The sequence below is a fragment of the Diuraphis noxia genome, unplaced genomic scaffold (genome assembly GCF_037042655.1).
Source record: "Diuraphis noxia isolate RWA-SAM2 unplaced genomic scaffold, SU_Dnox_SAM2 contig0001, whole genome shotgun sequence".
Lineage (NCBI taxonomy): Eukaryota > Metazoa > Arthropoda > Insecta > Hemiptera > Aphididae > Diuraphis > Diuraphis noxia.
Genome location: NW_028301711.1, coordinates 45,286,922 through 45,359,010, shown reverse-complemented (window position 1 = coordinate 45,359,010; position 72,089 = coordinate 45,286,922). Strand labels below are relative to the sequence as shown.

The following is a 72,089-nucleotide window of genomic DNA, read 5'->3' as shown; positions in this document are numbered from 1 at the left end:
CCACTTTTGATATGGGTAGTATAATATTTATATACACTATTGACTGTATGTCTGTACTCTGTAAATAGTATTATTATAGGTTGTACATTATTATAAGAAATAAGAGGCGTGCTCAATAATAAGACTACGCATATTTTTAAGAGGTAATTTATAATTTATGTATGCAACCAATAACGAGCTCAGGGTAACGAATATATTTAATCTTATGCAAAATACGAAAATATGGTTCGTGTTGAGGATACTTCTTTTTCTTATATTATGGGTTATACTATAGATCGACTGCGAAGCGACTGACAGCGGAACTGCATAGTTGCAGAAAACAAGAAGAGGCATCGTCTATTTTTTTCTTTTCGATGAATCGATTTACAAAGCACCATATTACATTCATATTGTGTTCGCTCACTCTTTGTTCGTGTATGTATGTATATTTGTATGTGTGCGGTCCTATACACTGAGTTCACATTTGTTACACGTTCCAATCCCCTTTCTATAATATAGTGATGTATCTATATACACGTATACTCGACCCCGTGCCGGTCATGAGGACTTTGTGTACGTGCGTGTGTATGTGTGTGCTCGCTTGGATAGGCGATGGCATGTTAAGGGTGGCGGGGAACTGATTTATCGCAAAAAGTCGGCTGGTAATATTTCTTGATTATCATGGGCCCATATTTCCCTGCCACCGCCACCGACGCCGATGCGTATCAGTTTGTCCACGTTTTCGCACTTTATTTTCCCGGAGACGCGCTGCGCGCCTCTCCACACGTACAACCCCATAATATACGCGCTGGCGCTCGCGCGCGATCGGTGCTCTTCTTGTTCAACCCCTGCCACCACCACCTCGTGTCACCTACCAAGCCATCCCCAAGGATCTCCGGCAGCGGTGCTTACATTATTAATAGCCACAAAAAGCGATCCAACCCAAACGCATTATTATTTTAATCCCTAATTTTTAAAAACCACCCGCAACCATCATACAGAACCCACGTCCCGCCGTGGCTATCCATCGCAATACACGAACCGGTGTAGTAAGAGTATTATATGTACGACGGCGGCAGTCCCTTGAATTTATTATCGTATGAGTATATTGTATGTGCGTATGTGCGCACGTATCTGAGCTCGTGACGGCTCCTGTACGCGGTCTGAAGCCGATGGATACGATATGACCCCATAGTACCACACGCATGAATATTAAAGGCACATTACCACAAAGTCATGCGTATACCTTCATCATAACCATAAATGAGTATAACTCACTATCGAAATTAGCTTTGAGGTGGTCTAGTGAACACGCGATGCTATTTATTATTTACAATTTAATCGGTGTTTCGACTCGACGTCTAGTCCGGTATACATTGAAAAATTCGAATTTAACGCAATTCAGAAAACATTTTATGTAAGTGTACGGTACCTAATGTTATAGATACCTTGACGCGTTGAACTCATTTATTGCAGAACTTTATAAATAAAAAATCCACGTCAATCAAATTATTATTTTCACTCTAGGGTAAATTGATGAAAAAAACAAGCTAAAAAGCACTCGGATTCTTTTGACGTTCTACCCTTTAGTTGCATTATACATGTGTTGTGAACACACGCACAATATAATTATTTTAATAATAATAATTGCGTTTTATAAAGAGACTGATAATATAAAATTAATCTTATAAACCACTTTACTCTAGAGTTTATGACGAATCATAGCTAATATCATCAAAGAGATAGGAATAATTGCATTATGTAAATTAGTTTCTTTTAGTTAAAACTCAAACGGGTACAAATCTATTTATTGCAAAAGATTATACCTACATTTTAATTTACTAAAATTGAATTTCAATTTGTTGAAATGACCGTTTTCTATGCTCGGAGCAAATAAAATACAGACCCCAAAGCTCAAAAGAAAACAGAAATTTAAGAGATTGAATCAAGTTTAAATCGTAACATTAATAAGATGTGTCATTTTATAATTTTCAAAAAATGAAACAGTTTTTGTAGGTATTAAAATGATTTTACATTTATGCGATTGGTATTATTTTATACTTTTTGCTACCAAGAATTAGTAAAGATTCATGATTATTAGTTTATAATATATTATAAAATATTATAAATTATAATATTATGTTTATTGAATAAACTGTATATTATGCACAAAAATTGATACTTTTTAAGATTAAAAGTATTTAAATAGGTAATGAAAAAAATAAATTACTATATAATAATGCATTGATAAGATATTATATGAATCACAATTTAAAGTGAATCATCTATAATTATAACGACGTTGACATCAATGTCAAAAATGTAAAGTGTATATGAAATATGGTTTTTAACCAATTTTAAGTTCATTAATATTCGGGATATTGATAATTGATACCATGAATGGATTATAATTAGTTAACTTTTCATCAGTTATTTAAAGTCAGCATTATTAGTCAGATACTTACCTATTTCTTAACTTTAACTTACCTATTTCAAGCAACAACCTAAACATTAGGTACATAGATTCACAAATAGTTTTAGGTAGTAGATATAGTCTAGTATATTTATAGTTTTAGTGTAGTTTAATTTATTATTTCAAGATTATTTTATGTCTACATATTTTAATATTTTAATATTATTTATTAATTCATTTTCATGGTTTATTTTATAACATTACATAAGACTTGGATGTGAAATAACACTTTATGACTACCCAGTAAATTATTATTTTCCTACGGATATAACATAATATTATGTTATTTGTTAGTGGTTATACTGTATGTCTGTAAATTATTAAATAATAATAATATTTTACAATACAAATTAAACTTCCAAAAGTACAATTTCGATGAAAAAACTACTGCAAGTAATGAAAACAAAAATAATTAAGGTTATTCTTTATTTAGTCCAGAAATGGCATAAATTATGAAGGTGCTAATTTCAAAACAGAGATTACTAATCAACCCCAAACCCTCCCATCCCCACACCAAATTACACTCATGTAAATATTATCCAATTTTTTTAGAGCTACAGATTCAATCCATAATTAAATTAATTGTTCAGTTTTATATTTGGTAATTATTATTTAAATCTATATACAACTAATCAACATTTATTTGGATTTATTGGGGACTTTTTTAAACAAACTTTAACTAACGTAATTAAAACACTTTTATAATTATTATTTAAAGAAATATTTTATGCTTGATTAAATAATAATAACAATTAAATGTATGTGTTTAATATATGATATGTGTGCAAACAATTTATTGAAAATATTACTGTAATATTTTTAAGTAGATACTAAGGGGACTTGTGAATGTATGATATTGTGGAAATATTAATTATTATACCAAAGTTAGGTAGTTACTTATATAATAACATTTATTTGAACCACAAAACTCTCATATAAAATTCAATTTTTATTGGCAAAATAAAATATACAAAAAGATAAAATATAATGTTGGTAGGTAATAAAGTTATTGCATACCAAACATACGTCGCTTTGAAATAAGCTACATACCTGCACGTCTTTCCTTAGCACCGTTTCACAATATGTTAATCGACAGTATAAAAAATCGAAATAAAATTGTTGAAAACATCCAACCATAGTTATATAAGCCGGTGTATCTATATATTATGACGTGCACGTGTGCATTGATTATATTTTCAAAAAAAAAAAACTAGGACGACAGTTGGTCAAAAAGTTCATCGAAAGAGATGTAAAGACGAATATAGCTCCTCAAAATAAATTTGTCGATTGCACTTTTTTTCAAATGGATTTTAATTTTAATGGACATTAAATACTAAAAAGGCGGGTAAGTCGTGGATGTCGCTCTGCTGTATAGTAGGTTACAAGTGGGTTACTGTAATGGATGGAATTAAATTTGAATCCAATGATATTATATCATTGTATACGAAAAACGATTCTGAACGAAGACGGTTTATCGGTCTAGGATATATTATAGATTATGAAAAATTTTCAAATCTTAGATTTCAAATAACATTTTTTTTATGAATTTCTAGCATAAAATAATTTGTACATTGCCGTAATTTTTACGTATTTAGTCAAAATTTGAACTTTAAATGCTTATAAAAAAAAATCGTGCCTACGAATTTTTAATATTTTTCAACTACTATTGTTTAAATGTCTTAAAGGCCTTGTATTAAATTTTCAAGCTTTTCTACCGAACAAATAAATTTTTATCGATATTTATAGAAAAAAAAAACTAAAAAAGTTGAAAAATTAAAATGTCAGTAAACACCTCAAAACAAATCTAAATATTTTGAAAATTGTATCAAATATAGAAAATGCCTATATAAATACTCAGTGAAAATTTCAAGTATCTGCGTTCATTTGTTTTAGAGTTACACCAAAATAAGGAAATCGCTAAAAGTGAAAATCCAATGTTGTAAAAATTTAAATTTCAAATGCTGATAAAAATTTAATTTGAATTTCCAGTGGAATTTTTATTTGTGATAAAGATTGAAAAACTTGTAAGGAATCTTGTATTAAATTTTGAAATCTTAGATTTAAAATAAAATTTTTTATGAATTTCTAGCTTAAAATAATTTGTGAATTTTCGTGATTTTTACGTATTTTGTCAAAATTCAAACTTTTAATGCTTATAAAAAAGAATTGTGACTATGAATTTATTTTATTTTTCAACTGCTATTGTAGCAATTTGTTAAGAGCCTTGTATTAAATTTTCAAGCTTTTCTGCCTAACAAATAAATTTTTATCGATATTAATTTTTAAAAAACTAATAATGATCGAACATTTCAAATGCCTATGAATAGTTCAACTTAAGTCGAAATTTTTTGAAAATTGCATGATGAATAGAATATACTTATATGAATAATCGGTGAAAATTTCATGTATCTATGGTCATTTGTTTTAAAGTTACATCAAAAACCAAAATCGATTTTGTCGAAAAATGAGTGTGCGTAAAATTTCCCGTTTTTCCCTTAATTTTTAGATTATTTTTCTCGATTATTTAGAAAAGTATTAAGAATTTTTTACTTTTGACCCCTCAAAGTACCAACTAGATTCACTTTCTGATCGAACGAAGTACTGAAGTCAAAAATTGAAGCATTTTTACTGCCCCAAAACGTGATGACAGACACAAAAAAAAAATAAAAACACACATCATGGTAAAATCAATACATTCATCGCTCCGCTCAGAATCTAAAATAAAATAAAATAATAAATGCTCTAAAAAAACGTTCGAATATAAATCTACTGTCACTACATTTTGCATTACATTATGATCGCAGAATAATGGTAATAACAATACCGTCGGCGAACGGCGAACATATCACTTTATTATGTACTAGCGTGAAAAGGATGAGCTGCAATGGTTTTAGTATAATAATATACATTACATTATGGATATACATGTATTATATAGTGACGTGGGCTAAGATGATGTGGTTTGCCACTTTTGTCCGGTCAATGTGAGGTGTGGTAACTAAGACTGGTGTACTCGGCGATTTACACAACAAAATAAAGAACACCAGTTCCGTTACGTTTGGCTTTATTTTAATTGCCGCATGCGAGCGTCGTCTTCCCGTCCCGCCTTGTGCCTTTTGAGGCAAGATGGGGAACTTGACAGTGTCGTCAACCGTGGTGATGGTTGACAAAGTGTAGACTGGGTCGCAACGGTGCCTGTACTTTGTACTGGTCGCCGTTATGTACCGTGTCAATAGATACCATAAACTGCTGCACAAACCGTATACTTTAACAACGGTCCAGGAGGACATTATTCGTTTTCATATGAATTGTTCATCTATCTATATATTATATAAAAATGTATTTCTATCTGTTTGTCCTTTATGCATTCCTAAACGGCTGAACCAATTGCGTCGAAATTTGATACAGAGATATATTAGACCTATAAGAAGAAAATAAAAAGCTAAGTTAAAAAGTGATAGGCCCAACCCCGGGAAGTACTCTAACAGACATTTTGAGATTTATGATGGACATTTTTGTTTATTTATAAATTGGTTGCTATTAGTGATGGTTGCTTATTATTATTATATAACATATTATATTCCTTAATTACTATTATTAACTGTGCATCTTCGTAGTTCGTAAAAATTCTGCCTCTTATAATATGTTTTTTTGTATTTTTGTTATAATAACGCCATTTCTAAGCAGAAACAGTTATGCATCCTAAAAAACATCAATCGGTAGTTGTACGAAAGAAAATGGCAATACAAGCTTCAGAAATAATCGAGCAAAGAGATGCAAGATTTGAAACCGACAAACAACTTCATGCTCGATACGGACGAATTACTCACACAGATTTGAATCTCCATACGATGTTAATTATAATTACAGTATTTATCCAAATGTGGTTATTGGAAAAATTGATAAAATATGCACATATTGTAGGGCATTCAAATTTAAGAATAAGGCACCATGTATGTGCTGTGCTGTTGGAAAAGTAAAACTGCCAGCATTACATACACCATCCAAACCATTATCAAAGTTGGTATCAGTCGACACGAGCATATCAAACATTGCTTAGCGAACATCCGGAAATACAATTCATGTTTCCAAAAGACATCACTCGGAGCAACGAATATTATGCGTGACAATTACATGCCAACAATCCGATTGCAACAAAATTCATTGGTGCAAAGATTTTTTAGACCTATGTCCTATGAGCAGAATATAGGCCAAGTTAAAAAGTGGTAGGCCCAAATATCATTCAATTGAATATTTGAATTGTCAGACTTTTCTCTATAAAACGAATTAAATTGCATAATGATAAACTAAATAGAATATTGTTGTAAGATTACTACTCAGTATATTTTAACCATTATCTATCTATATGTATAAAAATATACTACTATCACAGGAAACAAATTTAACACACAGCAGTCTGAGACATAAAAGAGGTAGGATTTTTAACGGGCTACGAAGCGCAAGGATTCAGCTAGTATAAATATATATATATATACATATATATATATATATAATATACATTTAACACTGACGGTGCGGCGATAATTTATAATTACCATCACGCGTGGGTGGCGCGTTTCGCAGGGTGATCTGGATGATGGTGTGTAGGTGTGGTGGGTGTCGGCGGCGGTCGTATACCAACTTCATGACGTCGTCGTCGAAAGTATAAGCGTTTAATATGGAACTAGCTGCTGTATCGCAAACTAGGGTGCAGCTGCAACACAAGTGCTGCAATCTCCCCCCACGCGAAGGCGGTCAAAAAACTTTTCGGGGCCACAGTCGTTTTTATTTATTATACGCGCGGGTCTCCCTCATCCAGCACTGCTGCCGCCGCCACCACCGGGTGGTTTCTCTATTTTCGGCTCTAAACGCGCAATGACGGCGGATGGGAAATAGAAATAATACGCTTGACTGCCACCGCCGTAGCGGTCGTCCGGAAACGAATTTTCCGGTAGTTTTCGTTCGTCTTGAGACTCCCCGCGCTGCAAGCATTACCGCTACGAAACGATAATATTATTATCTATCGCGAAAAGACCGACGGACACACAGTTTGCCATCTATATGCTGCTGCCTCCACCGATTCTATTCGCTTTCGGCAAGTTATTTGCCGTCACACGTGAAACTAGGAAATGGGAACTTATTTTTATCAATAAGAACCCGGTTGGTCATCTATCCGGTAACTAGTGCCAGCAGTCGGTGGGTACACTTGATCACGTTGCATGAATGATTGCAGCAATTCTATGTCTATTCTATTACTATTCTATGTCTATCTACAGACCTCCCAGATCATATTTTTGGCCCTGGTATAGAACTAAATCCAAACCCCTCTTAAATAACAATTAATTTTAAAACATTTTTCTAATATATATTTGAAGTTAATTATTAGCCGGGCCGCTGAAAAGTCTGGGCCACAATACCATGGTTCATTCTAACCCCCCCCCCCCCACCGTTGTGGTGGTCATGATGTCTAATTTAAAATATTTGCTAATACTTTTGTTATGTGCTAATCACTCACTATAAGACACAAGCTATCAATTCTTATCAATTCGATTATGCTTAAAAAAAAAAAAAAAACCAAAATAAATTGAAATACTTCATAGTATATTTGTGCGATATGATATTGTGACATTTTTGTATTTATTTTTAATTGAATAACGCTAATTGACTTTGATTGATATAATTTACAATCTTACAAGTAAAACTTAATGAATTTATGATAACTTATTTTCTTACGTCTTTATATTAGTATAATCAATAAATTATAAATTATAATACTGCAGTCGAGTCGCGATCGAATCGAAGTGGGATCAAAATTCGAATTGAAATATCTAACTAATTAATATGGAAAGTATTTTCTAAGGAAATATAAAAAAAAAGCGGGTAAGTCGTGTATGTCGCTCTGCTGTACAGTAGGTTACAAGTGGGTTACTGTAATGGATGGAATTAAATTTGAATCCAATGATATTATATCATTGTATACAAAAAACGATTCTGAGCGAAGACGGTTTATCTGTCTAGTATATATTATAGATTATTAAAAATTTTCAAATCTTAGATTTAAAAAGAAAAATTTTTATGAATTTCTAGTTTGAAATAATTTGCGAATTTTCGTGATTTTTACATATGTTGTCAAAATTCAAACTTTGAATGCTTGTAAAAAAAAATTGTGACTACGCATTTCTTTTATTTTTCAATTTTTATTGTAAACATATATTATGAGCCTTGTATTAAATTTTCAAATCTTAGATATAAAAAGAAAATTTTTTATGAATTTCTAGCTTAAAATAATTTCTGTATTTTCGTGATTTTTACGTATTTTGTCAAAATTCAAACTTTGAATGCTTATAAAAAAAATTGTGACTATGAATTTATTTTATTTTTCAACTGCTATTGTAACAATATGTTAAGAGCCTTGTATTAAATTTTCAAGCTTTTCTGCCTAACAAATACATTTTTATCGATATTAATTTAAAAAAAACTAATAATGATCGAAAATTTGAAATGCCTATGAATAGTTCAACTTAAGTCGAAATTTTTTGAAAATTGCATGATGAATAGAATATACTTATATGAATAATCGGTGAAAATTTCATGTATCTATGGTCATTTGTTTTAAAGTTACATCAAAAACCAAAATCGATTTTGTCGAAAAATGAGTGTGCGTAAAATTTCCCGTTTTTCCCTTAATTTTTTGTTTGTTTTTCTCGATTATTTAGAAAAGTATAAAGAATTTTTTACTTTTGACCAAAGTACCAACTAGATTCACTTTCTGATCGAACGAAGTACTGAAGTCAAAAATCGAAGCATTTTTACTGCCCCAAAACGTGATGACAGACACAAAAAAAAAAAAACACATCATGGTAAAATCAATACATTCATCGCTCCGCTCAGAATCTAAAATCAAGTTGTCAAGTTTTTTGAGTTATCGCGATTCTACATACTATTTACTAGTATTATACTAGTAAATATAAACAATTAGATCTAAATGTGTAATAGATATACCTAATATTAGTTAAAAAGCAAAATATATAAAATATAATCTAAAATTTGTAATTATTAATTTCTTGGAATTAAGCTTAGTGTGCCTATACAAACAAAAATCATAAAAAAGTTTCGATTTCTCAAACATTTGAATTACTTTATTACGACTCATGTTACGAAAGTGTACGTTGAATATATCATTAATTTGTAGGTAGGAACACAGATGTAAATTTACCACCATAGCTATTATACTATATTATACTAAACCGGAGTGTAAAATTTCCAACTACGTCTTAGCAGTTTATTGGGTAAGTATAGGTACCGAGAAAATATGCTTTGGTACTATCCGACACCTTTTGATTTATACACATGAATGTTAGTATCATATTTGTGATACGCTTTGAAAAGTACTAAGTAGCTTCTCTTTAATTCCATCAGTGGATCTACTTGTGGTGTTAGGTTTACGAATGCACTCGGGACTTAAATATGGTATAGTCAAGAGGTTTCCGCCAACAGAAAATATCACACTATGCTTATAATAAAAAACTCAGCGTGTAAAAAATATTAAATTACATTCAGATTTCTAATAAACATAATGCGTGCTACATAAATGTGAAATAACTAATCATTTTACAAATAAATAAAGGAACCATAACAGACAAACACATTACAAATTTAAATGTTTATATATAGTTATTTTATGAACCATAATTTCAGTTGCTATAGATCCAAAAACAACATGTATTATACACTACAGCAGTAATATACTATTATCACTATTCACTTTGAAACAAATAATACTACTCTTATTATATAAATATGGCGTTTTTCACAGTATTTGTATAACATCTTATTATTGGCTGATGATTGAATGATTGATGTGCTTATTTATATTTACGAACATTTCAAGTTAAATTAGTTAGAAAATTAAGAACAAACAAAAAAAATATGTTCAGCAAAATTACATAATAAATAGTTAAGTAGTAACTCAAATAAATTAACATTTGTTTTAAATTCAAAATATATACATACATTTTTTTAAGAATAACAAATCATGGTTATTTTGCAATTTTGTGTATTCTTAGTACACACTAATCATTCAGTTGTCCGATTTTATCCATTCGTGTGGCAGAATTGTGCAAATATTTAACAAAAAAAGTCTAATTGGGTAGTAGTGTAGTTCAAACGAAATATTTTATTCATTTACTACGTATCTGTTTGAACTTATGAGCTTTTCTATAACCCACATAGTTTTTTTTAGTTATAATAAAAACATCAATATAAATGAAAATAGTTATGTGAATAATAAATACGAGTTAAAATTAAAAATTCACAATAAAATATAATTTCACCCAAATTAATTAGGTACCTATGCTAAAAAATACTTAAATAACATTTCAATTAGATAAAGTTAGCAGTTAGAATTCGATAACGATGAAATTTATCAAATTCAAATTATTACTGACTACCTACCTATAAATTAATTAAAGAAGTTAACCCAATTTTCACTTCAAAATATTACTGATAGAAAATAATTATTAATTTCACGATAATTGGTCGAAAGAAAGTTTTTTTTTATTGAATTTTAAGTCCAACAACTATGGCTATTAGCATTTTATACGAGATTAGGGTTGGTCAAGAAACACGTGTATGAGGGAGCGAGCATCACTAAAAACCCAGGTGGTCACGCATTCTGGAACTAGTGATATCAAAAAATGCTTGACCTCAGAACATGTTGGAAATGAGGCCAACCACCGAGCCTAGCCAGGCCATGTAGTGAAGTTTATCATTATGTAGTTGTATAGGCTAGGATTTACATTCTAACCTATCTTGAATCTCTAATGAAGTTGAGAACTCAACGCCGATCCGCAAATGAAAATAATTTATAATAGTCAAAAAGTAATATTGTAAAAAACATAATAATTTAGTTGGATTTGAATTTTGAAGTTTAAAATGTTATGCAATACCATAGAGAAAAAACATTAGATTCATTGGACCCCAGGTCAATGCAACATAAAAGTAAATGAGGAGGCAGATAAAGCAGCAAGCAATGCATTAAATAGTCCCACCAGTGAAATAATTATTACTTTTCCATAATCATAAAAATAAATAAATATAAACTCATATTGCTCTGATTTATGGAATACCGAATAGCACACTATCACGGAAAATAAGTTAAGAGAATTTAAACACTTTATTGAACTCTGGCTGAAATACACTGACCTAAACAGAAAAAATGAGCTAATTCTTATTCGACTTGGAATAGGCCATACAAAATTCACACATGGACACCTTATGATGGCAAAGACAGATCCAACAAGCAAAGAAAGACTTCAATATCCCTGACAACCTGTACGAAGCAATTGGTGCATTTTCTAACTATCAAAACATAAATTTATATCTAAAAAACATTGAATTGTACAATAACATAATAATGTAAAATTGTAATACTTTTGTTAAAGCTAATAACCTATGTAGTTGATGCTTAACCAATAAAAAAAAAAAATACCATAGATTATACAACTCTAAATTTTGTTCATTGAATCACGATAAATACATCTTTCATATTTTTCACTTTATCTTGATATAATTTTTTTTTTTTATAGATTTTTAACCGAAAATGTATTATTCAATTATGGATCAATAGGTGTTTTCTTATTATTTTTTTTTATACAAGGTGTAACAGATTGAACTGACTTTAAGAATAACTTTTGTATTTAAATTTTTTTTCTGTTCATTAAGTAATCCTAGTGCTACATGTATGATACATTTTTTTATGTTTTATTTTTTAGTAATGAAAATAAAAAAAAATTTTAATTTGATAAAAAATTGTATAAATTCAATATATTCTATTTGATTCTGTTTTTAAGAATAATTTTGATGGTCAAAATATTTATCTAAGTCAAGTAGTTTATTTTTTTTAGATTCTGAACGAAGTGATGAATGTATTGATTTTACAATTATGTGTTTTTTTTTTTTTTTTTGTGTGTGTACAGCATAACTAGTCGAAATAATACTTCGATTTCAAACTTTGGAGGTGGTTTCCGATGTAAAAGTGAAAATCCTTGGTGCATTACAGAGGTCAAAAGTAAACATTTTTCAAAAAAATCGAGAAAAACAAAAAAAAAATGACAGAAAAACGGGAATTTTTACGCAAAATCAGTTTTTGACCAAATCGATTTTTTTATATGGTTGTAATTCAAAAACTAATCACTGCAAATACTTGAAATTTTCACCAAATGTTTATGAAATGTTGGTAAAAAAATGTTGGACGACCAAAAAAACTTGAAAATTTAATACAAGGTTCCTTATGAGTTGTTCTTATTGTAGCTAAAAAAAATTAAAAATCGTAAGTCACGATTTTTTTTAATAAGCGTTTATAGATCAAAATTTTACGAAATCTGTCGAAAACGCGAAAATTTGCAAGTAATTTTGAAGTTGAAAAATCATAAAAATTTTTGCGTTTATAATTAAGGATTAAAAATACAACACTAAGTTTTCCATAAGTTTTCCTTCAAGTAGCTATAGAGAAAACTCGAAGCATCATTATAGGAAAAATTTTAAGTGCGTTTGAATTTTAAATTTTTACGAAATAGCGTACCGATAACGATTTATCCTGAAACGATTTTAAATATTTGTTATTATTCAAAAAGTATAAGTCCTAGATACTTGAAAATTTTACCAGTTATTAGGATTGGCATTTTCTTTACATTATTTAATTTTCAAAATATTTTGACTTTTTTTGAGATATTTATAGACGACTGAAATTTTCAATTTGTCTGAAAATTTTTTTTTGAAGTGTCGATAAAAACTTTTTGGCCCTATCAAAATACTTGAAAATTTAATACAAAGTTTCTCATAGGTTATTCTTATAGTGATTAAAAAATTATAAGAATACATAGGCACAATTTTTTTTTATTAGTATTTGAAGTTCAAATATTGACTTTTTAATTCTAAGATTTGAGAATTTAATACAAGGCTCATAATATATTTTTAGAATAGCAGTTGAAAAATAAAATAAATGTATAGCCACAACTTTTTTTTTACATGTATTCAAATTTTAATTTTGACAACATACGTAAAAATCACAAAAATTCGTAAATTATTTTATCCTAGAAATTCATAAAAAATTTTCCTTTTATACCTAAGATTTGAAAATTTAATACAAGGCTCCTTACAAGTTTTTCAATCTTTATCACAAAAAAAATGTCCACCGGAAATTCAAATTAAATTTTTATTAGGATTTGAATTTAAAATATTGACAAAAATTCGTCAAAACCATGAATATTTGCAAATTATTTTGTAGTTAAAAATTCATAATATTGTTTGTATTTATATCTAAGGTTATAAAATTTAACACCAAATTTTCCATAAGTTTTGCTTCAAATAACTATAGAGAAAATTTGAAGTGTCATTATAGGAAAAATGTTTTGAGCGTTTGAGTTTTAAATTTTTATGAAATCGCGTAATGATAACGATTTATCCTCAAACCAGGTATTCGTATATCTATGATAATATAAGGTATTATGAATTATGATAACTACATGAAAACTACACTAATTGATTAACCATGCCTTATGCAAAATGCGTCTTAATTGAAAAGTAAAATATTTGTTTCAAACTAGAATATACAATATTTAAATATAATATATCCTAGACTGACAAATCATCTCCGTTCAGAATCGTTTTTCGTATACAATGATACCTATCATTGCATTCGAATTTAATCCCATCCATTGCAGTAACCTACTGTACAGCAGAGCGACATCCACGATTTACCCGCTTTTTTTTAATTCAATATTATTTTGGTTAAATCAATTTGGAACGTAATAAGTAATAACTTTTTTTTAAATATGATTTTTGAGAATTCGCCGACATGAATATATTTCTAAAATTATTTACTGATCATATAATATTAACAATTTTTGTCATACGTTTAATTAGTATAATTTTTTTTTCGCTCAAGTATTCCTGTTTCACACTGCATACTGTATAGGTAGTACGCAAAAAGTGTATTTACTTAGCATAATACACAGTACAACGTACGTATTTAAGTATATTATTATATACATTTAAACAATTTTTTTTATTTGATAAATTTTCATAATATTTTTTTAAATATTTTATCGTATTCAACAGTTATTTTTACCGTAATAATATAACATATATTTTTAATGAAACTGTGTTTGTACATATTCTTTGATCTATGTTATATAATATACAAAATTATGTTTTTCTATAAACACTACGGAGTTTTATTTGATGAAAGAAATCCCTTTTGCTATTCATTCATTTTAAAGCTAAAATACTTGTATACTTATGTAGTGGTAATTTCATTATAAAAAAAATTATAAAGATAATATTAGAGTATACCTACTAAATATAGTAATAAATAACAGTATTATTTATAACGATATTCTAACTAAGGAAATGTTAATTAGTAAGCATTTGCAAACTGGATAGGTAGTTAATATTATTCTTATTTATGATTTAAAGCCGTTATATTTTTTCAATCTTATAAAAACATGTTATCAGTTATTACGTGAAATGTTAAAATACTTGTTTTATTGAAGAGTTTTAACCATTTACAGTCTACACAACAGTCAACTGCAGACTGCAGTACACACAAGCATTATAGTTTAAAAAATAAAATATTTGTTGCGGAGAATGTGAAATGTGGTAAGTATCTTATGATAGTTTTATATTTATGATAGTGTTAATGGTAGAATAATATCGAAAAATGGCTGAAAGTTGAAGTATGGTTTCTGAAAATAATACATATCACAATTTACAATAGTAGATATTTCTATGCATGTAAAATATTGTATTTTATATAAAGTAAAATCTTATACAACTATACACGGATATTAATGGCTGGGATGCTAAATAAATATTCAAATATTACTGTTTGTTGAAATCGTATATATATATAAAACTAACCCATCCAACCCATTTGCCAGAAGGCTTTTTCAAACATAATTTATCCAGACAATGTTTATCTTGAAACTCCTAAAGATTTTTTTCGTGATGAAATATACATTTGTAATATTATTTGAAAGAAAAGTTTTAAGCTACTTAGTCATTACTCATTAGATCACACCGATAAATAGATAAATAATTTATATTATAGTTCCATGACATAAAACATTATATTTCTAATTTATTTTCAATGAATTTTCAACACTCGTTTACTTCATTCTATTTTTTCAAATTTTTTTTATTAAATTCATTCGCTACAATACATTATATGAAAATTGGTGTCTATTGATAGGAATAGCCAATTAGATTTCCTAATAAAAATACATTTATATGGTATGAGATAAATTTTAATAACAGTTTTAATGTAGGTACCTGGTACCTATAGATATTTCACAAACGTTTTAATTATTTTAATACATTATACTCTGTGAAATAAATGTGTTTCAATAGAGAAACATATATTTTAAGTATTGTACAGGCGTAAATAACTACTAATTGTAATTTTGTTTTAATTGCCCGGAGGATTTACGTGACTATTCATAAAACACGCATCTTAAGTATCGAACAAATGAAGAATTTAGTAATTAAGAATATATATTCAGCTTCGGATGATTTATTTTCATTTACTCACCCCCATTAAGCCCTTTATCGCAATAGGATGGATTTACATTTTAGTACAGTAAATTCAAATCCTACATTTTTGTTGTGAGAGTAATTTGCTTTTCATTTATTAGTTTGACATGAGTTAATCGAAAATAAAAACTCTTCAAATATCAAAAATCGTTATTAAAAGTTTATCAACTTAGTTTCAAATATCTTAAAAGTTATCTTGGTGAACTCAATTTTCTTTTCCCGTTTAACAATCAAATGTCTCGGGGGGAATGAAAACTAGTAAATGCTTTTCAAATACCATGTGAATATGTGATCATAGTCAGAGCTAGTATAGATACCTAACTCAAACTTGTTAGTTTTATAAATTTTTATTTTAGGAACATAGACACCGTATAATAGAATATTCACACATTATAATATTATGTATTTATGCACAATATGGTGTATATATTGTGTTATGTATTATGTTTGTAATATATTGTTTTAAGTTGTGTAACGTGCTGTTTATATTAATGAGGTCTCCGGGACTTGACCTCGGTGTGTGCTATTATCGTTAGGAATCAAGGTTACCTTATGTGAAGCAAGGAACTCAACGTATTTATATATGTGTAACTGTTATTAAATATTTATGTATTATTATTACTACAACATCGAGTCTTATAAATTATAATAGGTATATCAAACATCAATTAATAATATGTATGTTAGGCATACCTATAAATTATAACTGAGAGTTACCGATCGGGCCATGGTGTGTCTTGGGTGTCGATATCCGATGTGGGATGAGGTGGTCGTCCGCGGGCCATCTTCGGGTTGTTGTCCAACTATCGACTTCCGACTCTAGCCTGTCTCTCTATCCACCATCGACTCTACTAGTCCGGAGTCCCGGTCGGTCATTAACACGACGTGTGCTAAACGTCGCGTCAGCATAATATATATTGCATACATATGTACAGTGTACACCTTGGTATTATTAACACTCAGCATATTATGCTCAGCGTACGAATTAATGTACGATGTCGATGACGACAATCGTTACAGTTGGAATAAATATAATAAAATATTAATTTTGCTAATTTTTATAGATAATAAAAAACTACAAATTTAAGTTGAAATTAAGTATCTACACAAGTCTTCCAATCAACTATTTAGACTATAAATCTTATAAGCATGTTTATTGATAGTAGAACTTTGTCGATTGGAAAATAATCGATCACAGACAAAATATTTGATAGAAAAAAGATTATTGAAAATTATTATTATATTTATCACTTTATCAGGTATTTTAAAAAATGTTACATTTACACTTAGCTGAAGAGGATAGTTTGTAAAATATAATGTAAAAGGATACTTTGAAATTTCAAGTTATCCGATTAGCTCACGTTATACTAGTGTTGTACAAACATGCTTCGTGAAGGCCAGAGTGGTAGCGATTGGATTTTTTGTGATAGGGGTTAGGTATATTATGTTAAAACCGGCGCATTCGAATAAATTGCGTCCCTAAATGATATTTTGTCCGAGTTGCGTCCGCGATTTTGTCACGACACATCCGAGTTACGTCCGCGGATTTCTCGTCACATATACGAGTTGCGTCCACAGGTTTTTCAGCGACTAAAAATAATGTTAAGTGATAAACTCGTAGATGGTATAGATATCTCAATTATCAATACCTTTATTTATTAATTTTCGCGTTTTCGACAGATTTCGTAAATTTTGAACTATAAACGCTTATTAAAAAAATTGTGACTAACGATTTTTAATTTTTTTAGCTACAATAAGAACAACTCATAAGGAACCTTGTATTAAATTTTCAAGTTTTTTTGGTCGTCCAACATTTTTTTACCGGCACTTCAAAAACAAATTCTCAAAAAAATTTAAAATTTCAGTGGCCTATAAATAACTCAAAAAAAGTCAAAATGAAAATTAAACTGTATATAGATAACACTAACATAAACATTTGGTGAAAATTTCAAGTATTTGCAGTGATTAGTTTTTGAATTACAACCATATAAAAAAATCGATTTGGTCAAAAAGTGATTTTGCGTAAAAATTCCCATTTTTCTGTCATTTTTTTTTTTGTTTTTCTCAATTTTTTTGAAAACTGTTGGAAAATGTTTACTTTTGACCTCTATAATGCACCAAGGATCTTCAATTTTACATCGGAAACCACCCCCAAAGTTTGAAATCGAAGCATTATTTCGACTAGTTATGATGTACACAGACACAAAAAACAACACACATCATTGTAAAATCAATACATTCATCACTTCGTTCAGAATCTAAAATAATGATAACTGATAAATCAGTTTTTCAAAAACACATCAGGATTCAACAATGATAAAATATTATTCTGTAGAAGGTTGACATAAATTGTTGATTTTAAATAGAAAGTATCAATTGATTTGGTGATTTATATAATATATGAATATTTAAGTGGTTAGAATTAAACATAGCTAAATAAGTTATTCTTATGAATGTGCTCCAATACCTAACTTAATTCATATTTTACGTAGTGCGTGCAAAATTTCCCTAATTATATTACGAATATAGTTATACCTACCTGAATTAGATCCTGAGCAAAACGATAAATATTGTGTTGATTTTTCAATAATGTGTGTGTCTCTCATCATCTTTTGAGACCATTCAAAAGCTTTAGTTTTCTTTAACAGCATCTCTTCTGATAGAAAAGAGAACCTATTTGGTACTTTTCCGGTCTAAATCAAAAAATTCAAAAGCGTCAAGAAAAACAAATAAGAAATTAATAAAAAAACTGATTTTAGAAAAAAATCGATTTTGGCTTTTAGTAAACTCAAAAAAAAAAAAAAATACCATAGATACATAAGATTTTCATTGAATATTTCTATTCGCATTATCTGTACAGTATCATAAAATTTTCAAAATCTTTTGACTCGTGTTAAATTTTTTTATAGACATGAAATATTTACATTCTTAATTAGCTTTTTTTTAAATTAATGTCAGTAAAACAAATTCTGCTGTCAAAAAAACTTAAAAATGTTGAACAAGGTTCCTCATCATAAGTTTTTGTTAGTGAAAGTTTAAAAAAAAAATAGAGCTTAAATCCACAGTAATTTCCTTTTTTTTATCTAAGTTTTGAAAATTTAAATAAAAATTAATTTAGTTTTCCTATAAAAAATATTTACTGAAAGTCAAATTAATTTTTTACGATCGTTTGAACTTAAACATTAGATATTCATCCATAAATAAAAAATTCTCAAACAACGATTTTCTTATTTTCTTATTATTCGAAAAATAATAACTGTGAATTGCACGACAACGCCAGACCCCACACGGCCAATGTCACGAAGCAATTGTTGGACTCATTTGGATGGGATGTTTTGAACCACCCCCCCCCCCCCCGTATTCCCCCGACCTGGTGCCTTCAGATTACCATTTGTTCACTTCCCTGAAGAAGCACACGGGTAGAAAAAAATGTTCAGCTGACGAGGAAGTGAGGGGTAGGTCGACAAGTGGACAAAGGAGATGGCGGCAGAGTTCTACGAGGCAGGCATAAAAAAATTAATCTGCCGTCTCACAACCTGCACTGAAAGAAATGGTGACTATTGTAGAAAAATAGCACACAAATATATTAATGTAACCACGTTATTTTTTTTTTTTAAATACATTTTTTTGAAGCCTACAAAAATTGAGTACACTTTCTTTCTGGACACGCCTCGCATATACGTGAGATAAGAAATAATTATTATCAATTATGGGTTTCAATAGTTAGAAAGTTATATTTATACTAATTTTTAAGTCTTAAGTAATAAGTATGCCAGTATGCGATATTAAAAATGTATTATTCACAATTGAAAATATTATACTATTTTGTAATTTATTAAGATAACTGATTCATGTTTTACACTTTTACAGACTTACAGTGATAAGATAAGTATAATATGTTGTGATAATAGTATTGTAACTCCATATTGGAATAATTTAGGATTTTTCCTGTGAAGATCCATTCGTCTTATTTTCACTTTCTCCCGTCCTTGACGGCTTAACACAGTCTCGAATCCGGTGCCGATAACCTCATAAATCGTAGGATCGATATCAGCACAACAATAACTTTCCTGATGATAATAATTAGATATTACAATTGGCATTCAGAGACTATAGTAGTTGTGTAGACGATCTTTACTCGGTTCTTTATCAGTATCATCAGAAAATTATTTATTTATATACTTTATTCAAGGTTATTAGAAACTATAATCTATAAACCTTGCACTTTATTAACGAAAACAATATAAACTAAAATTAATAGTTTATTAGGTACTTAAAAATGACTAGACTTAAAATTTTTATCCTACACATATTTTAACGCTACTAACACCCTAATATAAAAAATATGATCTAAACGATTAAAATCACTTGAGTACCTAGTTGTTTATAAGTTTAATATTTTTATGAGTTTATAATACATCTAAACATTCTAAGCAATAAAATAATTAAAAATCGATTGATAATACTTGTTAGTTATTAATTTATTAAAAATCTTCTAAAAACTCAATAGATTTTTAGATTCGACCAATGTAGCAATAATGAACCTTTATTGTTTGTACTTACCTATCTTATACTGTTTCGGTCAAATTAAATTTTTTTCCTTCTATGGCTCTATTTATAACTACCTACCTATGTATATAAAATTCCTAAGAATCACAAAAACGATATGACAGTTATTTTTCTGAATCCTTCATATATATTGCATTACAGTTTAATTAACGCACATGTTTTAAAAAATTTAATTTATTTCTTTATTAGAAATCTATTAGTATTGCAGTTTTACGCTCTTGGAAATCACCACTATCGACTAAGAATATGGACATCCTCTGAATCTCTGACTACTGCATTATTATAAACCGATTCAATTTCAACAATCAATAACATTCAAATTTTTACCAAGAAGATTGATACTATAAATTTTTATTTGCAAATTAAAAATTTCAGTGATCAGGATAAAGATTTTTATTGAATAATAAAATGTATTTAAATTTTTTGGTAGGATACCTCGATACTTGCGCGAGAATTATAATTTATTATAATTAGTTCCTGTATAATATGTGATGAATGATGATATTTAAAATATAGTTGCAAATAACATAATTGCATAGATTAAGATCAAGCTCGTCCCATTATGTACACCCTTTATAACGTTTATGTGATAATAAATTATAAGATTAAATGACGCGGCAACATTGAATTGGGGCAAAAGGCGTATGCCTTAGTAAACGCCAGTAATATGTTAAGGCTACTTCAATCCCTTGATACTCATTACAAGGTTTAAATGCTTTTTTTCAGTTTCCATTTTGTATAAAATATTTTCATCGGAACCTTTACAATTGAAATAAAAATCAAATTATACAACCTGCTATCCCCTCGAACTTAATCATCTAAAATAAAGTTATGTGACTGCATAGCATAACCGACAAATTTTTTTAATAAATGACAATGTATTAAAAAGGTTGGAATTTTGGTACCGCTCTAATGTGCAATAGGTGCCGTGTGAGTCACAATAATGAATGAATTACATTTTAATACAATGATACATAACCACTGTATAAAATGATTCTTAGCGAAGTTAGTTATCAGCCTATATTACTAAAATACTAAGTATAATTTAAATATTATTTTTACCTATGTAGGGAGCTATTAAAGAAATTTATTTTACTTTTAGTAATACACTAATACAGTAGGTTGTTTAAATTAATTATTTCTAAAAATATTGCAATTGAAAATGTTATTGTGTGTATAAAATACAATAACATAGGTTATATAATAACATTATAAATAGGTATATAATATAACATTATATATATATATATAATAACATTCAAAATTTTAAAACTCCACAAATTATATTTTTCAATTACAACAAAATAAGTAACGTTATTCTTCATTTAAAAATTAAAAAACACGTGTAATTTCGTCCAAACAGCCAGCTTAAACCTCGAATATCTGAAAAAAATCGTGCTTTTTAAGTTTAAGTGGATAACACACTAGGCGATTCGAATTCAATTTTGTGTCTACGCAACTATTTATACAACTGTTATTAATTTAAAATTAAAAACATTATACATTATTGATATAAAATAGGTCGTAGTACCTATGCACTATGCGTATATAAGTTGTTACTATTATGCATAATCTTAATTATGGCTTATCACCCGACCAAATGGTACATTTATGTACCAAACGCATATAGCAATATATATATATATATATATATAGGTATTCCCTTAACAATTATTTCACTAAATTTTTTTATAAATTATAGGTAGTGTCTTTAAATTATATTTTCCACTTTTACAGCAATATAAAAATCTGAAATGAAATATAATAATTATTAGATGTAGGTAAAATTCTTAATTAAGGGTACCAATAAAGATAAATAGTAAAAGTTTTTATGACCTAAATCTTGCGAAAAAATAAGTAAATGAAGTAATTAATCTTTATTTACTCATTAATTATATCTACTTTTTTATGTGCATAGTTTAAAATATATATTCAAGGTTTTATAACATCCAAATGAGAATTTTGGACACTGGTGGATTTACAAACAGTTTAGGAAATGTACCGGAATTAAGTCACTGCAGTAAAAACATAAAATAAAAGAGAAAATATAAGGTAAAACCATGATAAATCAACTGAAATAAAGAAAATATTTTTGTAACCGCCAATTTGAATAATATTTAAATTAAATGTTATTTTTTTCAAATAATTTATTTATTATTCTTAGTCAATAATTTTTTTAGACATAAATTTACATCAATCCAATATGTAATTTATAATGACACATTATAAAAATAATTTTAAGAATATATACATAAATAAATTTACATAATATAATATTATGATTAAGTCTTTATTTTCAGAAAACATTCGATATCTACTAATCATAGGTGTATTAAAATTTCTGTAATTTTGCTTTTATTAATTTACAATATACAATTTTTTAACTGAGAGTAAGTCTAGGTCTCTAGGACCCCCTCCTCTCTGAAGCCACTCCTGCTTATTACTTTATTTTAGTGTGGACAATATACCATGTATGCCTATCAGATTATGTCACCGATCTCGGCTTCAAATTAAGTTATAACTTTGACCCTAGTATATTTCGGGAACTTATGAAATTTTTCTAATGAAGAGCTAGAATATAAGAGGTGATAATAACATATGGCATAATTATTATTATTATTAGCATATGGCTGCATATGGCATTATTGATTATTATGAAAAAAAAAAAAAAATGTCTTATGTTATACCCATAGATAATAAAATTATGTATTATCTATGGTTATACCTAAAGGCTATACATTTGAATCAAAAAGAATTCTTAAAGGCCTTATGAATAGCATTATAAACCGATTCGTTTATCGGAGAATCTATATTATTTATATTATTAGGTATAAAAATAATCATGGCAACAACAGCGAGTGACTGTTAAGGTCTTAAGGATGGTTCTTAATAAAGACAATAGAAACAAAATATAAAGTTCAAGAATTTGGCGACAGATAAGGCTACCGTTATCGCTCTAACTGGACGATCAAATGCAATACATAAAGCATCTAACGACTTTCAGAATATTATTTATAAGAAATCCCAGATCGAAAAATAAAGCATAAATACTCAATATTTTAAAAATAAAGTAGGTCCCTACTACAATTTTTTTTTTTTGTAAGGGGAAGGATAAATAAAATTATAAAGAAATTTATAAATATTAATTATATTAGCTCTTATAAGATAGGTACTAACAAAAAAAGAGTTTTAACTTGGTTTTGCAGTGTAAGCCTTATTATTAGCTGCAGTGAGGAAGAATTGCCTCCGAACTTCTATGAGCCAAGTTAAATTTGCCAATTGATCATTCTGTTAGAAGGAAATCGAAACCCAAGTCAATATAAATAAAAATGATTACCATCATTCATCAAAATTCTCCAATCGAAGATGACAACCAATCCATTCATTCTAATTTTATACACAGGCGTAAAAAAAAACATTCCGAAAATTCCACCAATTATTCTCAAAGACTTAGCCTGGAGAAAAATAGTGGACAAACTTATGATTAATGTCTCAGAAAACTCAATTGAAGCAATGGGGGGACGAGGTGGCCGAGCTGTCTAACGCGTCGGCTGTGGCTCAGCCGGACCGGGTTTGATCCTCGACCATCGGGCGACATTTTTCTCCGGGCAAGTCACGGTGTCCGAACATGTGCCACCATCCCCCTATCCAGGGCATGACAGAAACCTACGGGTGCCCCAATAGAAATTCTGCAAAATAGGCGTTCGAACTAGGCTTTCGTGCCTACTCCCGGATATAGCGCCATACGAAAAAAAAATTGAAGCAAAATCCTTTGGCACCAATTCCATAAAAATTCAGTGCTATAACATTGAACTATTTAAAATATTTTAAAAATACTTTACAACATCAAACACAGAATACCATACATACATCTTCTCTGATAAAAGAACGCTATAAAAAGTTATAAAAGGTCTCCTAAAGAAAATCACAGACATTTGAAGCATGGATGAACTGATCAACTTAGGGTACACAATAACCGACGTAAACAAGACCAAAAACTACCCACTCACATGGTTATTTTAAAAAACACACTGGAAAATAAGTAGATCTTCAACCTTCATTCGCTGTCTTTCATAACAGTAAAAATATAAAGTTATAAATCAAACACACTAGCGCAATGCTACATTACAACAATTCGGTCACTCAAGCTTACACTTTGGCGTTTCTCCTAGACGTGTTAAATTCACTGGCAAACATAAAGTAAAAGACTGCAACAAAAATCCAGAAGAAAAATCAAAATGTCTAAACTGCGATGTAGACCACACAAAACAGTTTAAGAAATGCACAGCCATCATGCAAGAACAGAAAAGAAACATCCACTCAGACTGAAAATGCCAGATCAAATCTGTCATATGAAACCGTTATTTCGAATTGAATCAAACTTACCAGAATCAATAAATCTCACTCTCACTCAACCAAACATCACCTACCCTGATTGTACTAAACCTAAAGACAACTCTAACATCAAGTCAAATTGTGAACAATTCCAAAACTTGGTTGTAAACATCTCCTCAGGGAACAATGATTTAAAAACAATCATAATCCACCATAGTATTCCAATATTACTCAACTTAAAAAATCGATTATGAATTTCACCAGAATAATGTTCTGGAAATTCCAAGGATTAAATCTGAAACGCCTTGAACTCCTCAATTTAGTCCAAGAAAAAAAAATTGACATAATCCTACTAAATTAAACTCACCTGCTATCAAACACATAATTCAAACTTCCAAATTGTATTACATACACAACCAACAAACACATGATCAATGGTCGACCACCAGCGGATGGATCAACTATTCTGGTAAGCCGAAAATTCAGCCATATGCTAATCGAAATCCATAAAAATTCGATTGCCAACATAATCATTCAACTGACACTAAGTCAATATAATATCCGAATGATATCAATCTATAAAATTCCGGATACTCCACTCCAAACTAAAGATATAGAAAACCGCTTATACGCTCAACAGAATTTGATAATAGCAGAGAACCTAAACGCAAGACATAGAGCATGGAACAGCTGAATAAATAACCAAGCAGAAAAAACTTTAAATAAATATCTCAACTCAAAAATTGACACAACAGTAGCCACCCCAAATATGTCAACAAGATATCCTGCGGACATCAGACGCCTACCTGATATACTTGACATTGCAAATTGCAATATTGAAAACGGGAAAAATATATTACATGCTAGAAAACATTACACAGGAACTATCCTCTGATCTATATATTCCAATACTACTAGACATTTCGTTATAGGCAGCACAAACCTATTCACCTAAACCTTTACATGTAATCAACTGGGAATCATTAGTGAAATAAATGAGAGAGTTGATCATTTTCCCTTCCAAAAATAAGGACTAAAGACCAAATTTATAGCCTGATAATTCAACTGACGTCAACCGTTTCAAAAAAACTGGAAAATAATTTAGTCATATTCTCTGCTCGAAATAAGAAAAATGATCTACCATTCTTTATTCAAAACAATATCAAGAAAAACGGGAGTTACGAGCAAAAGATGAACAAATTTCCCTCATAAGATATCTGCTACAATCACACACAGAAAACTAATGGACCACTTTTTTGGGATCAATAGAAAACAACTTTCAAGGTTAGTCAAAGCTTTACAAACTTGATAGAAGACTATTTCGAAAAACCTCTCTAGTCCATCCACTTCAAGATCAAAAGGTAATCCTCAATTCTACCCTGAAGCTAAGATCAACCTGTTTGCACACTCAATGGAAAATAAGTTCAAAACTCCAGACTCCCGTTGCTGGATCGACAAAGTAGTTTGCGAATCCATAGAGCAGCACGATGAGGCAATATTATACAAAAAATCATTATTTTTCTCTCCCGGTGAAGTACTTAAAGCAATCCACGGACTCCCCAATAAAATTTCTCCAGTCTAGACAAGATTTCAAATTGCTCTTTGAAACGGAGTGGAAAGAAATTCACGTAGGTACTATCTTTTCCAAATATTCGATGCCTGTACCAGATTTGAATACTTTCCAAAACCATGAAAAGAATCAGTAGTCGTAATGCTACCAAAACCGAATAAGGACCCTAAAAATCTCACTAATCATAGACCGATTTCTCTACTTAATACTATGAGAAAATTACTAGAAAGACTTCTTGTAAGATTAAAAATATAAAATATACATCATGCCAAAAATCCATTCAGAGCAATATGGCTTCAGATTGTAACATAATAAGACTATACAGCTGATTAATATAATAGATTCAGTAACTGAAAACTATACATCATACACAAAAGACAAAACAGCAGCCATCTTTCTGAACATCCAGAAATCCTTTGATAAAGTCTAGCACGAGATCTTATATTTAAACTACTAAGCATGGAGTTCCTCAACAACTTATCAACCTCCTCCGATCATTTCTCCAAGACAGAACATTTAAAATCAAAATTGGCAACCTATTGTATTCCTAGATAAAAAAAAAATACCTCGTAAGTGCAAGCGTCCCACCAGGGTTATGTCTATCGCCACATCTATTCTCTGTCTACATCAATGATATACCTAAAGATGTAAAAACCAATATCGACCTCTTCGCAGATAATACGGTTTTTCTACGCTTCAAGCGCAACACACAATGCAGCAATAAAAATAGTACAAAGACAAATAGACCTTGTCGATCCTTGGTTCGTGCAATGGAAAATAACGATTAATCCGTCAAAAACAAAAGCAATCATGTTCATAATCAAATCAATGTATCAAGCCACAACCTTACATTTTGAAAATACCCAGATTTACTGGTCCAATACAGTCAAATATCTAAAAATAACCATTGAGTCCGAACTGAATTTCGTCAATCACATAAATACAGCGTTACGGAAAGCATCTGAAGCAAAACTTTCACTGTTTCCTCTCATCAATGAGCACAGTCCACTTCCACTCAAAACTAAACTCTAAATTTTTAATATATATATATATATATATATATATATATGTGACTCATAATTTTGTATGCCACTCCTGCGTGGACCGCAAACATTTCCAAATCAAGTTGGACAAAGCTCAAAACATTCCAATCCAAAACTTTGAAAATGTTAACATGGAGCGACTAGTTCGTTTCAAACCACTCAGCAAGAATGTCATTAAACATACCATCGATCAGAGAGGCCGTAAATATTGAGAAAAATAAAATAACTCAACGTTTTCAAAATTATAATTACAAACACATTTCAACCATAGTAAATATAAAAAGCCATAAAGAACTATTCAAAAGAAGACCCCTTAGATTAACATAAATATCAATTAAAATTACACAATACTTTAACACTTACATCAATCTCTCTGGAAGAAGCTTAAGCTTGAAACAGAGTAAAGCAACACAAAGCAAAGCAAAACTTAATTAACTACATAAAAACATTTTTATTTAAAAAAATATGTAGAGTTATCAATAATAAGTAATATTAAATAGCTAATAATAATTTATAAAATGTAACAAGACTCAAGAATGTTTCTATAGACATATAGTTATACATTTATTTTATAATAGGTATTATATATTACATTTTTACTAATTTTAATAGTATACTACCTATCTTAGTTAATATGTAAGACATAACAACTTTTTTTATGCAGTCTGCAGTAGTGTCATTTCAGTTTTTAATAGAGGGGAAAAAATGTTGACCAGCACAAATAAGTAACTTAAAAGAAGCGGCAAGCTATACCTTCAAACACATATTTATTATTATGTTTCTGCTTCATTTACCTTCATAAAACAAAAAACATACACAATATATAAAAAAAATGTATACACCAAATTTCACGAAAATCCACAAATGTGTCTTAATATACATTTTTTAATATAAAAAATTTATCATTGTGACAATAATTTCTTAATACACAATATAACATCTCTCATAACATTATAAAAATAAGAATGTTTTTTGCTTATAAAATATAATAATAGCAATAACAACAAGGCACTAACCCATCGGGCTACTTTTAAATTCGGACAGGGGAAAATGCCCACATACCTAACCCAAAAGACACCACTGATATATATTGTCATAGGTAGTATTGAAATATAAATAGTTAGTACAAAATCATACTTAAACTCTGACTTAAATAATGTACCTAAGTCAAATAAAAATTACAATAATTGTTAACTTAAGGTATTAATTATTATTTATTAATTAAGTTTGCAAAATTGTCTTAACAATTAGTTACAACTTATGTTATATAATAGTTGTATATTAAATGTTGGTATCAAAATGTGATATAAAAATAATTAATAGATAAATCACAAGCGCAGCGATCGACTTTTTAATACATAGTTAACTGAAGTTTCTACACATTGGTTTCTCATAAGTGAAGCAGATCCATAGTACTGAAATTATGGATACACCACTGCTCCGCCCACACAATATCCTTTCTAACAAAGCAGGTTATTTTTAAAAGGCTTCAGAATTTGACTAATACAGTATACTAACTTCATTTATTTTATCAATTTTAATATTTACAAAAATGTAATGTAATCTAGGTAATCAAGAACAATATAAGCCAACCAACAACTTATTCTAACATCAAAATAATATTCAAATTACAGAGCTCTTCTGTAAAACTTTTGATTTCTGAAATACTAAATAGGTACACAACTGTAAAAAAATGTTGATATACAAAAAACCAAACTTTTTCTAAGATATTGTAAAAATTACAAGCTGAAATTATTGCAATAAAAAGACAATAACTGATTTTAAGTAAAATATCTGTACTAGTAACATGTTAAACAATTATACAGAATAGCTATTAAAAATGATAGTGAAATATTAGATAAAATTGTGTAAAAAAAAAAATCATTTTCAGTAATTTCACAATCCACCAACAAATAATACTCTAAAAGTGAATTTAATTGAATTTTAATAAAGTGAACGTTAAGCATTAAATTAATCACCAGCATTATGTGTGACAATATTTCAAATTCAAATGTATACATATCCAATAAAAAATAAGTAATATTTACAGAAATCTAACATACAAAATTATTTTGAAGAAAACAAAACTAATACGATTCTAGTATTCACCTAAGTTAAAAACAAGAGAACTTGGCCAAAAACTGAATAGATTAAAATGAGGAAGTAAAGAAATGGTTGATATTTATTACTATTTGTAGAAATACTTTAACCAAGGGATCTCAAAGGTCTTTCAATATAAAGTTCCAATTTTGTAAACTTATTACAGGGGGTAAAATTAGAAATTTTATCAGAAAATCAGTAATAAAATGTTCCTTCTAGGATGAAAACATGGATCTTGATGAGCATATTTTACTACTTATACAATGATTAAACCAATTTGGTAGTACTAACTGGTTTTTACTTTTTTTATATATAAAGGTAGTAGACTATAACCTACATAACTTGTTTTAAATTATACTTGGAAAATTGAATAATTCGATACATCAAAATATTGATATTAAATTCAATAAACTAAAAATGGTTTTTTTTTATTAAAAAGACATAAACATATGCTATAACTGACAAGTATAAATTGAAAGTTAAATTTAGTTGGTTATTTACGACTTTTTTTTGATAGTTTTTGAAAAGCAGGAAGACTTGCTAATGGCATTTTCATTGTGTACTTAGTTGGATCATCTTTCAATAGTGTTGCTCCTACTACTTTCATCAGCAATGGCAATCTAAAATAATTTAAACTATGATTAATAAAAAATATATATATATTAAATGATACTGAAAAATCTGTGAATAATGTGAACAAATCTATAATCTTAAATTTACAATTTAACTAAAATCTGAAAGCATTAAATATAAAATCTTATCATATTTTGCCCTGTAAATACACATGGTCATAAAATGGGCTAAAATGTTTATGATAGTTCCATATTTTTTTTTTTAAATTGTGCATATTCAAAACCAAGTTATAAATTTGATCTGTATGGCATATAATCAGATACACTCAATTTTATTTTGAATACTTAGAAGTTTTGTGAATTAGTGCAAATTTATAATATAAATACACATTTTGCATAATAATTATGCATATTTCAGTGGAAACTAAAAAATGTTATAAAAAAATAATTAAAATTTTTATCATGTAAATTCTAAATTCATTTTTTTTTATTACAATTTAAATTATTTATAAATATTATAGAAATATAAGATTACCTTCTTTGACTACTTGGTGGAAGAAATGGTGATATCCAACTTAAATCAAATGTATACATGTTGATTAACATCATAATTATAATTATATGACATACAGCTTTATCCTTCATTTTAGATGTTAAATCTCTAGAAAATTAAAATGTATACAGGAAATTAAATGCATATATAATTTTAGTTATAATTTTTACCGTCCAGTTACACTGTATTCAACAAAATTATCCAACACTTTAAAATTTATTACTTCACAATTTGGGTAAATTTCAATATTTCTATAGTTCAAATCAGCAGATTTCAGTCTTAACAATTCAATCAATCCATCAGCCAAGGAAAGCAAGCAGATATTTTGAACAGTTTTATGAGATAACCGATTCAAATTTGTGATGAAAAATGTTGATAAACTGCTAAACAAAATACATAATTCCAAATAAGACTTGAATCTCAAATATTTACTTAGATAGTGATAAACACAAGAGTAAGACTAAAACATGTATTAAAATAAAAGTTAAATTTATTTTTAACTCCATATAAAACTCTTTTACCAGTTTCATCTCAACAATAACCAAACTGAAATAATATTCAAATAAAGTTTTTCAAGGTACTGCTGACACATAATCATAACATTATTTTACTGATTTGACATTTTTACTTATTATTCATAAATAATATGCAACTTATCCACAATATAGTTAATATGGTCCTTGAAAAAAAATTACAAGGCCTGATATATTATAGATCAGGATCTATAACATACTACCTCACACATGACAAATCAAATAGATATTATAACAGCAACTTGTGATACGCATGTCTGGACAATTGAGCCCAAGCAAGTTAGCAAGTAATGCAACTGCATGTGTTCTCAAGGAGGGTGGGTGTATATTACTACAGGTGTCATGGAGAGGTTTATACATTTATAAAATAAGCTATAGTCTATAATAATTAATTTCCTTGAATTATAGTGATTAATAAGTAAAAATATTTTTTATATACAAAAAATTAGGTGGGTGGGTGACTAAATTTTTTTAACTGTACATGCTATTAAAATACCTCTACTCACCACTGCTGTCTGGGTTAATAGCATTTAGCCCACTGGCTGACTGGTGTTGAAGTCATTGTTGGTTTTAGTAATGAGAAAAGGTAAAATGCTTACGTCATAGTACAAAGCTGGGGGAGGATGGATGCATGGTTTGTTTCAAAACCAGTATATTGCTGACACACCTATTTTATTTCTCATGAGTGAGATAATAATCTCACTCAACTTGAAATGTAAAAGTATTAATTACAATTTTAATACCTAATTAACCATTTAAAAATGTTTGAATTAATATTTTAAAACTAAGATAACCAGGTATTTAATTCTTAATTCTTATAAAATTATTTAAATAAATTTTCTTAAACTTAATAGTCAATAGATAATTTAATTTTCATGGTAACTTACTCTTCATTTTCAGAAGATATTGGTAACATACTGATCACTTCTTTTGCATAATCAGTCATTAAATCTATTTCGTTTTCAAGCAACAATGTAGAAACTGGATAAACTGTTTCTAATTTACTGGATAAACGGTTACATCCCAGTGGTAAATATATTAAAAATTCACTCATCTTAGAAAATGATGATTGTAATACATCAGCTATAAAAGAAAGCATAATAAGATAAGATTATACACTGGATAAGAACTTATTTAGAAATCCACACATACAAGAACAAGAAATATTTTCAAAGACATCTGTTGAAACATCAACAACATTGTCAACTTTAGACCTGGAAACACGTGATGACTTTTTAGTTCCAAATACTGAGTTAAATTCTAGACTTTTATCAGTCAATGTTTGGTCTTCAAATGTTTTCATTTTAAAGTAATCAGGCTTTTTAAGATAAGTTACATTGGCACCATAAACTGAAACCTATAAAATATAATAATAATATGTTCTTAATTTACAGTTAACAATAATTATATTTAAACAAAAAATAAGAATTGAATATCTTGTACATTCAAAGAATAAAAATAATTTTTTTATTAATAAAATAATAACTTAGGCAGATATACCTACTAAACCTACCTTATTTGTCTTTTTATTCCTCAAAATTAAGTATTTTTTTCCGTTTTCCTTTCTACTAGGATCTTCTTCTTCAACTGTACCACCGTGTTCATTGAATATTTTTAACACAGGTCTATTAGATGTTTTCTCAATTGCCATACCACAATCTAAAAACGTTGATGAATTCAGATGACCCACTTCTGTAATGGCTAGAAATATAAACATAAATCTGTCAACATATAACTCAACACTCCATTAGGTTCTAACATAGGTATGTGGAGGAACTCTGTACACTTGGATGATATATTGTACGCATATGAGCATGTCATAGATAATTTTAACCATTGTTTTACTGATAAAATGTATTTAATGAAGTACATCAATAGATTCGGGTTTCGGGATAAGACTCACCGATAACTGGTGGTACGCTGGGTTCAGCGTAAACGTGTTCCACGATGGCGTCCATAGTGCACAGCCGTGATTGGACTTTCCGTACGAGAACTAATTGCAAACGACGTGTTGAAATGCGTTCGTCTAAAATATTACTATGATTGTCTACACAAAAGCAATACAATCATTCACATTTGAAGTTATATGTATCTTGCAGTCGACAGAGTTAAAATTCACTCATGCAGACCATGCAGTTGCTCGTGGCCCGGCGGCCGGCAGTCGTCTTATCAGTGCTCGCGAACTCGTATCATCTCCAATGAAAAGATAATGAATGTTATCAGTTTTTATCGAAAAACCCATCAAGTATCCCAAGTAATATACAATACAAATTACAGACAATTACAATACCCATGTAGAATATGATGCCTATAGGCTTTATGGTATGGCGAACTCAAGAATTTTCATAGCCTATTATATTTTTCTATGACCAACCACCCACACGGCACACACGAGCTATTCTTGAACAATGAATACTGGGTGTATATTATCCACAGAGTAAGAATATATTATCTCCTTCTTATAACAGTGTCCTATAAAAAACATTACCTGGGGAAATTGACTCTCTTACGCAATTTTAAAACCATATTATAAGACTCATTAAAAAATCATTAAATGCTATTTAAAAAAAATTACCCCCTTTGCCACGCCACTGTATGTCTGTAAATCTTATGGCTAGGTACTGAGCGATAGGTTATAGACCAATTTACCATGTCATGATAATAACTATTAATTCTCATATATAATAATGAAGAAATTGCTAGAAATTACAAAAATCGATAATTTCCTACTGCCAACAATAATTAACAAGTACCTAATCAACCAAATAAAATTTTAAAAAATTGTGCTACTTACTATAGCTAGGATACAAGGATTAAGTTATATGCAATATTTCTATATGTAACTCTTGTCGCGTGTAGAAATAGAACTATTTTTTTATAGTTTCAAAGATAACGAATATTTATTATTATGTATTATATAATTCTTGAACAAAAGAATTTTCATAATTTACAATTATACTAATCAATTTAATGGCTAGTACCTAGATATTGAAAATAAAATACGATGGGTAATGAAATACAAAACGTACTCGCGTATTTCAATATTCAAGAATCTTGAATCAAGATATTTAACATAACGATAAAAGTCTGCGTCGATGCAAGTCAAATTTCGCAAAGTAGAAGTTGCAAGATCATTGCTTAACTCAGTATAAATATTGAACGCAGTTTAGTTCCCCCAAGACAATTTGATTTTTTTTTTATCGAAACTTATGTACCTATCTCAAAGAGTAAAGAACGATGGTGCAATTAGAAACGACTGGAGCCGATAAGCAAAGGGTGTCACAAAATACTTATATTACTTTAACTGGCCATCGAGTCTGGTGACCGGAGCCAATAGGCGTAGGGAGCAACTATTTATTATACACTAACTTACTCCCTTTGCAAATTTCAAAAACCATATTATTTGCATAAACTTAATACTCTTTTTATGTATATTTATGTAAGGTAAGTATATTTTTTTGATAATCCCAATGCCTTATACTGACGATTGCGGTTCCACGACAAAATATCCCTGAATCTGCAAAATATTCCATGACAAAATATCCCTGACAAAATTTGATATAATAATTATTATAAACAGTTAACTGTTGTGATTAGAAGTAATAACTGCACTTTATCTAATATATGTAGGTAGTATTATTCATTATTTTGATAATGTTATTATAGTGTTTCATTTTTTATCATTACCAACAGTGTGTGTCGTTTACAGTCTTAAATCAAATTACTTAACTAACACTTTATTTAATTAAAAAATCCTAGAATTTATCAAAAACCGATAAACATACCATTTCAGTATATTTTTAAAAATGTTTTAACTAATTATTTGTATTACATAAATGTATTAATATCTTTATGTAACTTATATTATAATAATAAGTATAATCATTTTTGACGAGAAACATACCATTTCAATATATTTTTTTAAATGTTTTAACTATAATTGTTTGTATTATATAAATGTATTAATATCTTTATGTAACTTGTATAAAAAGGTTTAAATTTTTAATTAATAGCTTCGCGGGACATTTTGACCGGGATATTTTGGTTTAGGGATATTTTGACGTATCACCACTGATGAAGGTATATAATAAGTAATAAAAAAAAATAAAATTTATCTCATTTATTAACATGCATAAAAAATTAAAATAACATTCACACAAATATAATTAAATATATTTATGAATCGACCCATATTATATAATAAAAAATGTAATCATAATGCATCACTCTAGATCCTGAGCAGTTATAACAGATGTTATAAACTGACATTGAAGCTTTTTTCTCTTTTGGATAGGTAAGTCTTTCATTAATGTTAATAAGTAATTTCCAAAAGCAATATCAGAATCACCTAGATCCTCATTTAGTTCTGTTGATAATGAAGGCCTTGACATTTTATGCTCATTTAACAAGGGTCGTGGATAATTATGATCATTTTCTAGAAACATAAAATTGTAATTATTTAACTGAATACATTTTTAAATTAATACTTATAATATGCAATAATACACAATAAACTTATTGAGTGATATTGCTTTCATATATAGGTACCAAAATAAAACACTAATTATACTAATTTATAAGTAAAAATATTACTAATAATACATTTGGTAGTATAAAAATAATTAAAATATCTTAAGTAACTGTTATAATGTATTTATACACAATATCACAAAATAAATATTTAAACCATACTATTTCAAATGTGCATACTTTCTTTTCTTTTTTGCTCTTTAGCAGAAGTTAAACTTTGAGGAGTGTCTTCAGCAGGATTATCTACATTTGAATCTATAATATTAGTAGTCCTAAAAATATTTGGATTAATAATAAAAAAATATTAGTAAGTATTTACAAGTTTTAAGAAAGCAAATAAGCTACCTTTTATCATGATATTGTGTTATAGCTTCATCCAAAAATAACAATTGATTGTAATGCAACCATTTTGATCTTCTACCTATTTTTGAAATTCCATTTTTTTTTTGTTTTTGCTTTTCACGTACATATTTTTCTTTTAAGTATTTCCATTTTTTTTTTAATTCATCAATTGTAATCTGACCTTTAACATAACAAACTATTAACATGCTATATACAGTATTTTATATTACAAATAGTCTAATATTGAGAGCATAATATGATATATGCATTTTTTTTTTTTTTTACGGTATATTAAAATTGTGGCAATTGTAAAATAAATCTCTGCAAAAAATCCTCAGAAACATTATATTAGACGGGAACTTTAAATTTATTTAAATCTAAATAACTTTGTAAATTATATTCAGTGGAACTTCAATTATCCGAATAGAAATTAATCGAACAAAAAAAAAATTTTTTTAATAACTCGTAATTTCTAATTAACAATCTTATTTTGCCGTTCCTCTTAATCTTCAGATAAAATAAAGAATGGGTATGTTATATTCAGAGCTGGGATTTATATGTAATAAAAAGCCAAAAATATGTACAGTAGAAATCGGTTATAACGAGTTTCAAGGGCCAGGTAGTTTTTCTCGTTATAACCGGTAGCTTGTTATATGCGGTTAGAACGAGCATTTGTTGTAACCAATTAATAACGGGAAATACAAAAATAAAACCGACGACTTTTTTTATTGGACTTATAATCGAAATTAATACTGAATTTATACATGTATGCACATATGCATAATATACATTATTTATACAGACATTTATTATTAATTATTATAATTGGAGATTTATTACTTTATTAATTATCTATAAATTTTACTTAAACATAATTATAAAAAACTTGAATTTAATTTCTTAAAATAATCTTTGATCGAACTTTGCTTCATTTATTTACTGCTGATCGATGTTTCTAATAAAGACAACGCTTTTCTATAGCATCTGTACCTTCATATTTTGTGTAATAAAATCTTTCTAGTGTTAGACCTAAATAATAAATTTTACCTAAATAATAGTAAATAATAAAAGTTCGTTTTATTTTACTCGTTATAGCCGATAACTCGTAATAATCATACTCGTTGTAAACGTATATTTTAACATACAATCATATGAGCTTGTGCCGGGACCTAACGTTTTGCTCATTGTAAGCAGTATCTGGTTCTAAGCGATGCTCGTTATAGTGATTTCTACTGTACATATATATTATGTAATTAAAATTGCCAAAATATGTAGTATAAAATAAAAAATATGTACCTACTAAAAATATGTTAAAACTTTAAATTAAAATACGATTCTAAATAATTTTTGAATAATACAATTTATTGTTTTTTACGTCTAATTAATTTAATTTAAAAAATATAATAATTTTTGGTAAAAAATATGTTGTTAAATTGAAATACAATCGATGTTTAATCAATTTAAAGTGAAACAACAATCAACTATATATTGTTTTAAATTTTCAAAATTAAATATACGTTAGGTGAAGATGTTTTCATAACCACGCAGACACAAGAACTGGTAGTCTGATAGGTACTTTTGTAAATTCGTAAATATATTTTGTCACATAATTGTTGAACATAAAGTATAATCTAAGATTATTAAGGTATGGTTATCGAACAGAAACAGATAAGATTAACTAAAATCAAGTTATTAATATTTATTTTAACCTACTTATTTCATATATACATTGTTATACACTTACAATTTGCTGAGTACCATTACCAAAATATAAATGTTAAATATTACTAAACCACCGAAATTGTCAAAATTTACAAAATATGTAAAAAAAAAAGCGAGAATTTTACAAAGTAAGTAAAAATATGTATTTATGACAAAATATGTAAAATAAAATATTATGTCTTATTTTATTGCAAATTACGTGAAACAAATTTATCATTTGCAATAATTAATTTATCATGTTTTACTAAAAATATGCATTTACATACAAATCCCAGCCCTACTAATATTTTTAGTCAGTAAGTTGTTGTCTTATTGTCATACTGTTTTGTCAGTTAATCATTATACTTATAACGAGTAGATTTTCATGTAATAATGCCGTCTATAAGAAAACGTGTTGTGCTTACCATGAAAGAAAAAGTAGATATCATTGCGCGATAGACAAAAGGTCGAGTATTGATCTAGTGTTGGAAGTTAAAACCATACAATTATTTTTTTATTGTAACAAATTTCAAATTTTATTACATACATATAAATAATAAATATATACAATAATATAACTTTGGAAATGTCATATGCCAATTATCCGGGTAATTGAAGTTCTACTGTGTTATAAATACAATTAATATTGTATATTATATTAAAATTATCTTGTATCTTAAAAATATGATATAGCTATAAACCATATTTATCTAAAATAAAAAATGTACGGCACGATACCACAAAGGTTATAATAATAATAATTATTATTATTATTATAATTGTAAATAAATTAAAATTAAATATGATTTTAATATTACATATTCATTGCAGCTCTTTCTAATTATGAGCAATTGTTTTTAGAAAATCTTCAATATTTATTTCATTATTTTAAATTAACAAAGATAGTTTATTCCAATTTTAAGTAAACTGTTAAATGGCTAAAGTTTAATCATCAGGAATTTTTTTCAACAATATTCTAAAATTCTAGTTTAAATCCTTACCTTGCAGTTCAGCATATACTTCATTCCAAAGTTTGTTTTTAATTGATTCCGACCTTTCTGACATCATCATTTTATGATCAAACAACGGCGGACGATCCTTAATAGCGCTTATTAAACCAGAAGTCAAATTGAAATCTTTTACTCTGTCTTTTACTTTGTTATCTCCAACGTCATCATCACTTGATAACAGCAATGCTCCTTTTTCAACGGGCACAGCCGGTAAAATCTTTCTAAATTTTTCTAACAAAAATACAAATTAAAATATATAAAATGATCTTATTTTAAATTGTTCATTAAATAATTAATATTTCAGAGATTGGTTTAAAAGTATGTTTTCATAATGTCATTTTTTAATGATGAAAGGATCATAATACTATAATTAAGTAAATGTTGCACATGAAAATATACCAATAGCATTAATTAATTATATATATTAAAATTTTATATTTTTAATGCTGTAGTTAACATTAATTAAATTAAAATTAGAAAGATCTAACTAAGCACACAACAATATATCAACTTCCCTAAAATCTACCACTACACAGTTTAAAACAATCTTTTGACTTAAGTTAACTTAATAAAAATATTATTACTAGGTTCCTCAACAGCAATAACTACAGGTAAACATTCATGTTCAGATTTAGCAGGATAATAGACCGAACACTTTTCACATTTTTCAACCTGAAACATAGACAAGAATACTAAAATACCTGAAATAAATAGCATAATATAAGGATAGTAAAGATACATAGAATTAGGAATAGATAATATCATAACAAATTTTTAATTTATTTAATATTATTAGTAAAGTATTCGAAAAAAATCAAAATAAGATAATAGAAATAATTACCTGTACGCGTGTAAATGGCGCCATTTTAGATAGTTGCCTACTTCATATATTATAAAAATATGAATATACTATTGTATAGTAATAAAAATAATATATTATTATTTAATAAAAAAAATAATGTAAATTACAAAACTGTTATTCTGCTTTTATACTTATACACAATGTAAATGCGTAATAAAAACAATTAAGTAAGTAAAACTTAGTATAATATTTCCATAATACTTAAAAAATATCACCTAAAACTGAAGTTTGAATTTTATCATGAACCAAAAATTCAACCTGAGCAACCGCACGGAACACGGAAAATGAAAAGAAATCCTACTAGCGTCTTGGTGGTATCGTTTGTTAACACATTACACCATGAAAAATAATCAATACCTAGCGGTAAACATTGGAAATGTTTGATAACAGAGAAGTTCAGACGCTCTGACCACGGAAAAAAAAAATATTATGATCAATATGTGGTCTGCTTAGTTTGAATAACCAAAACCGTGGTTGAGTTTGTTCATTAGGTATACGACGTATACGTGTACTATTATAATAATAATACGGAGGATCAATTTATGCTATACCTAGTTCATATTATTGTGGTGGCGTTCGTATTGAAAAACCACGGAATAAAAAATATTATAATTAATTATTTATTTATTATTTATAATACTGTGGTAAAACGTTGGCACAATGTCCTATCTTTTATGAAGTATCGTCGTCTATGGTTCATATAATAAGTAATAACTTGGTATATTAATGTATATTAAAATATTATAAAAGATACCGAGATTTATATACCACACTACCGTGGTACGTCCGCGTTTTCTTATCGAATTTCTCTGATAATGCGTGTGCCATACTGCCGTACTCGGCGTTCTCCCGTCAGCCGTAATTCTTAAGCGTTATGTCTTATTGAAAAGTGTGCGACTCCGGGGACTCGTGACTACTCCATTGATTGGTTGTGAAAGACGAATGATAATTATGTTTAGCGTTTGGAGTTAATTGTTATTTGTTAACCATTTGTTGTTGAGTGTCAACTACAACTAATCACTTTATAATTTACTGCATTTTCAGTATGCCTATAACTTAGACTTATTACTAGGTACTAACGCAGTAATGCTGTCGATTGTTTTCTTCCGCTCGTAGTTGTGAAATAATTACATAAAAATATGTCACTTGAAACTAGTCACACCGATTTTAATCTTCAGATACTTCAAATCCCTTCAATTTGAAATTACACCTTAACAAAGTTATTTTGATTCAATCGTGTCTGTGGTGGTTATGTGGTCGGATCCATCGTCAACAAACATGGCTTATGGGAACCATTGGATGAATATGAATCCAGCTATGTATAAAAACATGACAAATGATCAAGGTACGTCAGACATGGTATAATACGTTTTGTAAAGGTTATATTTTGGACAAATTTACATATTTTAGTGGACTGGGCGAGTTTGGCTCAACAATGGATCAAAATGAAAGAAACTCCACCACCGATGTCCCCCGGACAACAATTTAGGATTCCGACTTCTGATCATACTTTGCCAGGTCAGCATGTAGAGCCTCAGAATCCTTCAAACATAGCTGCAGCAACAAATACAACATTTAGTGATCATAATATCACCAGCCCTGTTACACGTTAGTAGATTACCAAATACTGGTGTGAAAATCGTCTGTAACCATTTTTTTTTTTTAGGAAGTAATATTGAAAAACCTAGTTCTTGGAATACATGGACTTGGCAACAACAACAACAGTGGAATTGGAATTGGGCATCTTCGGCAACTCTACCAACTAAAGCACCTATTATGGAGTCTGTTAATCCACTTAGACCCCCTTTTATTACACCTCCATTGTTATCTGAACCACCTCCATCTTTCCCTATGATGACACCAAACAAACCATTTATACCCAATGTATGTTTTTATGATTTTAAATTTATAAATTATTTTTACTTAATTATAATTTTTTTTAGAATTATTGGGCAGGGCCCAATACTACTGTCCCGCCGCCTACTGAACCAGATCAGTGGAGTAAACTTAACATGATTCCCAATATGGATGATAGAACTCAAGATCCATCATTTATGGGTATGTGGGAATTAATTTTATTTTTAGTGTTGATAATTATGTTTACCATAAACGGTATAGCATTATAATTTATAACACACAATATCTAAAATGTATAAAACCTTATAACGACTACAGCATACACAAACATTTTTTTTTACTTTGATATTTATAATTATTCGTTAGGAAGAGGTCAGCATCTTTTTGCTCTCTCTGACCCAAGTGCAACTTGGAACATTTTATGTTAAACATTTAAAATAGTGATTTAAAATAAAATTGGAGTGAATAACCTATTATGTAATTTAGAGGTAAGATTATTATCCTGGCTTATTATTATATTTCAAATTTAAAGCGAGTTATGAGTATTTTAAAATTTGAAATTGTATATCTTAATAACTTGTAACTTGCTTTAAAATGAAAATGTAATAAAACGCCTTTGAGATGCTCTAGATAATAATCTTACCTTGACATTTTATAAGAAGTAATTTCACTCTAATTTTAGAAATTATTATGATTATAATTGGGGCTCTGATTTATATGCTCTAAAAACCTCAGATATATGCGTTATAAAATATTCATTTTTTTCTTATTTTGTAGGAATACACCCTATAATATAAAAGTTTGCATAAAAAATTGATTAAAAAGTTTTTTATTTAAATTATTTTTATATGTTTATATAATATAATACAGTAAAATTATACATGTTAACAGGGTTTCTGTCTTGGTGGGGTTAAAAAAATTTAATTGAATTAGATTAAAGATAACTAACAACATGAACGTAACAATATACTATTTAATACTGAACCAAGCAACTCAGATAATAATGTTGTATAGTGTATACTGTATACATATCGATTTTATTAGTTTTTAATATCATTGTAGGTACACGCTCGTATATTGATTATCTATGGGTATCGACAATCATGTTATATTTCCATCTTAGTGAGAGTTCTCATCAAATTTCATAACAAAAATGTGTCTGTTTCCGGCTTGGCAGGGTTTCCGTCTTAGGGGGATAAAATTATATGTAATTTGAAAAGGGACCAAAAACATTTTCCGCGTAGTACCGGGGTTTCCGTCTTACTAAAGGTCCGTCTTAGTGGGGTTTTACTGTATTATATTTATATGATTCATTTTTAGAATTTTAAATATAAATAAATTGAATCAAATGAAAACCTACTGAATAACAAACTTTTCCTGATAGGTGTCAGATAAGAAAAGAAAACGACTGTCAAATTACATAGATTATAAATATTACTATATATACAATATTTTAATCAATATAGACAAAATATTACATAACATGCATTTAAAAGCTATATGTATGCAATAAAAAAATTTTGAAATACAGAAATATACAGTACATGTCAAAAAATTACAAACTATGCAAAAGAAAACTTTGTATTTCAAATCTAATGATTATAATTAAAACTTGTAGCCTACCTAGATATTTTTTGGACTGTTTAGGAAAAACATACAAATACATATAAATTCAGGTCATAATTATAATTATTATTGTGAATGTCAATTTTTTTATTCTACATTAAGCTATTAAAGTATTTACAGTTTAAATATTATACTTCAGTTTAACAAGAAAATACCACAAAAATATATATCTTTATTGTAAAAAAATCTCAGATGCATATCAAATATACAGTGTGATCATGTGTACTACTAAATATCTCAGCTGGGTGACTTTGTATTGAAATGGAATTTTTGAGAGGTGATGTGGAGTACTTAAATACATATTTTCAGACTAATTTCAAATTTCTAGCTCTCACAGTACGCGCATGCCTAATACAACATAATTTTTTAAATGGCACCCAAATTTTTTTCAGCAGATTCAGGTAGAGTATTTTATTTAACACTTATTAGTTAGTAATAAGTTATTACTTATTATGTTAAAGTTTTTTTCTATTTTCAAAACTGACCACCAAGTTAGAGTAAGTCATAATTTTGGATTTATGCATAATTCATAAAAAAAAAAATGTATATGAATTGTTCGAAGTTTTTGCCATCATGGCCTAAACATGATTCCACTCATCTAGAAAATTCAGTCAAAGTTCCTGCCTTGATTTAGTCCTCACTTAAAATATCACCTGCTGCAGCCTGTATTTTGATTTTTAAGTCCTGAAGATTGGCAAGTGGATCTGCATAACGAGGGCGAAAACTTCAAACAATTTATACAATAAATTAATTTAATAAATTTTATTTTTATTATTATATTAATATTACTATTATCATTAACTAAATTGCTGTACATTTAATTAATACAGTTGATGAAATATCATAGTCTAAAAAAATTGTTTGATTATTCACACTTATTATTTCCAGTGGTTATAAATGAATATCATGAAACACGAATTCGGAATTATGCATAAATCCAAATTTTGACTTACTCTAACTTGGTAAATATTGAAAATAAAAAACTTTTTTTACAATAATTGTTTAAAAATTTACTCCCAAATCTGCAAAAAAAATTATGGGTTACCATTTAAAAAAAATTTAAGTTATATTGCATATAAACATATTGCATACCTAGAAGCTAAAAATTTGAAATTGGTCTGAAAATGTGTATATAAATACTCCCATCAGGTCCCAAGCCCCCATTTCAATACAAAGTCACCTGGCTGAGATTTTCAGTGGTACCTAATATCGTAATCACACTGTACAAAATTCTTTAAATAAATAAATTACCACAACAATTTACTTAATTCCTAATCTTTTATTAAAAATAAACTTGTAAATTAATCATGGGCTAAGATTAACAAGATTGGAAATGAACCTTTTTCATTTGAACAAGATCTGTTACGGAATGTTAATGAGCGATTGTTGCACTATCTATTAGTTATATAATATAAAATCGAATAAATCATTAAATATAGTTCATAAAGCTAATGATAAAAGACATAAAAAATATGTATTTTGCACTATTAAATAATAAAATTATTTATTAAGTAATAATTATATTAATATATTAATAATATATAGATTATTATTAATTATATTATATTTATTTAATAATTTATTAAGTATCTTATTATAACATACAATTTTTTTCACAACAGTAACTTTTTATTATATTCAGAAACTACAGTATTCCATAATTTTTCAATATGGGGTCAGCAGGTACAAAAAATAGAGTACATTTTCTAAAGTTTTGTCATAACTTACAATTTAATACCGAGCACTTATAAATCATTTAAAAATACATAGAGATATACACCTCATTAGTTTTTTATTAATTTATTACGTTCACCATGATTGATAGTTAATATTACACGTAATATAATCCAATGCATACGGATATATGGTGATTGTATACATAAAATAAAATAGCTATTAACTATATTTTGTTTATTTAGCACAAATTTTTTAATCCATGATTTTTAGCTGTCGAGTCTGTTTTATTGTAAAAAAACTATTAATTGTTTAATTCATTTAATACTCTAATTAATGCTTTAAATTTAAGATACAACATTTTTTATTGTTTGGGTGCTTAGTTTTGATTTTGACTCAACAATATATAGGGTATATACACAAATTTACTAGGAGATGATACTCGTTGACTATCTGTAACAGACACTTAACCAGTGTTGCAACTACCAACCTGATGGGCCTTCAAAATGAATGGCATCGGGACCTCAGATTTATATGAACTTTTTTTCGTATATTATAATAAATATGAGCAAAATTTTAAAATATAATATTTAAAAAAAAAAATTATTAATCCTTATCAGCCTGAAATGTATATGTATATTTCAATTTTGTATGAATTAAAAGGCTATTTTTATACATACTGGAAACACCATGCGAGCCAACTCGCCAATCACAACAAATTATATGATTATAAAATGTAGTAATATTAATAAGTATACTTATTATAGCATTTATTTATAGTGTTTATAAACACTCATCATGCAATTATCATCAGAACCGTCAACCGTAACTTGCTCACCTTCATCACTTGTCAGTAGATTAATTATAATTATAGGAGGCTTGATGTAAATGAAGAAAATCTTCGTGTTACAGTATTCATACCACTCATAGATACAGCAATTGTCCAACTTACAGAAAGGCTTACGGGTTTATACGAAGTCACTAACAAATTTAATATTCTGGTACCTCAAAATATTTTGAAGTCTAGTGAACATGATATTGTAAAAGCAACTTACGACTTTCAACTATTTTATAAAAATGGCATCACTACAGATATAACTAGGCAAATGTTATGTATTAAAAATGTATATAAAGATTCTCTTAAAACAATCCACAGCATAAAAAATCTTATGCATTGTCTATTGGAGAATGATGTGGCCTCTATTTACAAAGATATTTTCATTGCATGTATTATTTTCCTAACATTGCCGGTCACTGTAGCAAATGCAGAACGTTCATTTTCCAAAATAAAAATTATTAAAAGTTACTTAAGAAATTCCATGCTACAAATTTGCCTTACAAATATAAGTATTTTGAACACTGAGCGAACCGTACAAATGAATTGGATATAAATAAAATAATTTATGATTTTGCTAACAATAAAGCAAGAAAAAAAAATGTTCTTAAAATAATTTAATGTTTAAATATATTTTATCTATTATATTATTAATGGTTACTTATAAGTATTTGTAATTTTTTTATTCAATAAATAAATGTATTACTCACATATTATTATAAAAACAGCAGAAATTTGTTAATTTAAAAAAATAATCTTATTTACACACTAACACAGACATATATTATATAATATACCTTTTTAAATATAATATACCAAATGAGAAATTATTGTTACATAGTTTGCATATTAAAACATAAAAATATATTATTTTCAATTATTGTATGTAATATTTAGGTATATCAAAACATTATAAATAAAAAAAATTGGAAAATAAAGTTATTAAGTTGCTTAGTTATAACATAAGGTAGGTACAAAATGCTTATATTGATTTATTTTTGATAATGGTGCAATTGTGCTGGTTAGTCTTGACAAAATTTATTATAGGTTCTGTAAAAATGCATTGCTTCCAACTAAGTTGTTCTATGGGTTTCAAAACTTTTTGAAGTAGAGTGGAAGTTGAAATGATAAGATAAAGTAGCATAAACATTTTTTTGTGGTGTATGATATTTGAATACTTTGTATACCCTCCTCCCATCAAATCATAGCTCATTAATTTATCAATGACTCAAAATTTAGACACCACTGTCCACTGACAATAAGGGGCCTCTAAAATTAGCTTGCACCTGGGCCTCAAAATTATAGTTACAGCATTGCACTTAACTAGTATTTAGTTTAGTGGTTAGAGATGTGGATCGTTTCGTTATACCATACACTATTATTTGTTTCCACTCCTGTTAATCTTAGTCCATGAAATTAATATATGACAAAATGTTTGTGGTTATCACCTCTCAATATCAAATATTATATCTGATAATTGCAGTTACGTAATGCAACAATAAACAATAAATATAAATTCTTTAAATATGTACATATATATTTATATTCATACATATACATATATTGGTTTATAAATTACTTTGTTGTAGTATGTTCCAACCCTGAATTTATTCTACTTCTAAATTAACAATGAAATACATTTTTTTTTAATTATAATGTTTTTTATTTACAATTTATCAGATGCAGCAAAACGAAAGCAATTACCTGCTTGGATTCGTGAAGGACTTGAAAAAATGGAAAGAGAAAAACGAAGAAAAATTGAGCAAGAACAGTCTTTTAGTGAACCTGATTATTCTAATTTTACAAAAGAAAACGAGTCTCAGGAAATGCTCAATGTATACATTTTCTTTATATATGTTTTATTTGTTCTCAATTATTTCTGTTTCAAATTTTAAACATAATAATATTTTAATAATTATGTTTTTAGTCGCCTATTAACTTTGATCATGAAACGCAAATGGTTGATGATGATGATGATATTGAACCTGTATCTTCTGATTACATAAATGATACTGATACTGAACTCAAAAAAACTGAGTTTGTCAAGAATGATTCTTCTCCTCTCATCCCACGTAAGACTAAAGCTCAAATCTGGGAAGATACGGTAATACAGTTTTTAACATTTATTTGTGTTTACAACAAACAAAAAAAACTAAGTTTTCTATTGTTTCTGATATTTATATTTTAAAATATTATTAATACTAATTGTATTTGAATTAAATTATTTCAGATGTTAAGTCTACGGAAAATTCTAACAAAATTGTTAATGGATGTTACTAATGATATGATGTTAAATATAGTTAAAGACGTGCTGAAAACTTCTTTACAAACAGGTAATATTTATTAATAATTATAAACCTCTACTAATTAGTTTGATAGCGTAAGTAAATTATTAATTAAAAGTATAAAAAAAAAATTATATGTTTTGTATGTTTTATATTTTTAATTTCTTTTTAAAATGTAATATTATCAAAATTACCATATGCCATGTAACAGATATTCAAGGAAATCAAAACCAAACATCATTAGCTGGTAAGCTGGGTAAGTTTTTGAAATAATTTAATTACAGTAATATTAATGTGGTAATTCCATCACTTGAATTTGCGTTATACTATATTGTGAAGCTATAGACTGTTGCGTTTAATCATCAATAAATCAAATAGATAATTAAATACTTAACTTTTTGTACAATTTAATTTGGTTTTTATTAGATACATCATCTTTAGTTACATTTTTTTTTTTTTATTATTAATCTGCTATACCTAATAAATAAATAATTACTTTTTCTAAAGGGCTCGGAGTTTATGGTTCAGAATCTGAGTCATCTGATGAAAGTGATGAAGAACAGAAAATATCTAGTCATAAACAATTAAAACAAGATTCTGATGAAGATATTCGAGTAAATTATAATTTTACGTAGTTTAGATTGATTAATTTCATTAATAAACGCCAAATTTAATTTTTAAATTATTCATTACTTATACTATTTTTAGGAAAGAATTTTAAAACGCCAGCGTGAGTTCAGTTATATTGAAGCAAAAATACTTATAGAATTAGATCAACTAGAAGACCGAGAAAAACTTGTGAGATCTAAATTTGATAATAGTATCAAACTCAGTGAAGATGCTAATGATAATAGTAGTCAGGTGGTGGAAAACATTCAGACAAAAGGTAAAATCATGTTTTATTAATTTAATAAAAACAATTGTATATATTGAACATGTCTGTAGATAAACATTGAATAATTCAAGAGTAAAATAAGTTAAAAATCAATTTATAAAATTTAAAATATGCAATATATGTCTGATGTCTATTTAGCAATATTGGTTGTGTTAGTAATTTTTCTTTAATTATTAATATAACGTATAGACTATATACATATTATATATACAGGGTGATTCTTTTATCATTGAACACTCATTATTTAAAAAAGTATTTACTTTTGTCAAAATATTTTTTTACATAGTTTCAAGTTATTAAAAAACCAACGTTTTTATTAAAAAATTATATTTTTAAATATTTTTTATCCTTATCATTTTTTAAGTTTTTACTTTTTTGAATGACAACATAGAGTTTTAATATCATATTCCAAAGCAGAATATTTTTCTAATTATTTTGATACGTAAAAATCGAATTTTGGACGAGTAGTTTATGAGTTATAAGTATTTAAAGTTTAGATTGGCGGAGTGGAGTGGTACGGGGTTACCCCGCAAAATGTTTGTCCACTACTCCGCTTGTCTAAACTTTAAATACTTATAACTCATAAACTACTCGTCCAAAATTCGATTTGCACGTATCAAAATAATTAGAAAAATATTCTGCTTTGGAATATAATATTAAAACTCTATGTTGTCATTCAAAAAAGTAAAAAACTTAAAAAAAATATAAGGATAAAAAATATTAAAAAACATAATTTTTTAATAAAAATGTTGTTTTTTTAACAACATGAAACTGTAAAAAAATATTTTCAAAAACATTGATACTTTTTAAAATAAGGAGTGTTCAATGATAAAAGAATCACCTGGTATATAATTATATATATTTAATATGGTTATAAAAATACTCAATAAATAATATTAAAATGTAGTTTTACTGTAATTTACTGTTCCTTAAAAAGTAATATGAACATTTATAATCTTAAGTTTCAGGACATACTGAAGGTGAAGAACCTAGCCAAAAAATGGTTAAGGGATACGATAAATTCAAAAACGAATTATCTAATGATTTGAATATTAAAAATGGACATAGAAAGAAATCTAAATCCAAAAGATCGTCAAGTTCGAGCTCATCTAGTAGTAGTAGCGCTAGTAAGAAGAGCGATAATTTTGATTATAAAAACAGAAAAAAGAAAAGCGATAAATCTAAATCTAAATCTTCGAACAACAAAACTAATGCAAATAGTGTAAAGAGAAAACAGAGATCACGTTCTAGAAGTAGATCTTATTCGATGTTAAAAAATAGTAGCTCACGTTCAAGATATAGGAGTAGGTCACGGTCAAGACATCATGAGAGACGGTCTCCACACAGTTATAGATCAAGGAGAAGTCGATCGCCTCAATCACGTCACTCATATTCCAGAAAGTATAAAAGCAAACGAAATAGTTCTTCTAGTTCAAACGAATCAAGAAGTAAAAAACACCGGTACAGACGATAATTTTCTGGTCAAAATGTAATTTTAAGAGGTTAAAATCCCTAATGATTATTTTATTAATTCAGACTCATTAAATTAATTGTATTTTAGCATTATTTTTTTTTTTTAATATTTATAATACTAGGTTTAGCTTTTAATAAATTTAACAGTTCAATTAGGCCAAAAATTATACATTTTTATTTGTTTTATAATGACTGCCAACTAAATTTTTATTGGACATTTATTATCTTATCTTTATCATTAAAACAAATAAAATTTTGTACATTCATAATATATGTTTTACTTTTAAACAACAGATCTGTAGACTGTAATTCATTTATTTACAAAAAGTAGTAAGTTGCTGTTAGTACTCGGAGTTTATGTTCCTAAACTAATTCAATTTTCGCAAAATTTTTATTATTTTTATTGTTCCTAATACCTTGAAATTAACTTTTATCTTTTTGTTTCATGTATTTTAAAATCAGAAAAATAGTAAGTACAAAAAAATTAATTTGTTTTTAGTAAAATTCTAAAAACATTTTACAATACAATAATTATCTTCAAAATATGAATTTTATTAGAACCTATTTCATTAAAAACACTTTCAATATTATGAAGTATTTAGAAAATCTTGAGAGAAGATGACATAAAGACAATTCTTTTCTTTCCTTTAAGTTATTAAAATCTATCTAATGATTTCTGCTATAAAATTAATTAGTAGGTACAAAGGATTAATATACTTGACATGTTTAAATTAATATTATGATTTTTTTTAACAATAAATGTAGGCACAACACACAACACATCACAAAACACAAAAATTTAAAAATATGAAAAAATAAATGGATATCTATATAGATAAATAATTCAATTTATTAAGGTTAAAAAAATGCTAATTTTTATAAAATCAATTATGTATCAAAAATTTGTTTTTAATTACATAGATTTAAGATATTTTGTTTAAGGAACTCTATTTCGACCAATTTACTACCATATCAGTATAAAATGTTCTAAACAATATTTAATAAATGCATTAAATCAAGGTTTATCGTTGATCATTGTAACTTGAAGGTATTAGAGTGAATATCATAAAAAAAGTACTTGGATTCGTTAATGTTGGTAGTCAAAGATACTTAAATTATGTTTAAGTATTTTTGTATCATATCAGAAACTAAAACTGGATATTCATTAGCCACAATTATCGTGTAGTCCACGTAGGAACAGTTTTCAGTAGAAAAATTGTATTAATGTTGCAAGTAAATATGTTGTAAAAAAAGGGAGCAATATCGTTGTCTTTGGAATTCCGGGTAAGAGTTAGTAGTTTGAGTAGATAGGGTTCTGATGTAGGTACAATGAAACTCAAAACTATATAGGTACCAATATCGAAAAGCTGTTTTCGGTAAAGCATCGGCCATTAACGAGTTGGATTTAAAATGTTTTTTTAAATAAAATGACACGCCTATGTGATGGTTACCATGGCTAAATTATTAAGTATTTAAACATGATGGTTACTAGTGAGTACTTTCTAGTCATTATGCAAATATTTTTAACATGACATCCACAACGCTTACTAGTCTGTGAAAGTTTTTATCAATTTGCATCGTAAATACCATGATTTAGAATAGATGTATATCTTTTTTTTTTTTTTAATATATTAAAATGTTTCAGCATATTATATGCTATTACAAGTTTACAAATGTTTAATTTTACATAATATTATAATGTTGTGATGGTTGATTATATAATAGGTATAGATATTTTTGAGTAATACAATGTGAAAAGGAATAGAGACAAGATATTATGTTAATTAATTAATTTTAATGTGGAATAGTGCTATTAACTGTAAGTGCATTTAAGACTGATGAAAGAAGATAAGGGGACTAATTAGTGAGTTTAAATTTGATATAAAACTTGAGAGAGTGTCGGTGATTTTGAGTTCCGTGTGTGAATTTTGATAATTTTTGGTAGCTCCAGCGTAAGATTTGGTATTTTGGTAGGGGTTGGAATCAAAGCCCTTGACAGGGTGGACGGTTTTTTTGTAAGCAGCTTTGTAAACTGGGCATCCTTTAAAGTTAGCAGTATGTTCTTTAGTGCAAAGTGCACATTTGGCGGGACTATATCGGTCTTTGGAACACTCGTTCGTATGATGATTTTCTCCACATTTTACGCATTTAGGTTGGTGGCAGCAGTTCTTTCGCGTGTGTCCATAGGATTGACAGTTGTGGCATTGTGATGGGCCACGTCTTTTTTTGTGTGGTTTCTCAATCAATACCTTAGTATTGAGTAGAAACTTGATGTCGAAGATATGTCTTTGTTATTGTCTTTTGTTAAAATATCCACAAAAAATAAAGGTAGAGGACATTTATTTTTATTTTTGACGTTGTTTATGTGTTTGGCTGAGTGTCCCAGCACAGCCAAGGCACTGACAATGTCATTACTTAAGGTGGAAAAATGCAGGTTTCTGATTACGACCCTGTATGTCCGAAGGTTACGGGGGGTGTATGAATGGAAACTAGCGTTAGTTTCATGTAAGTGGTCTATGATTTTATTGAAGTTTTGGCGACCTGTAGGTTGCACGATCAGGTATGATGGTGTTGATCTACAGGTAAAGCCATTTTAGTTGGTGATATTAGTTAGTACCTTATTGAAGGCAGAGTAGTCGGTGATATTCTTGATGTGGATAGGTGGAGCTGGAGGTCCCATATCTTGTTCAGTGTGAGGCAGGTTCACTGCAGTAACATCCCTGAGGTTGGTTGAGGGCATAGTGGGCACTATGTCATTGGTGTCATCAGTGGAGAGTAGGTCGAAGCGATTTGGTGAAACGTAGATTTTGGTTTTTTTTTGTCGTTTTGACTTGGCGAAATTGACGAAGTTGACAAATTTCGTTTTGTGGGTTTCGGTGTACGTGGTGAAGCGGAACCCGCTTTATGTACGTTCTATATCTTAAATCATGGTAAAAACAAAATAAGTATTATTGAGATGAATTGATAATTTAACACACAAAGTATAAGAAGGGGAAAAAACAAAAAAGGCATCTATTATATAAAAAATCAATATTTACATATACGCATGAGATGAAACACATTTTTAAGTAAGAATTATTTTTCTATCTTTATTTAAAACAAAAAGACATTTACCTTCAAGTTCAAATCCTACTATTTACTACACTAATCAGTACAGCTACTAGCTACACTATCAATTAACATTTAACAAATAACATAAGGAATTAGGATAAATATATTATAATAAAATAGTACTATATATAAATATAATAATATTAAATATCCCATAATATGTCCATACAAATATTAAATAAGTTATAACAGTCACCAGCAATTAATAATCAGGTTGACATGTGTTGCCTTAATCGACACGTCTTTTTACTAGATTATTTATCAAATAACAATTGTCTCAGTCTTACAAATATATATACTTCGTTGAGTCGTACAACTGCAACTGAAAATGTTCATTCAGTTGAAATTCAATGTCGGTATCTGACTGATGATTGGGCCTCAGTAATGGAAAATATTGATATTGTTGGTCCACACTAAGTATTATACATATATAAAATATAATATACTCCCAGTTTCCACCATGGTAGTAACAAATATTTTATAAAACGTTGTCAATCCCATATACAGTGTAAATGTGTAATAGTGACAGATTAATATGAATCTACCAAACGGAGGAATAGGAATAGGAGAAGATTTTGATGTTGAAAATTAAATAAGACACTATAGTTGGTAATTCCAAGTACATTGAACATATAACTATTGAAATGAAATGTTAGCTTAATATTATGATATTTATATTTTACTTTCATTATAACAAACATATTAAGAACTGCAAATCTATAATTTTATGCCGATTAAATATAAATAAATAAATAAGAACAAATCAATTTGAGATCATGTAATAGTGTAAAAATGGGGGTCCTCAAATTCAGCATGATAAAAAGTTGTATTTAAATTAGATCTAATGGTACTGATAAAGATTGGAAAACATTTTCCCCCAAAGCACTTATTGTTTAGGGATTAAAGTGTACCTGCTCAATGAACATACTAAAAGTTTTAACACCAAAATCTTGTGAGTACATCCATCCCCCCAAAAAGGATGAAATCTACCCTCCCACTAATTTCATATAACTCTAACTGTTAAACTCTTGACAAAAAAAGAATAGAATAAAAATTAAAAATTAAAAACTACACAATTTTTTACAGAAATAAGTAATTTTTATTACTTACTTTTTCACACAGTAGCTTTAACTACAATTTTATAAATGTTTAGCCTAAATTTATAGATGTAAACTAACTAGACTTATTATTAGGCTAATTAATAAATTATAGCCTTAAATTTTACATAATATAACATCTATTATAATAATTAATATTAAAAACAATAGAATATTATAAGTTATAACATACATATCAATCAGTCATTTTAAGAATTAAAAATCATTTTTATTTTTTGTCATCAACAAATTTAATATTATGAAAAAACTTAATAAATAACAGTGTCATAAATTGGGAATTATACAATAGACTAGATTATTAAATAAAAAATTGTACAAAGGTTTCTAGAGTATCATTTTACTTGTTTCGTAAATTTTCCAAAATAAAATATTAATTCAGTCATTATATACAGATTGCAGAGCCAATAAAAACCAAGTAAAAAAAATTTAATCGTGTCACTCACATTATAAATTACTAATATTTAAGACAGGCAAATTATATAAAAACAGGAGTGTTTTAATTTGTCAAGTACTATAAAAACTACAACAATTTATGAATATCATTCATGAAATGTAACATTTCAATCACTAGACAACATATTTTTATTTAAGTTTCAAATAACAACTACAAAAATTAAAAATATAAAATATCTAATTAATTACAATAAGTATTCAGTAAATAAGATTTTTAGAAGGGTACATAAATTATTGTCAGATAGTACATAGATCTTAGATAACATATTTAATTTCAAAATTGAAATACATTAATTAATCTATTGGAAAATTAAATTTTAGGTTTTACTCATGGATAATGGCAAATGAAACAAATTAACATATCCTGGCATAACACAAATAATCCTGAACAGACACCAACGAAATTTCTTTGAGCTTGAAATAACTGAATAACTGAATGTCTGAATTTGCATATTTGTATACAACATTAACATTTGTACACACTATAAATTCAAAATTTATTAAAATTAAAATGGATTAATTTAATTAACTATCTGAATATATAAATATAACATTATCACCATAAATTTAAATAGTATTAGTGTAAATGAAAACAGTTTATACAAAAACAAAATAAATAAATAAATGAGAATTAATCTTTCTTTTTAGAAGAATTGGAAATTTTTTCTTTCAGTTGAAGTATACTTTCACGCTGTTCATGAGGCAACATTGCAATCTGTGCATCAGTTAACTTTAATACTTGCATTATCAAAGCAGCCTAAAAAGAAAAAAAATCAATTTTATTTGGCTTATATTATATTTGGATCAATTAAAATACCTTTTCTGAATCAGATGTTTTAACTATTTGATTAGATGCTTGTTGAGCTTGAGGTTGAGAGAACTGGACAGTTCTTGGAGAAACTTTTTGGTCTGGTCCTACTTGTTGATGTACAATCATTGGTGGTGGCATTGTCATAAAATTATTATTAGCTCTAGGATCTCTAAACATATCTCCAAATGATCGATTATCTGAATCCATAGGTGATGTCCGAGGATAATCTCTAGAAGCCCTTAAATAACATAACATTGTTAAGAATAATTAGTTACTAGAATATATAGTTTTAATATTATTTACATAAATGACTGAGGAGGTTCAGTATTGGACAATAATGGAGGCGGTGGTGGGTGGAACGGCATTTGATTTGGTGGTGGCTGTCTTAAATCTTGGCTTGTGCTTTGCCCATGATACAGTATATTGTTATGTTGCCAATCTATATTATCTAAAAAAGTTCAAGTAATTCTAAAATTATTTATGTAATTATTTAATTTTACCAGATTAAGAACAAAGTGAAATCATATGATTTAATGGTATTCGTATAGTATATGTAACCAACCTACTAAGATAGATTGTTTTATTATGTATTATTATATGTATTGTATATATTATGTAAGGGTACAGAACTCTTCACAAGTAAGTTATATTTTTTAATTTTATTTGAATGGTACAAAAAGTGTAATGCTAAATATATTTTTTTTTTTTTAATAAAATAGTTGCATGACATTTTTTGAATAATGTTAACATATTTCTGTAATAGGGGTTGTGTACTCAATATTCATGTATTTTTTTATTTTTTGCTGATATTTTATTTGATTAAACATAAAATTATTAAATGTAATCATTTATTATTTTATATTTGCACTCGCTGATCTCTGTGCACTTTGTTACCTGTTAAGAATACCAAATCTATATGATTCAAAATTATTGTTTAATTTGTCGTTTATACCCGGCTACCGGCTAGTCATGATCAAAACTTCCCGTAACGAATTCCCATAGATTTACCCTATTTTAATCTCCATTTAAGATTTCTAACACTATCATTTAAAATACAGGACTAGAAGTTTATTGAATCATAATATTTTATAGAATTTTTAGCTTTGTAAAGGCAAAACAATTTTTAAAATTGGTACCTAATAACAAATTGCTAATTTTGTATTCTTTCATACTAAATTGTATAACCAGTAGCAATCTTATAATAAACAAAAATATATTTATGTTTATTATTATTATACACTTTATCATTTCATCAAAAAATCTCAAATTTGCAATATAAAAAAAAATCCCACTTATCAAGATAAAATATAGCCTATAGATTCATTGGATAGTATAGCTTTATGATTGTAAAAAAAATATTTAAATCGATTTAGTAGTTCCAGATATTAAATCGAATAAATGGGAAATTGTTTTATTTATATTATATAACCATTTTAATCCCTGAAATAGTTGAATTTTGAAAAATTCTTTTATAAAGAGTGTCTACATCACAAAACAAAACTACTGCCCAAATTGCATGTTTGAATCACCTAAGATAAGTCATTATATATATATATATATATATATATAGATTACTAAATCATTTATAATAATCAAATAAAATACTTTTATGATTTCTAACTTCACTAAAAAATACTATACAAATACCCAATACAGTAGGTCACATACTAAACAAATACCAATTTAAGTTTTCATCATTCATATGCATACCATTATTAGGAGTTTGATGAACAGGCTGAAGTCTTCCGATATTTGAACTGGGTGGTGATGGTGGAACTTTATGCGCAGGATGCAACATAGTCTATAAAATAATTATAATATAACTTACATATTTTTTTAGAATTATAATTTGACTATACATATTTTATCATTTAATATTACACATAATATTGAAATAAATGTATGTTATCAATAATAATTTCCGAATCAACGAAATAGATAATAATATCATAAAAACAGTGCCTAAAACATATAAACCACCACCAATAACAGCATGTGGTGTAAATGACATACAAAACTTAGTTACCAATTTAACTCGTGAAGAAGCCCCAGGGCTTGAACAGCAACTGAAAACTTTCGCTAACAGTGACATAAAAATCCTGACAGAGGATGAACATCAGTTTAAACGAACATTAAAAGTTCTTGAAAAAAACAACATTGAGTTTCATAGATATCAATTAAAAGCCGAAAAAAAATTCCGTTTTGTAATACGCGGATTGCACCCAGAAACTGAAATATGTGAAATTAAAAGAGAACTAACTGACAAAGGTCTTTCTGCATGTGATGTTTCAAATATTCAAATCATAAAAAAGCTAAACCCAAATGACAAAAACAGCGAAAAGAAACGAATAAGATAACCTCTATTTTTTGTGGACTTGGTTCCACAAGATAATAACAAAGATATTTACAAGTTAGATAGTCTATGTTATCATAAAATTAAAATAGAACCACCAAGAAAGAAAAAAGATGTACCACAGTGTAAAAACTGTCAGTCTTTTGGACATACACAAAATTACCGCCACAAAAAATCCATGTGTGTAAAATGCGGCGAAGAGCATAAAACAGAAGACTGCAATAAGCCGAAAAAATCTAAAGCTAAATGTGCCAATTGCGGTGAAGCACATACCGTAAACTGGAAGGGTTGTTCTGCCTACAAACAAGCAGAAGAAAAAGCACACCCAAAAAAGGTTTCTGCAGTACAACGCATTCAACGAAAAACAGCGAAAACTGTCACAACAGCTATATCTTATGCAAAGATGACTAGCTCTCCCAGTATTAATTTAACGCCCCAAACGTCTAAACACCAACAACAGACTAATGTAAACGACCCAACGTTAATAGATGTATTATCTGCTTTAAATAATATAACAAAATTGTTAGAAAGCGTCACATCTAGACTAGATAGATTAGAAAGTAATCAATCTAAGTCTAACAACAAAAATAAAAATAAAAATAAATGAATCGCACACTGCGAATCATAGCATGGAACGCCAACGGGATAGTACAACGCAAACAAGAACTTGATGATTTCTTGCACAATGGAAACATTGATATTGCTCTTATATCAGAAATACATTTTACAGCCTGGACTGTCTTAAAAATTAGAAATTATAATATCTATACCACTCTCCATCCTAATGGTATAGCTCGAGGAGCTACGGCGATAATCATAAAAGAATCTATTAAACATTTTGAGATTGTGAAACACTCAGAACTATACTTACAAGCCACAACCGTAAGCATCAATGATGTCAACAATGACCTCACAGTTACGGCTATTTATTGCCCACCACGGGGAGGCGCAGACAAAATTAAGTTTATTGATTTTTTTCAAAAGCTAGGACACAGATTCATTGTCGGTGGAGACTACAACGCAAAACACACCTACTGGGGATCAAGACTTATCACTCAGAAAGGACGTGCTCTATTTAAAGCAGTCAATACTATCAACGCTGAAGTAATTTCTACGAGTAAACCAACTTACTGGCCAACTGGTCTGAATAAAATCCCTGATTTATTAGACTTTTTCGTAGTTAAAAATATTTCCTCTAACTATGTTGAAGCTGAAGGACTAATAGAACTATCTTCTGATCATATTCCCGTGTTACTTTCACTAAGCTCAAATGTCATAACGAAAGAAAGAAAAATCTTTCTTACAAACAAAAGGACTGATTGGGATCTCTTTAGGAGTGCTCTCGAAGAAACCATCACTCTTTCAGTTAAACTAAAAACATCATCAGACATTGATACGGTAGTGCAAAAATTAACTAATGACGTTGCTGAGGCAGCGAGAGTGGCCACACCCATAATTCACGAAGGAATTAATCGGGAGACCACTTAACCAATTGAAATAAGAGAACTTGTTCAACCAAAGCGTAAGGCGAGAAGAACCTGGCATAGAACGCGACATCCAGCGGATAAAAACAAATGGAATCGTATTAGTAAAATTGTACGTGAGAAAATCAACGAAATGAAAAACAAAACATTCAAATCTTATCTGAGTGGCTTATCCGCAACGGACGATACAGATTACTCTCTGTGGAAAGCTACAAGACGCATTAAAAGACTTCGTGAACATGTTCCACCTATCCGTAAGGCAGACGGTACTTGGGCACGCAGTGAGAAAGATAAAGCCGAAGTATACGCTCAACATCTTGAGAGTGTATTTCAACCAAATAATATCGCTTCTGAACTTGATATGATACAATGTCAACCGCTCAATGGAACAAGAGAAAAAATACGGTTTTTTACTCCTCTAGAAGTTGCCTATGAAATTGATAACAACATCAACCCAAAAAAGGCACCTGGTTTCGACGAGATCAGCCCGCGAATACTTAAAGAGCTACCGAAGAAAGCGATAATCCTTTTAACACATATATACAACGCAATCCTACGACTAGAAAGTTTTCCTAAGCAATGGAAAAAGGCACAAGTGATCATGCTACTGAAATCCGGTAAGCCACCAGAACGAGCTACCTCATACAGACCGAAATCGCTTCTCCCAAGTATGTCGAAACTCTTTGAAAAGCTTCTTCTTAAACGTTTAAAACCGCTTATAGAAGAAAGGCACCTCATACCAGATCATCAGTATGGGTTTCGGAACAAACATTCTACTATTGATCAAGTTCATCGTGTCACAAACGTAATAAGCAAGGCGTTGGAAGAAAACAAATATTGCTGCGGAGTATTTCTAGACGTAGCCCAAGCCTTTGATAAGGTTTGGCATAAAGGACTACCAATAAAACTACGAGAACAACTACCACATACCTGGTGCGCACTTATAGAATCTTATCTGACTAAAAGACAGTTTCGAGTTATGCACGAAGAAACAATAACAATCTGGAAAAACATATCTGCCGGAGTACCCCAAGGTAGTGTACTAGGACCTACTCTTTATCTGCTATATACAGCTGACATCCCAACCAATAGTGACTCAATGACCTCTATGTTTGCTGACGATACTGCAATTTTAGCAACAAGTATTGATCACGAGACTGCGACTGAAAACGTACAAACCTCAATCGATCGTATATCTAACTGGACAAAGCGATGGAAAATCAAGATAAATAGTGATATGTGAATTATACTCTACGTAAAACCGAAAATCTCCAAGTGTCGCTGGATCACATGACAATCCCACAAAAAGATTCAGCCAAATATTTGGGTATGCACCTTGATTCTCGCCTTAATTGGAAACATCATGTCCGACAGAAAAAATTGCAAATAAAAGAAAGAATGCGCAAGCTATACTGGCTAGTTGGTAGACATTCCACACTAGACCTGGCAAACAAACGGCTTCTATATGTAGCTATTATCAAACCGATCTGGACTTATGGCATACAACTGTGGGACTGTGCCAGAAAATCCAACATCGAAGTCATTCAACGCTGTCAGAATATTTCCCTTCGTACCATTGTCGCAGCATACCGGTTTGACAGGAATGAAATCATCCATCGAGACTTGAATATACCATCCCATCCATAGTGGACGAAATTAAAAAGTTTGCCAAAAAACATGTGAAAAAACTTGAGTTGCACCCAAATGCAACTGCTAAACAACTTCTTCACAACTCGCAAGACATTAGGTGCCTCAAACGCCTGAAGCCATACGACTTAGTTTAATTAACTTAGGCTAAGAAAAGGGGCTATCTCATTGGAGGTACAACCCCAAACATGTTCTTGTATAATATATATATATATATATGTATATATAAGTAATTATTATTATTGTATAATACTACTTATGTATTACTATTGTTATACTGTATTCACCCACAATGTATTATATTTATAAAGACTTTTGGTCGTTTAAATAAAGATCCATACAGTTAAAAAAAAAAATAATAATAATAATAATTTAATAGTATTGTATTTGAACGATTGGATCATCGCAGGAAAAAATTTTTTGAGATCCATGGTGTCAAAAATGTCCGCTAGAGTGAATCACGTCTAGTCTAATCCCTATCATCTTATCAGTTATCGTTGATAAACCATTCATGATAATATATAACAATGTTGTGATTATGTGTTTTAAATTTTTGAATTTTGATTATTTATTATAATATTCTATATTATTTTATTCAATAATTATTATTAAATATAATTACACCTAATTCAGAACCATGTTTAATTGCCAAATTTGTGATACTAAATATATATCAGTGTCTGGTTTAAATAAGCATTTAAGAACAAAACATAAAGATACTCCGAAAATTTAAAATGTATATTATTGTAACGACTGCAATGCATCATTTGATTTGAAGTCCAATATAATAAAACACACAAAGACTCATTTATATAGTCACCATAGTAATATGTTAATTCATACACAAATTGTACAAAATCATTTCCATCTATAAAAGGATTAATTGTACATTTAAAATCTCATAATATTAATATTGAGCCAACAATGTTAAATTTTAATTCTATAGAAGGTATATAAATTTATAATTACATTAAATATCTGTTAACAATTATTATTACTAACTTATTATTTTTTATGTACTCAGTGACTTAACTTAAAGTATTTGTTTTTACTTTTGGTGTTTCTGTGTTCGTGTATGTATTATTATTACAAAATTGTTTAGTCACTACTGGGAAGTATCGTTCCTCATAAAATGTTTGTTCAGTATTAATATTGTTTAAATGTTATAGGTGATTTATATTTGGTTAGCATTTCCTGTGATTTGGCTGTGATTGGTTTTTCATCCATATTATGACTCAGTTATGGTTTATACTCTTAAACACTAATCTAAGTCTAGATTTACAATTTACTGAGAAAATTACTGTGGACATGTGTGTATTATTATACAATTCTTCATTTACCAAGTTTGACACCCACTACTGGGAAGTATCGTTCCTTATAAAATGTTTGTTCAGTATTAATATTGTTTAAATGTTATAGGTCAAAAATTAACATTGTGATTTGGCTGAAAATATTGGTTTTTATTTTTGATGTTATTGTGGACATGTATGTATTTTTATAATAATATTTCATAAACTTAATTTTTCAGTTATGGAAATGTAAGTTAATAACTAAAAGAGTATAGTTTAATAAAATACAAATTAACAGATTTTAACAAATGGAAAAAAAATATAGAAGATGAAGAAGAGTGCCACTATGTCAAGTTGTCATCAACAAAAAAAAATTCTAATAAAGAGTATGTTTACTATTTTTGCCACAGATCATTTGGACCAAGAACTTCAAACAAAGTAAGATATTCAACATAAAATGTACTTAACCAAGTTGTGATTAATATAACCAATCATTAAACAGGGACACAAATGTACAAAAAGTGATGTATTCGTGAAAAATGGCCATGTTTGTCCTTCTAACATGAAAGTACACATAGACAATAAACAAATTAATGTACAATATTATAGTACACACTTATGCCATACTAAGGATATAGGAAAATTAAGATTGTTCGATGAAGATAGGAGTAAGATTGCTGGTAACTTATATGAATCATTAAACAAATATAAAGTTATTTATGTTTGTTATTATATATATTATATATGATTAATAGATTATTTCAATACCTATAACTTTTCAATATTTTTTACAGGAAAATTATCCTTGGGTGTTCCAGTTAACAGAATTTTGCAGGATGTTCGATCATCAAACGTTGAGATGGATAGTATTAAAAGAATTCATTTATTAGAAAAAAAAGATTTACAATATCAAGCGTGACTTTAATATTTCATACTCGACGAAAATACACCAAAATGATGTGAAAGTGTAGATATTTGGGTAAAAGAAATGATGAAAAAAGGTGATGCAAGTCCAATTTTATATTATAAGCAACAAGGAGTTAATAAAAATTGTGTTCCATACTTCACTATGAATGATTTTTGTCTTATAATAATGACTCAATTTCAATCTGAGTTATTATTAAAATTTGGAAAGGACAAAGTATGTTTAGATGGTACACATGGACTAAATGGGTATAACTTCCAAATGTATACTGTAGTTGTAGTAGATGAATATGGAAATGGATATCCCGTAGCCTTTTGTTTTTCAAATCGATCTGATACTACCGTATACAGCCACTTTTTTCGGTGTGTCAAAAATATAACTGGCAATATTAATGCAAACATTTTTATGTCTGATGAAGAACCGGCATTTTACAACGCATGGAATGGTGTAATGGGACCTGCAAGCAAACAGCTATTGTGTACTTGGCATGTACTAAGGAACTGGGCAAAAAATTTAAGAAAGATTCACTCGAATGAAAAACAAAATATTGTATTCAAAACTTTGAAAGCTTTACTATACGAAACAGACGAAAAAAATTTTGTGATTGAGCTGCAATTTTTGAAATTATAATTATTATAACTGTAGGTAGACTGTATGTTTGTATTAACAGTTTTTTAAAACTTGAAACTTATTTTAAATTATTATTCTTATTATTGTATTGTGATAAATTTTTAAAACGTATTTAAAAATTATAAAATGTTCAATTTTTATGGCTAAGGATTGAAAATTTGAAACAACGATGAATATAAGTTTTTTCCCTTGGTTTTGATATTTTTTGTTTTTTTTTACGTATATTAATTATATTGTTACATTTTATATTATATTTTTAAATATTTATCTATAAATTTAGACCCATAGATAATAAAATTATTCATTTATTATCTATGACTAGACCACAATTAACCGTGGACTAGACGTGATTCACTCTGGCAGACATTTTTGACACCTTGGATCACAAAAATTTTTTCCTGCAATGATCCAATCGTGTATTTGATGGTTATTTTATTATGATTGTTAGTTAATCAAGTTTAGATATTTAATACGTTCACCTCCGTACATATATTCCTAGTCTAGTGCCACACACCGCGTAACTGTTGACAACATATTACGTGTGCCGATCACGGATCATCGTATATTCTAATACTTAGTTTCATAGGTATTATAACGACTTTTTTTTTTAAATTTTGATTGATATGAAATACATTATGAAATATTTTAATTAATATTTATTGTTTTATAAAATAAATACTTTTTTATGATTCCAAGAGTACTGTAGTTTTTTTCAATAAAACTTAACGAAAATACACGGGAATCAAAAAACCAACTGCAACGCATTGTTTATTAATACTTTCTGAATGGCCAAGTTAAATATTGAAGCAGTATCTCTATGGCCGAATTATTTATAAACATATCTAAATACGAGTGCTAGTGACGATCAAGGATCGGCGGCGGCCGTCAGCACGCTACTACTAGCGCTGATCCGTGATCAGTGGTGGCACTGAACGTGTTAATTTATAATTTATAATTATAGAAAACAAATAATAATATTAATTATTGATCAAATTTAATTTCTCATTTATTGTATCAAGTTTCATGAAATATAAATTGACAATAACAATAATTTAAACTAGTACATATGCAATTTATAATTACTTTAGCAATTTCTGGATCTACAATTTTCATGATCACTTGTGCTTGCAATAATGCATAACCAAGTTGAGGATTCTGGAGTAACATATTTCTAGCTTCTACAGGATTGTTCTAAACATTGAAGTCAGTTTTTATAAATTAAATATTTAATAAATTGATTAGAAATATTACTTGAATGCATTCTTTCATTTGTTTCATAAGTTCAAACAATTGTTCTGGAGGTAAAGTGGAAACTACATTGTTTATTATTTCTGGTGCTTTTTCTGCATTAACTGCATCTCCATAATGACTTTCTGAAGTAGGCATTCCCATCATTAGTGCTATAATAGATGTGTTTTTAGAATAAATTATATTTTGTACAGATTAGATAATTATTTAAATTTACATTGCATTTCTAGTCTGGATTTTTCTGTACAGGCATTGTCAACACGTAGAGTACGACCTCCGATTTCATAGCCATTGAGATTACGCATAGCACTAAGTGCAGTCTCTTGATCTTTATATTCACAAAATCCATAACCCTTAGGTTTACCAGTTTCTCTGTCATACACTAATCTGCAAAAAACAATTTGTTTAAATTACAATGAAAACTGATTTATATCACTCTACTCACTTAAATGAGATAACCGGTCCTACTTCATTAAATATATCTTTTAGTTTTTCTTCAGTTGCCTCATACGGAATATTTCCAACTAAAATGGTGACAAATTATTAGTGTGTACATTAAAAAACTTTTGATAAACATACCAAAAACACTTCTCATAGACTTGTCTAAAATGTTTTGTTCAGTCATTTTATTAATATAGAAATAACGGAATATTTGAGATTACAAATAAAAGTTTAATAATTGCTGTTAAACAATATTGACGATTTTTCAAATAAACACTCGTATAAAGTGATACCTTAGAGTCGAAAAATTGGTAATTAACAAATAACCGTTATGAAAAAACTGCAATAATAGTAAATTCCAAATAAACCTAGAATTTAACTCGTTTCAAATACATAACAAATGAAGAATACATTAAAACGACCAACTACAAAATAGTCATGGCCGTTGCAAAAAAATAATAATCAAAAAGAATTCCAAATTGTTTTATTGATATGAAGAGTGGAACTACCGAATATGACGGACCATAGATTTATGATAGTACGATTCCAATTCTACAGGGTAGCCATACAGGTTGAATACTAAATAAACACCTTGCCGCGTCGCATCTCGCAGAATTCCTAAATTTATACTTAAAATATTTATATACCAATATAAAATAATAGCAATAATAGCATGCTCCCCAAAACCCGTAGAATAATTATTTGTTACCTACTATATGCCTAAACGCCCTAAACCAGTTAGATTGGGTATCGTGTAAGTTTTTAACCGATGGGAATGCTAATAAATATTACGCTTTTCTCTGTGACGATTATTTCAGACAAGGCAGACTTGTCGTTTACCCGAGTAAATATTTCGTTTATTATTACAATCCAATTATACTATAACTGTTGTAAATAACCAGTATGAAGACGATGGTGATGGCAATGACAATGATCAATTAATATTATAGTCTCGACCCAAATGTAATCATATTGAATTTTGTACATAGTGTTATATTAAATATTTTAATGGTCGTAATTATTGGGTAATTATCTATTAATGAGGTGATGTACTATGTACATGAATACAGGGTTCTGTGAATTTAGATAAACATATAGGTGTATATATATATGCCGCCACAGGCAATTCAATAAAATATCATAAAATCGCTAATAATCATGGATAAATAAATATCAAAGTAGTATTAATATTATATTATACAAAAATTTAATTCGAGGCAACAGCTGCAGGCTACAAACCGACTGCAGGCTGCAGCCTGCTGCTGAGTGTCGAGTGATGACATATGAATGATTAATGAGGTGATACAAGATGATTCCATTATCATTTATCCTTAGATCATACATGATCTAAGCATATTTTATCATTACGTGCAAGTGTCGAATGATAAGCGAAGAAAATGGAGACCTTATTGAGACTGTGGTTTATAATAAGTAATAACTGAAACAACTTATGAGTAATGACTTAATAAATATTATTAAAGTGTTTCAGTCTTTGACGGTATAACTGTGTACGTTGCAAATATTTTGATCCTAGTTGTTTGTCGATAATATCCACAATTATAAAACAATCGACAATAAAACGACTTGTCATTAATAGGTGATAACCCAGACCATTCGCCTTTCTAATTTGGCAGATATTTAAATACTAGTGTCTAGTGTAACATTAATTATAATAATGTGATAGGAAAATCTACTTTCTCTTTACGACCGAAGCATATTAAATGACGGCAGTGTTCTTCAACAATACTTTGAGGCCTGTACTCCTTTGTTTCGCTAAATATTCTACAAAACGCACAAGGAAAATGGTGAGTTATTAAAGACGATATTGTTTCCGGTGTGTAATGTAAACTATTTATTGTAATATGTATCAATAGAAGACTCAGATCTCTGAGTACAGATATACTTGGGTGTGGCTTGAAATCAATAAACCACATATAAGTTTTCTACTTTGTCACAGTCTTTCATATTATGTTAATGTTATAAACATAAATAATTCCTTTACAGGAAAAATAAACATTGATGACTTTTAAAAATCATTTAAGGGTTCGACAGATCACATTGACCATATTGTTCTCAAAACCTCAACTTATGGCCATAATAAATTGGTGGCAGTAAATCACTTTAAATATCTAGGTGATTTTTTTTTTAAATGGTTTTTTAAAACATGCTGGGAAAAAATTTTACAAACCAAATGTATATTACCACTATTGTAAAATGCACTTTTGGTTTTATATACTATATTTATAATATCAACTGTACCTAAGTGTGTAGGTGGGTACGTCATTTCTAAAAAATATAGTATTATAAACACATATTTTTTATATAAACTGCAGTTTTTTTACCAAATTAAAATTATATTAATTATAGGCATTGATTAGGTGCAAGCTTAAGAAAAATTAAATAATAATTAATAATGCAAGTGTATATTATTAATAATATTAAATTACAAATCTCATCTTAATTTATTTAAATAAACATTTACTATTTTTATTAAAAATCCCATCAAACTAACCCCTTTCCCGCCAGAAAAGATACTGAGTCGAAATTTGAAGTATTATTTCTATTAATAATTGTTACATCTTAAATAGGCGAAAAAAAAACATATTTTAAATCAACACTCATTGCTCCGCTCAAGACCAAAAAATAATTGGACAGCTTTGTCAATCATTTGACTAAATTTTTTCATTTGATTTACATCTATAATATAACCTATATTCACTTTTAATTACTGACTTTGGTACTGATTTATAAGTTAGTAACTGATTGTATTGTAACTGATTTAATGAAATAATATAATAATAATTATACATTATACTATGTGTATTTGCTGTTATCAAAAATTAGTTCAAACTAACAAATTATTGATATTGTTAATGCAATATAAATGTTTAATTATAATATATCCTTCACAATATTGGCTGACATACTGTTTCCATTCAGAATGGATTTTGCATTTAGTTGATAACAGAGCAAAATTATTTGTTTTTCCAAATTATTTTGAAAAGTATTTGGCAATTTTTACATTTTACCTACTGAAGTTCTTTAACTACAATTAATTTGCTACCAAAAACCACCTTCATAGTTAAAAATTTAATTATTTTGACTGCTCCAAAAGGTTACAATAATAATAATAATAATAACATACATTGTAAAACTAATAAATACATTCATCAAAATCAAAAATTTGGATAGAACGTTTTATTTTTTAAGAATTTAATTTCTCATATTTTAAAATTTTAACGCTTCAAGAATGACGTGCTCTAATGTTTGTGAATTATTTCAGCCGATTCTATTAACCAAGGAACAGAGAGAAGAGTTACTCCAACCATTATTCTCCAATCAATGGTCATTAGTGAAAGACAGAGATGCTATATACAAGGAATTTTTATTCTCTAACTTTATTGAAGTATGTACATTGTATATTCATTTAATAACTTTATTAATTCTGTCTTTTATCAATATTTTAATAATTAGGCTTTTGGGTTCATGACTCAAGTAGCATTGAAAAGTGAAAAAATGGATCATCACCCTGAATGGTTTAATGTGTACAACAAAGTGCAAGTTACATTATCCACACATGATGTGGGTGGTTTGTCTTCAAATGATGTTAATCTTGCGACATTTTTGGATAAAACAGAAAAGAAAATTAAATCATCTTCATAATTTGTTATGTAATTTATATGTAATAAATATAAATTATGTGTAAAAAAAAAATACAAAATGTGTAATTATTCATTACCATTGTTATTTGGTAAATAATAATTGAAAGTTTTACATTAAAATATGGATGATTGTAGAATAATTTGTTTTTGTTCTTTAACATAACCACATGTGAATTAGATAAGTACTTATAACATAATTGGACAATCAAATTTGTCCTACATCAAAGTATTTGCTTGTACTTACTGTATTTAACAGAAAATTATTTTACTGACCTGAAAATTATTTATTTTTTAGGAGGAATTTGCTGTTGTCTTTGCGTAGTTATTAGTATAATCAACATATATTAGGTTCATTAATTTATAATAACAAATTTTTAAAACATCAGTACAGAAGTAAACGTTTTTATTTGAATCTCTCCTAACCCTCCATTATCCAAACTGCAATTTGACACATCTGAGTGTCTTCAGAGGTCCTACAGGATATCCATTTATCCCCAATTTTGTTTGCCATTTTTTTAATAGACAAAGGCAATTTTTTAAATTTTGTGATTATTAAATATATGCTGATTATTCAAAGATTTATGCTAATGTGTATTCAATGGATGTATTTAAATCTGTACAACTTTACAGGTTATTAAATTTATTCATTTATTATTATTAAATTAGCTTCTATTAATATTATCATTTAAAATTATTTAATAATAATTATATTATATAAATATAATATAATTTATCATTAACATTAACTGGCATTAATATAAAATCATATAATTCATGTTATCGGTCTGCTCTCCAACTAGTACATAATGCAAACAATATTATAACGGGTTTTTTTATTGTATTAAATTTATATTATGAGATGTGCAGATATTTATTTAGTATATGAATATTATATATTATATTATATTATATTAAATATTATATATCATATTAAATGAATAAATAAATATTATATTCTCTATTGCTCCGTTTTTATTTATTAATTAAGTTAAGTTGTATTAATGTAATACTCATCGAAGCACATTTTATCATTTTTGGAATTCATTATTATAAACGACGCCCGCGTTTACTACTTATCAGTCTTATTTTGTTTTTTACATTTTCACAACTTTATACATAGTACAATATTTAATAAACATAATATTCCTATGATGGAATAAAAAATAGAAGTTCTTCCTAAAACCAAATATTGGTGAAACCAGTGCAGCTTTAGCTTGTCTTTATAAGATTGGTCATTTAATAATTTTGAATACCTACCTACTTTATTATTATTATCTCGTGTTAGGCAGCAGCACAGTTAGATAAATAAAATGTTCATATTTTCATTAGCTACACATGGTATAATATTTTTAAAATAATTTTATTATTTATGAGCTGTATTCATAGATATTAGATATGTATATATTTTTTTTAATATTGAAATAAAAAAAAATTTTAGCTCAGTTGAAAGGGTTCCTCAAAAGTTATTATTATACCCATTTACAAATATTAAAGGTACATTAGCACGATTTTATTTGAATAAACATTTGAAAATCACATATTAAAAAATAAGAAACAATTGCAGATTATTTTGTAGTTCAAATTTATAAAGTGTTCCATTTTTATAGCTAATACTTGAAAATGTAATACAAGATTCCTCGAAAGTAATTCATACTGTAACAAAAAAGACTAAAAAGTAATCAACATATTTTTTTATAGACATTTAAAGATTCAATTTGGATGAAATTATATGTCTATGACCCATAGGTAACCAAAGAGTAACGGTCTTAGTGTTTTTTTGTGATCTAAAAATGTAATATTTGGGCGTGGAAACTGGAAACTTGTATATTCTTATTCTTTACTTTACGCGATTACCTAAACACCTAAATATACCACGAATCACGAACTTATTCATCGTGTTCTACAGAAGGTAGGTACCTGCCTACCTAAGTACCTTACTAAAGAAAAGGAAGTACTTTTTGTTTTTAAAGTTTACACAAATTACAAATAATAGTAAAAAAGTAAAACATAAAAATATGTTCTATTATACTAATTAATAATACTTTAAATGCGATTTTTTAGGTCTTTTAGGCCAAAATTAATTCAACCTAGGTACCGTATTTCTTATAGTAGGTATCCTAACATAAATTACAATTGCAGCTAGCAATACTTAAATATATCATTCAAACAAAAATTCCCAGTAAACATGTGAATGTTTATTATATACAATTTATTAGATCAAAATATCTATTTTTGATGTATAATAGATGTTCTTTTTATGTTCCAAAATAAGTCTAAATGAGAAAACTATTTAAAGTCTAAGTGAATATTGTTAATATACGTATTTAAGACTGTCTTTTATTGGTATACAAACTAGCATTTTAGATGTATATAAAGTAATTACTTGTACTATGAAACCTTGTATTATATTCTATACACTGATACACCATAAGGCAATGGCTTCACTCAGAAATATACTCCTCATCGTAAGCAATTATTTATCATTAAATTCAAATTATTTAGTAGTT

At 28.1% G+C, this 72,089-nt stretch overlaps 6 protein-coding genes across 9 annotated transcripts; 3 read left to right on the top strand and 3 right to left on the bottom strand.

Annotated features, from left to right (window-relative positions):
* Nucleotides 1-30,069: 30,069 nt before the first annotated feature.
* On the bottom strand, nt 30,070-33,495 carry Polr1E (RNA polymerase I subunit E). 2 transcript variants are annotated; one of them, XM_015520123.2, is made up of 7 exons: nt 33,224-33,495; nt 32,834-33,021; nt 32,473-32,677; nt 32,208-32,403; nt 30,958-31,170; nt 30,770-30,895; nt 30,070-30,282 (listed from the first exon to the last, which is right to left on the bottom strand). In XM_015520123.2, the coding sequence occupies exons 1-7, from the start codon at nt 33,276-33,278 to the stop codon at nt 30,156-30,158; spliced, it is 1,110 nt and encodes a 369-aa protein (XP_015375609.1). In that variant the 5' UTR covers nt 33,279-33,495; the 3' UTR covers nt 30,070-30,155. The 2 variants fall into 2 exon arrangements, with proteins under 2 accessions (XP_015375609.1, XP_015375610.1); XM_015520124.2 differs by having other exon boundaries at nt 30,958-31,167.
* A 1,930-nt stretch (nt 33,496-35,425) lies between these two features.
* On the bottom strand, nt 35,426-40,086 carry LOC107170104 (uncharacterized). The gene is made up of 6 exons (XM_089217593.1): nt 39,745-40,086; nt 39,488-39,575; nt 38,895-39,134; nt 36,196-36,373; nt 36,031-36,122; nt 35,426-35,755 (listed from the first exon to the last, which is right to left on the bottom strand). Exons 1-6 carry the CDS (start codon nt 39,766-39,768, stop codon nt 35,544-35,546), a joined length of 834 nt encoding a protein of 277 aa, XP_089073719.1. The 5' UTR covers nt 39,769-40,086; the 3' UTR covers nt 35,426-35,543.
* A 432-nt stretch (nt 40,087-40,518) lies between these two features.
* LOC107170100 (uncharacterized) lies at nt 40,519-50,703 on the top strand. 3 transcript variants are annotated; one of them, XM_089217589.1, is made up of 11 exons: nt 40,520-41,110; nt 41,176-41,373; nt 41,432-41,649; nt 41,709-41,823; nt 47,438-47,592; nt 47,685-47,861; nt 47,988-48,090; nt 48,254-48,298; nt 48,550-48,656; nt 48,751-48,928; nt 49,900-50,703. In XM_089217589.1, exons 1-11 carry the CDS (start codon nt 41,017-41,019, stop codon nt 50,409-50,411), a joined length of 1,902 nt encoding a protein of 633 aa, XP_089073715.1. In that variant the 5' UTR covers nt 40,520-41,016; the 3' UTR covers nt 50,412-50,703. The 3 variants fall into 3 exon arrangements, with proteins under 3 accessions (XP_089073717.1, XP_089073715.1, XP_089073716.1); XM_089217590.1 differs by having other exon boundaries at nt 40,524-41,110; nt 49,906-50,703; XM_089217591.1 differs by lacking the exon at nt 48,254-48,298 and having other exon boundaries at nt 40,519-41,110.
* Nucleotides 50,704-55,203: 4,500 nt separating this feature from the next.
* Nucleotides 55,204-66,434, bottom strand: LOC107170099 (cleavage stimulation factor subunit 2-like). Its single transcript, XM_089217592.1, has 9 exons — nt 66,059-66,434; nt 65,925-66,003; nt 65,697-65,866; nt 65,483-65,631; nt 65,315-65,422; nt 57,614-57,704; nt 56,207-56,351; nt 55,910-56,141; nt 55,204-55,849 (listed from the first exon to the last, which is right to left on the bottom strand). Exons 1-9 carry the CDS (start codon nt 66,102-66,104, stop codon nt 55,724-55,726), a joined length of 1,146 nt encoding a protein of 381 aa, XP_089073718.1. The 5' UTR covers nt 66,105-66,434; the 3' UTR covers nt 55,204-55,723.
* Nucleotides 63,524-64,852, top strand: LOC149060765 (uncharacterized). Its single transcript, XM_089217594.1, has one exon. It carries the CDS (start codon nt 63,665-63,667, stop codon nt 64,229-64,231), a length of 567 nt encoding a protein of 188 aa, XP_089073720.1. The 5' UTR covers nt 63,524-63,664; the 3' UTR covers nt 64,232-64,852.
* An 845-nt stretch (nt 66,435-67,279) lies between the features above and the next one.
* Pcd (pterin-4a-carbinolamine dehydratase) lies at nt 67,280-69,722 on the top strand. Its single transcript, XM_015520126.2, has 4 exons — nt 67,280-67,517; nt 67,605-67,725; nt 69,204-69,326; nt 69,395-69,722. Exons 2-4 carry the CDS (start codon nt 67,642-67,644, stop codon nt 69,581-69,583), a joined length of 396 nt encoding a protein of 131 aa, XP_015375612.1. The 5' UTR covers nt 67,280-67,517; nt 67,605-67,641; the 3' UTR covers nt 69,584-69,722.
* The last annotated feature ends 2,367 nt before the right edge of the window (nt 69,723-72,089 follow it).

What these genes read in the sequence shown, in the direction of transcription:
- Polr1E (XM_015520123.2), bottom strand. Translation starts at nt 33,278, where the DNA reads ATGGACGCCATCGTGGAACACGTTTACGCTGAACCCAGCGTACCACCA. An exon ending in TGAAAATATTTCTTGTTCTT is followed by an intron (nt 32,404 to 32,472) that starts GTATGTGTGGAT and finishes TTTCTTTTATAG; the next exon opens with CTGATGTATTACAATCATCA. An exon ending in CCACCAAGTAGTCAAAGAAG is followed by an intron (nt 30,283 to 30,769) that starts GTAATCTTATAT and finishes AAATTATTTTAG; the next exon opens with ATTGCCATTGCTGATGAAAG.
- LOC107170104 (XM_089217593.1), bottom strand. Translation starts at nt 39,768, where the DNA reads ATGGCGCCATTTACACGCGTACAG. An exon ending in AGTATATGCTGAACTGCAAG is followed by an intron (nt 36,374 to 38,894) that starts GTAAGGATTTAA and finishes GTTATGTTAAAG; the next exon opens with GTCAGATTACAATTGATGAA. An exon ending in AGAGCAAAAAAGAAAAGAAA is followed by an intron (nt 35,756 to 36,030) that starts GTATGCACATTT and finishes TTATGTTTCTAG; the next exon opens with AAAATGATCATAATTATCCA.
- LOC107170100 (XM_089217589.1), top strand. Translation starts at nt 41,017, where the DNA reads ATGTGGTCGGATCCATCGTCAACAAACATGGCTTATGGGAACCATTGG. An exon ending in ATTCTGATGAAGATATTCGA is followed by an intron (nt 48,657 to 48,750) that starts GTAAATTATAAT and finishes TACTATTTTTAG; the next exon opens with GAAAGAATTTTAAAACGCCA. An exon ending in GGAAAACATTCAGACAAAAG is followed by an intron (nt 48,929 to 49,899) that starts GTAAAATCATGT and finishes TATAATCTTAAG; the next exon opens with TTTCAGGACATACTGAAGGT.
- LOC149060765 (XM_089217594.1), top strand. Translation starts at nt 63,665, where the DNA reads ATGATGAAAAAAGGTGATGCAAGTCCAATTTTATATTATAAGCAACAA.
- LOC107170099 (XM_089217592.1), bottom strand. Translation starts at nt 66,104, where the DNA reads ATGACTGAACAAAACATTTTAGACAAGTCTATGAGAAGTGTTTTTG. An exon ending in GGACCGGTTATCTCATTTAA is followed by an intron (nt 65,867 to 65,924) that starts GTGAGTAGAGTG and finishes TGTTTTTTGCAG; the next exon opens with ATTAGTGTATGACAGAGAAA. An exon ending in GAACCTCCTCAGTCATTTAT is followed by an intron (nt 56,142 to 56,206) that starts GTAAATAATATT and finishes ATGTTATTTAAG; the next exon opens with GGCTTCTAGAGATTATCCTC.
- Pcd (XM_015520126.2), top strand. Translation starts at nt 67,642, where the DNA reads ATGACGGCAGTGTTCTTCAACAATACTTTGAGGCCTGTACTCCTTTGT. An exon ending in CAAAACGCACAAGGAAAATG is followed by an intron (nt 67,726 to 69,203) that starts GTGAGTTATTAA and finishes GAATTATTTCAG; the next exon opens with CCGATTCTATTAACCAAGGA. An exon ending in TATTCTCTAACTTTATTGAA is followed by an intron (nt 69,327 to 69,394) that starts GTATGTACATTG and finishes TTTAATAATTAG; the next exon opens with GCTTTTGGGTTCATGACTCA.